Source organism: Pipistrellus hanaki (assembly GCF_964339955.1).
Source record: "Pipistrellus hanaki genome assembly, chromosome: 15".
Lineage (NCBI taxonomy): Eukaryota > Metazoa > Chordata > Mammalia > Chiroptera > Vespertilionidae > Pipistrellus > Pipistrellus hanaki.
The window spans coordinates 41,993,822-42,059,028 of NC_140517.1; the positions used below are offsets into that span (position 1 = coordinate 41,993,822).

The following is a 65,207-nucleotide window of genomic DNA, read 5'->3' on the forward strand; positions in this document are numbered from 1 at the left end:
AACAACTGGGGAACTACCATTCGCATGATGTGCACTGACCACAGCTGCCCCCTGGTGGTCAGTGCCTCCCATAGCTACAATCGGGGCAACTGCGGGGGTTCCCCCTAAGCTGTCAGTTGGACATCCCTCCAGGGCTCCCCGGCTGCCAGACAGATGTCTAACTGCCAGCTTAGGCCTGATCCCCTGGGGAGTAGGCCAGGTTGAGGGACGTGCCCCCGCCACCCCCCTCCAAAATCAGGGCATATAAATCAGGCAAATTCTGTTGTGCCTCCAAAATTCTGTTGTGCCTCCAAAATCTAGTGAATTTTATATTTTGCTTAAATACCTAAAGTGTCTGTCTTCCCCAGGTTAACTTCCACAAAGGTAATGCTTTTTGTTCATCATGTTCTCCATTCTATTCCCAACTCCCAAAATAGTGCCTGCTCATAGGTACTAAATAAATCGTTGTTGAATGAATGAGTAAATACATAACAGTCCTGCCCTGGCCGGTTTAGCTCAGTGGATAGAGCACCAGCCTGTGGACTGAAGGGTCCCAGGTTCAATTCTGGTCAAGGTTTTGGGCTCAAACCACATGCCCAGGTTTTGGGCTCAATCCATAGTTGGGAGTGTGCAGGAGGCAGCAAATCAATGATTCTCTCATCATTGTTGTTTCTATCTCTCTCTTCTTCTCTCTGAAATCAATAAAAATATAGATTAAATAAGTAAATAAATAATGGTCCCTACCTTTGCGCTTAGCCCAGGGCCTGGTCCGCTGTGAGCGATGACTTGATGGTCATTGTGGAAATTCCGGTTCTATTCTCGAAGGTTCTTAGTTGCCAAGCTTCTGAGTTAACACAAGTAAAGCGCCTTAGAACAGGATTGGCACACAATAAATGCTCAGTAAATCATGCCTATCATAATAATAATTAGGCTTCTATGGTTCCAAGCTTCTGTGCATTAGTACTTCCCATCTCAGAGCAAGAGCCAAAGCGTGGACAAAGTTGTAAGGACTGGCCCCCTGCTCCCCTCCAGCTCTGCCCTCCTTCCTTCTCCAGGGCCTCTGGTCTTCCCGATTCTGGCAGACCCCTGCCTCTTTCTACCCGGAATGATCTTCCTACCGCTGTGCACAGCTCCTCCTCTCCCGCCCTCCTTTAGGTCTGTCACCTCCTCAGGGAAGATTACACTTTTTTTTTTTTTAATTGATTTTTTACAGAGAGGGAGAAAGATAGTTAGAAACATCGATGAGAAACATCAATCAGCTGCCTCCTGCACACCTCCTACTGGGGATGTGCCCACAGCCCAGGTACATGGCCTTGACCTTTCAGTCCGCAGGTCGACACTCTATCCACTGAGCCAAACCGGTTAGGGAGATTACACTCTTTACAAGACCAGTGCTCTAACCCCTGAGCTATAGGGCCCAGTGAGATTACACTCTTTAAAATTGCAACCCCCACGGACAGGTGTGGCTCAGTAGTTGAGTGTCTACTTGAGAACCAGGTCATGGTTCAATTCCTGGTCAGAGGACCTGGGTTGCAGGCTCAGTCCTCAGTAGGGGGAGTGCAGGAGGCAGACAATGGATGATTCTCTCATCACTGATGTTTCTATCTCTCCCTCTCTATATAATAAAGCCTAATATGCAAATCTACTAAAGGGTGGAATGACCAGTCGCTATGACACACACTGACCACCAGGGAGCAGATGCTCAACACAGGAGCTGCCCCCAGCCAGCTAAGGCTGGTGACAGTGCCCCACCCCCCCTTGCAAAATCGTAGCGCAGAGGAAGGCAACCAGAGGTGGCCAGGTATGGGGCTGGTGAGCGGGCAGCACCAGGCCAGCCAAGGCAGGTGCCAACAGAGACCCTCTAATGGCCCACTGTCACCCCACAGATCAGCCCTAATCACCAGCCAGGCCTAGGGACCTTACCCACACAAATTTTGTGCACCAGACCTCTAGTAAAGGTATTTGTAAAAATTGCAACCCCCTTCCATAACTCCCTTCCCTGTCTCTTCTGCCCAGCAGCCATCACGCAGCATATGCTACATCTTATTCACGTCTGTCCCCACCATCAGCCCCTTTCTGCCCCCCCCCCGCCCCCCCATAAGCCCAGAGGACAAGGATTTCATTGGCTTATTCCCAATGCTTACCACACAGGTCCTCAAACAATGTTTGTGAAACGAACTAATGAATCACAGTCCCTCCCTCCGAGCTATTCTAAGGACTGGATGATCTCATGGCTGTAAGTGCTGGGAAAATGGCAATTGATTGTAATTTTCTATTTTTTGTAAGTTCCTAGACGCACAGCATCTAGAAAGCTCTTGGGCTCGCACTTGGCACAGGAAACTGTGATTATAATGAAAGTCCTCTTTGTGCAGGTTGTTAGGGGAAGTGACAGGGAACAGGAGCTGTCCCCCACAAACCGTTTTCCTGCTTTCTGGGCCCTTGGCTGGGCCGCCTTCCCAGACTCCCCTGCAGTGAGCAGTGGCCACGTGGCATAAACGCAAGCAGCACGGGCCACTTCTGGGCGAGGCTGGGGCTTGTATCGATAAAAGAATACCTTCCCAAGCTCCCAAGCCATAACCAAATGGATGACAGTGACTTTAAGAGATGGTCTGGGTTCCCAAATCATTAGATGGATGCTCGCAAACCTGAAATACCCACTGGGCTATTATGTGAACAAGAAACAAAATTCTGTTGTGCTGGAGCCTGCACATCATGGGTTCTGTAAGTAAATACATGGAAACCACACTGAACACAGTGCTTAGTAAATGTAACCATCTAGGCAACAACAAACCTAAAGTTCCCTCAAGAACAGTGGTTCTGCCGAAACCGGTTTGGCTCAATGGATAGAGCGTGGGCTTGGGGACTGAAAGGTCCTGGGTTCGATTCCGGTCAAGGGCATGTACCTTGGTTGCGGGCATATCCCCAGTAGGGGGTGTGCAAGAGGCAGCTGATCGATTACTCTCTCTCATTGATGTTTCTATCTCTCTCCCTTCTTCTCTGTACAAAATCAATAAAATATTTTAAAAAAACAACAACAAAAAACACACTTCTAAAAAAGAACCGTGGTTCTCAACCTTCCTAATGCCACGACCCTTTAATACAGCTCCTCAGGTTGTGGTGACCCCCAGCCATTAAACTATTTTGGTTGCCACTTCCAAACTGTAATGTTGCCACTGTTAATGAATCGCAATGTAAATATCTGTGTTTTCCACTGGTCATGACCCACAGGTTGACAACTGCTAGCAGGGTCGCCTAAGACCATCGGAAAACACAGGTATTTACGTTACGATTCATTAACAGTAGCAAAATTAGTTATGAAGTAGCAAAGAAAATAACTTTATGGTTGGGGGCCACCACATGAGGAACTGTATGAAAGGGCCTCGGCATTAAAAAGGCTGAGAACCGCTGCTCTAGAAGGAGCCCGGGGGGGTGAGGGGCAGACAGATGCCCAGGCGTATGCCTCAGACGCTGGAGTGTAAACACACACACGCGCACGCACGTACACACACGAACACCAAACACACGCTGGACCGACACACAGAATTTGGCTTTTATTCCGGCCTCACACATACCGCTGAGACGACACAGATGGGCAGTTCTCCGTCCCCCAGGACCATCTCTCCAGCCCCCTCCTCCCAGCTCACCCCTCCCGCCAAGCTTCTGGGCAGGGGCCGTGCTACACCTCACCCCGGGCATGCAGCATGAAGTGCCCATGCAGCTCCCCGAGGCTGTCGAAGGAATCCTCGCACTCCGTGCAGTGGTACGTGCCCTCCTCGTCCTCGTCCGGCTCCTCCTCCTGCCCCGCGGGGCGGCGCCGGCCCCCCCCAGCCCGGGGCGGCTCTCCCTCTCCCTCCCCGAGCACCCTGACTTCGGGAGCCGGCGCTTCCTGGGCGGCCGCGGCGGGACGGCAGAGCCGGCAAGGCGGAACGCCGGGCGGGGCCTCCCCGAGGGACGAGCGGCCGCAGAGCTGGCAGGGCTGGGCTGGCGGGTCCGGGGGCTGGGCTGCGCGGGGAGCCCGGCGGGAGGGGCCCCCGCGGCCCCCTCCCAGGCGCTGCTTCACTTTGTAGCCTGGGTCATATTCGGGGTCGTCGGTGGTCTCCTCTTCCTCCTCCTCCTCCTCTTCTTCCTCTTCGGAGTCCGGCTCTGAGTGTGTGTATTCGGAATTAGAGGAGTGCTCGGGGCCTGTCGGGGGACGGGTGAGGAGAGACGGCGGCATCAGAGGACAGAGGCCCGTGCCTGGTGGCTGTCCCCTCCCTGAGCCCCATTCAGCCAGGCTCAGCCTCAGATGGAGAGGGGGGGTGGGCACAATCCTGCCCTTCCCCGCAGACGGCCGCCCACGGCAAAGAACAGGGCCCGCACACAGTAGGTGCTCAGTGTCTGTGTGTCCAGCAAATCAATCTTATAAGAACGGTATCTTGCCGAAACCGGTTTGGCTCAGTGGTAGAGGGTCAGCCTGCAGTCTGAAAGGTCCCAGGTTCGATTCCGGTCAAGGGCATGTACCTTGGTTGTGGGCACATCCCCAATGGGGGGTGTGCAGGAGGCAGCTGATCAATGTGTCTCTCTCATCAATGTTTCTAACTCTCTGTCCCTCTCTCCCTTCCTCTCTGTAAAAAAAAAAATCAATAAAAAATATACTTAAAAAAAAAAAAAAAAAAAAAATAGGGGAGAATCCAAGATGGCTGCTCGGGTAGGCAACTAGCCGCAGCCGCACACAACAATTTTAATAAAATACAACTAAAATATAAAATGGACATTACCCAGAACTACAGGAAAGTCGACTGACTGGAAATCCTACAACAAGAAGCAAGGAGAAAACCAGAAGGAAGCGCGGAGGAGCTGTAAAAGCCTAAGGTACGGAGACACGCGGCGCACGCGAAGAGGTCGGAGCCGGAGAGGAGGGAGGCCGAGTGCCTGGCGGGCGTTCCCTAGCGGAAAGGAGATAAAACTCCGACTGTGCTGGGCCTCCGACTGCTCTGAACCCCAGTTCCCCAGACCCCGGGGAACCAGGCTCAGCCATAGGGAGCCGGGCTGTAAGTCGGAACCCTGGGGTAGCGGAGAAAGGAGGTCCCGGAGGCGCGCACACTGCCCCCAGAGAAGGGACGGTCGGCTGTGCCGCGGGATTGCCCTGACGGGAAGGAGACTGGGGCTCCAGACTGCTCTGAACGCCACCTCCAACTCCACTTCCAACTGAACTGAACCCCAATACCGGGCTCATTGTGGGAGAGCATAGACTGTTTGGCAGCAGGCGAAAATCGAGGGCACCTTTCTCTCAGAGGCGCCGGCAGCGAGCACTGAAGGACCCGCATAGGGCGGGGCTGACGGAAGCCAAAGCTGCAGGCTCCACCCTGAAACCCCGTCCCATCTGTAACTGTGAAATGCGACAACAAAATAGATCACAAACGAAAGAAATGGAGGACAAAAAGCGTCTGGATATAGAGTTCAAATCTACGCTTATAAGGTTTTTCAAGAATTTCCTAGAAAAGATGGATAAGGCCTATGAGGATATGAAAAGAGATCAACAAGAAATGATCAGGGATCAACAAGAAATAAAGAATACATTGTCTGAAATAAAAAATATTCTACAGAGTCCTAAAAACAGAAGGGAAGATCGCAAGAATCAAGTCAAAGATTTGGAACATAAAGAGCCAGAAGACACTCCTCCACAGAAGCTAGAAGGCAAGAGAATCCAGAAAATTGAAGATAATGTAAGAAACCTCTGGGACAACTTCAAGCGAACCAACATCAGAATCATGGGGGTCCCAGAAGATGAGAGAGAGCAAGATATCGAAAACATACTGAAAGAAATAGTGACAGAAAACTTCCCCCACCTGGTGAAAGAATTTGACTTACAAGTCCAGGAAGCGCACAGAACTCCAAACAAAAGGAATCCAAAGAGGACCACACCGAGACACATCATTATTAAAATTCCAAGAGCAAAAGATAAAGAGAGAATATTAAAAGAAGCAAGAGCAAAGAAGGTAGTAACTTATAAAGGAGCACCTATACGATTGTCAGCTGACTTCTCAACAGAAACCATGCAGGCCAGAAGGGAATGGCAAGAAATATTCAAGGTGATGAATAGCAAGAACCTACAGCCAAAAATAAGCTACCCAGCAAAGCTATCACTCAGAATCGAAGGCCAGATAAAGAGCTTCACTAATAAAAAAAAGCTAAAGGAGTTCATCACCACCAAACTAGAATTATATGAATTGCTGAAGGGGGTTCTTTCAGAAGAGAAAGTAAACAAAGATAAAAATTATGAACAACAAATACGTAATTATCAACAAGTGAATCTAAAAACCAAGGAAATTAAAAAAATCTGATGAACAATATTAACTGTTGAATATAATAGAATCAGAGGTATGGAAGGGGAGTGAACTGACGATTCTTGGGGGAAAAGGGGAGAGGGGGGAGTGGGAAGAGACTGAACATAAACTGTGCACCTATGGATGAGTACAATGGGGAGAGGGGAAAGGGCAGAGGGTGGGGTGGGAACCTGGTGGAGGAGAGCAATGGTGGTGGTGGGGGAAGGAACATTTGTAATAATATGAAAAATAAAAACTTATTAAATAAAAAAAAAAAAAAATAACAGCATCTTAGGGTAACGGTTAATAAGGACAAAATAGGAGTAAAAGTGGGAGCGGCGGCAGCAGCTGTGTCCGTTGCTTTTGGAAGAGCCCGTCTCATGTAGTAACTCACCTAATCCTTACAGCATCCTGTGAGGGAGGCACTGTTATTATTCCTAAGTGACAAATGGGGAAACTGAGGAACAGAGCAGTCAGGCCTCTAGTCGTACAGTTCTAACGGGGAAAGCTAAATATGGGTGACGGCCTCTGTGGGTCACTTTAGGGAGAAGGACAAACATTTGAACAGATATTTAAACGAATTAAAATACACGATCTATAAGTACTTTGATGTATGTGGTTTTATATACAGTCACGTGCTGCTTCATGAAAGGGCTGTGTTCTAAGAGATGATTCATTTGGCAATTCTGTTGTTGTGTGAGCATTACCAGGTGCTCTTACGCAAATCTAGACAGTCTAGCCTACTACACACCCGGGGTATTACTCTGTGGGGAGCAAAAATAAGCTCCCTCTGCCCTTCTGGGTGGTTGGCCGAGACATCCCTGTAATAAAGACAGACTCACAGGAGAAAAAAAAAAGTCTAGCAACCCATATACACGGAAGACTCAGGAAAACGGAGTAGCTCACCAAAATGGTTAAAGCCACCATCACCTTAAATATAAGGTGACCAGACATCCCGCTTTTAGCGGGACAGTCCCGATTTTTAACAATTTGTCCAGCGGCGGCGTCTTAAAAAAGATTTAATCGGGACTTTTTTAAGACGCCCCGGGACACATTGTTAAAAATGTGTCTGTCGGGACTGTCCCGCCAAAAGAGGGATGTCTGGTCACCTTACTTAAATACCTTCCTGTTGAAGATAAGATGTTGGGGGGGTGGGGCGGGGCCAGCTATGGCAGATTACCGGAAATAGTGGTAGACAAGGGTAAGGTTGTTATGCAGATTTAAGTCCTGGTCTTCCCACAAGGGTGAAAATTTCTAGAGATAAGGTCATCCCCCTTCCTGGTTCTTGCAGGAGACACCCTTACAGATGTAAATACCTTTTATAAAGGGTAACTTCTACTGGGTTTTCAGAGCTTCTCACGTGCTACTATTTCATGGGGGGTGGGAGGTGTAGGGGGAAGGAAGTTGAAAATAAACCCTTATGCTAAATAGACCTACAGTTGACCCCTTGAATGCCCTGGGTTTGGGCTAAGGGGGTCAAGTGAACAATCAATCCTCTTTAGGAATGAGCCTGAGAAGTTCAAACCTGTGTTGTTTAAGGGTTAACTGTATTTGGGGGTGCCAAATTATGTTCCCCTACAGTTCCTGGGCTACACACCCATACAGCATGTTACTGTACTGAATACTGTAGGCAACTGGGACAGTGTATTCAGGGAAGATGTTGCACTATATGGCGTGGTCGGCAAATGGCGGCTCTTGAGCCACATGCGGCTCTTTGGCCCCTTGAGTGTGGCCCTTCCACAAAATACCACGGCCTGGGAAAATCTGTTTTGAAGAAGTGGCGTTAGGAAAAGTTTTAAAAATGTGGCTCTCAAAAGAAATTTCAATCGTTGTACTGTTGGTATTTGGCTCTGTTGACGAATGAGTTTGCCAACCACTGTCCTAGGACTACAACAGCCCTGCCCTGTGTTCATGCTGGCCCCTTCCTCAGCTTTCTCTGGCAGCCCAGAGGGATCCTGTTAACAGAGCAGCCTCACCCCAGGCATGCACGACCCCAGGGCCTTGCCAGCCTTTCTGGAGACAGACTAAGGTTTGCCCCTGCCCTTCTGCCCCATTTCTGCTCAAGCGCCACCTTCTCAGTGGCACCCTGACCATTCTGTCTAACCAGCACTCCCTATGCCCCAGCTCTGCTTTATTTTTCTCAGCTTATTTCATCAGCATCTGGGTGTGTGTTTATTGCTTGTCCCCCAAAGGCGGAGACTTTGGTTCATTGCTTGGGTGGCCTCAGGAACCTGGTCTCCCTCCCTCCTCCAGGCTTTTGCCTCTGTTCTCCCAACTGGGGCCGCCTTTTCCACTTCTAACAGCAAACTCCTGCTCCTCTTTAAGGTCCCAGCTCACGCCTCACCTCCTCTGTGAGGTCCTCCCTGACCCCCCAGGCAGCCAGTGTCGAGCTCTGGACCCTCTAACATAGTGGTGGGCAAGCTCATTAGTCAACAGAGCCAAATATCAACAGCACAACGACTGACATTTCTGTTGAGAGCCGAAAACCGACTCTTGCTCTTGGGCCACAAAGTTTCAGTCGCGCCCGCACGTGGTATTTTGTGGAAGAGCCACACTCAAGGGGCCAAAGAGCCGCATGTGTCTCGCGAGCCGCAGTTTGCCGACCACTGCTCTAACACAATCTGACCACTGCTCTAACACAATCCAGCAAGGAGAAATGTCGCAGAAGATCTAGGATCTGGAGACGTCTGGAAGGCAGGACGAGCTGGCTGCCTGTCTTTGTCCCCAGCAATGCTGAGCCTCAGTCAGCCTTAGGAGACGTTTGCTGACTGCCTTGGGGTAGGGCCCCGCCCCTCTTTATCCTCCCCTCTGACTTCACACACCTACCCTCCAAGATCTCCCATGCCCATTATGACTTCATGCAGCTGTGAAGTTTCTTTCTGTGAAAGAAAACCAGGTGGTCGTCCAGGGCTTTGCTGTCCTCTATGACTTCCAGGAGAAGAAGCCCTTTTGCGCCCATCATGCCTTCTCCGCCTACAACGCCCAGCATGTCTGTGGCATCCACCGGACCCTCGATGCCCAAGGCGTCTCCCAAGTCTCCTCCCTCCTTGAAGACCGCTCCATCGGCAATGCCTGCCGGCTCAGTCACGAGCCCCTGCAGCTCCAAGTCCGCCAGGTGGGAAAGCACGAAGACAGACCCTTCCAACCAGCCCGGCAGCAAGTCCAGAGTCCGCAGCAGGGGGAGGCCATCCGGCAAGGCCAGCACCGACACCAGGCCCGGCAAAAACAACAAGGCCGGCAGAGTCCGGCACCACCGCCGGAAGGGCACTCACAGCCGGGGCCGGACCCCTGGCAGAAAGGGGAGACCCTCCGTGAGGTCACCCAGCAGGGCCAGCACTCCCAGCAGGATGAAGACTCAGGGTGCCAAGCGAGGCACGCCCAGCAAGGTGAGAACTCCTTCCCAGCAAAAGCAGAGTGGGAGGAAGAGTTACAGCCAGCCTAGAACCAACAGCCGGAGGAGGAGCTACAGCCCACCGGGGACCAAGGACACGGGGAAGAGTCCTAGGCTGGCCAGTAGGGCAAAGAGTTACAGCCCCATCAGGATTCTCTTCACGGAGATAGAGTACAGCCCGTCCTCATCACTCAAGAGGGTGAGGAGCTACAGTCAGATGTTCACCCCTAGCAGGGAACGGGGATACAACCCAAGTGAAACGTTCGGCGTGGTCAAGAGTTTCAACCAGGACAGCGTATCCAGCGGCACCCGAAGTCGCGGCCAGTCTAGCACCTCAAGCAGGAGCCAAAGTCACAGCCGATCTAGAACACCCCGACGGGCAAGAAGTCGCAGTCGGAAGAGGACCCGCAGCAGGGTGAGGAGTCAGAGTTGGAAGAGAAACCATAGTAGGGCAAGAAGTCGTAACCGGAAGGAAACTCCCAGCCAGACGGGAAGACATGGCCAGTCTAGAACCCACAGCAAGGGGAAAAGTCAACACCAACCTAGAACCCTCAGAAGGGACAGAAGCCACAGCCAGTCCAGAAGCCCCAGCAAGGAGAGGAATAACAGAAGATCTAGGAGCTCCAGCAAGGAGAAAGGTCGCAGAAGGTCTAGAAGCCTCAGCAAGGAGAAAGGTCGCAGAAGATCTAGAAGCCTCAGCAAGGACAGAGGTCACAGACGATCCAGAAGCCTCAGCAAAGAAAGAGATCACAGCCCAACTAGAACCCCTAGCAAAGAGAGACATCACAGCCGATCCAGAGGCTCCAGCAAAGAACGAGGTCACAGCAGATCTAAAACCTCCAGCAAGGAAAGCGGTCACAGCAGATCTAAAACCTCCAGCAAGGAAAGAGGTCACAGCCCATCTAAAACCTCCAGCAAAGAACGAGATCACAGCAGATCTAAAACCTCCAACAAGAAAAGCGGTCACAGCAGATCTAAAACCTCCAGCAAGAAAAGCGGTCACAGCAGATCTAAAACCTCCAGCAAGAAAAGCGGTCACAGCCGATCTAAAACCTCCAGCAAGGAAAGCGGTCACAGCCGATCTAAAACCTCCAGCAGAAAAAGCGGTCACAGCCGATCTAGAAGCTCCAGCAGGGAAAGCAGTCACAGCCAATCTAGAAGCTCCAGCAAAGTACAAGATCACAGCAAAACCAGAACCCCTAGAAAAGAGAGACATCACACCCAATCTAGAACCCACAGAAAGGAGAGGGGCCGAAGCCGATCTAGAACCCCCAGAAAGAGGAGCGGTCACAGAGCTGGGACCTCCAGCAGGAGAGCGCACAGCCGGCCTAGCACCCCCAGCAGGGAGAGCCATCACAGCCGGCCTAGAACCCCCAGCAGTCCCAGCTGGAAGGGCTCCCCGCGCAGGGTGTAAAGTCCCAGTAAGAAGAGAACACCTGGCACGGCAAGGAGCCAATCCCCGTCAGTACTTCCCAACACAGCCCCAATCCCAAGCCAGGATGACATTCAAGCCGACACCAGCTCTGTAACCACCTCACCTGGAGAGAGGTCCTCATCATCGTCTTCCAAGCTGGCATAGCCTCCGGTCTCAGCTGGCTCACGAGTCTCTGTCATGGCCGGAGGAGGAGACGGGCGCAGAGCAGAAGCGAGGCAGCGTCTCTCCCCGGCCAGCTCTCCGCAGCTACACCTTGGCCACAAGTTCTCGAACGCAGGATGTCAGCCGGAAGAGGGATGCTGGAGGGGGAAGGGAAAGGCCAGTGGTAACTCAATAAATTTTTACATAGCACCTGCCTCCCCAGGCCTAGCTGTGTGCTCAGTGATGGGGGTAAGGCAAAGAGGCCCCAGCTCTGTCCCTGGCTGCCTCCTGGGCCTTGGCTGCCGGCCCTGGGCCGATGGAGACTTTAATTCCCCCACCTGGGCAACAAAGATACCCGTGGTTCTTATTCAGTGGGGTGGGGAAAGATAACATTCCAAATATCGAACAGTGGATATCAGAATGGGCATGACTCAGAACTGAGACTGGGACACGGCTCTATGCCGGGCATTAGTCAGTCAGTTGCTGGATTGTGGGCAAGTCGTGTTGGGGGAGGATTCAATATGGCAGTTAGGGGTACAGACTCCTGGTGTAGTGGCGATATACCAACCAGTCTAGAAGTATTTAAGTATTTAAACAACCGACCGGTAAGTCTGTGCTAGTCTGTGAATATCAGCCCTAGTTCTGTATCAATTTACACCTAGGCAAGATAGTATCTAGGTTTGGATCCTAAATCTGTCCTATTTTAACTGTGTAGCTTCATGCAAAGGCCTTAACTTCTCTAGCCTGTTTCCTTCTGGATACAAAGAGGGCTTCCAGCCCTAGGTGGTTTGGCTCAGTAGACAGAGCGTTGGCCTGGGGACTACAGGAGGGTCCTGGGTTTGACTCCGATCAAGGGCACATACCTTAGTTGCAGGCTCAATCCCGGGTCCTAGTTAGGGCACGTGTGGGAGGCAACCAATCAATGTGTCTCTTTCACATTGATGTTTCTCCCATCTCTAAAAAAAGCCAATGGAAAAATATCTGCAAGTGATGAATAAAAAAAAACGGGGGAGGGGGCTTTCAGGATTTAACTCAGGTACTCCTCTTAACCACCTTGAAACAGGTTATCTCCTTTTACAGATGAAGGCTGGGAGAGGACGAACAGGTAGTCCAAGGGCACACCAATTGGTAGGTACATGAACTAGGATTTGAAGCCATGCCATCCTACCTCTCGTTAAATGATCCTTTGGCTGAAGATATTTTTCAAAGATTCAGTGGGTTCATTCATACAAATTTCTCGTAGGTGTCAAGTACTCCATCAACAGTAGCTGTTACTACTCCTACTCCCGACTCTGTAAACCTCAGCCATTCCAGATTTCTCCCTCTCCCTGTGCATGCCAGGTCTTTCCACATCCGTGGGTCTTAGTAAATCCCGCTGTTCTTCTCTAAAATGTCCTCCTTCCCCCTTGTCAGCCTGGAGAACTATTCTCCCTCCAACGCTCACCTCAAACACAAGGACCTGTGTACGCCTTTCCTGCTCAAACTCTACCTCTGCCTCTACCACGAAGCCTTCTCTGAACTCCTGTGCCTTCTCTCCCTCATCACCAATTACCCTTCCCACCCCCACCCCCACCCCCACCCCCACCCCCACCCCCACCCCACCCCCGCTTCTTTGTCTCCCACTGCACTTCCTAACAGGGAGAGCAAGTTAGTGAGGGCGCTGGCAACATCAGTGCACTTCTTATGTGCCAAGGCCCGTGCTGGGCATAGGTGTACAATGGAAGCCACATTTAATACTGGCGACTAAAGAGAAAATGATTAGAATTAATCTAAAGGAGGCTGGGGCAGGAGCGCTTTCGAAAGACACCAAGATATGGGCTTGAAGGACGGAGAAGCTTCATAATGGCAGAGAACAGCTCTCATAATACCCTATTGCCTGTGGGGCTTAATTTGATTTATGTCAGGACAAGGTTACCAGACTAAAAACAGATGAACCCTGGCCGGTTTCTCAGGGGTTAGTGTCTGCCCGTGCAAAGGTCTGTTCCCGGTACCTCGGTTGCAGTTTTTTTTTTTTTTTTTTTTTTTTTTTTTTTTTTTTTTTAAATAAGTTTTTATTTTTCATATTATTACAAATGTTCCTTCCCCCCCCCCCACCATTGCTCTCCTCCACCAGGTTCCCACCCCACCCTCTGCCCTTTCCCCTCTCCCCATTGTCCTCATCCATAGGTGCACAGTTTATGTTCAGTCTCTTTCCACGCCCCCCTCTCCCCTTTTCCCCAAGAATCGTCAGTTCACTCCCCTTCCATACCTCTGATTCTATTATATTCAACAGTTAATATTGTTCATCAGATTTTTTTAATTTCCTTGGTTTTTAGATTCACTTGTTGATAATTACGTATTTGTTGTTCATAATTTTTATCTTTGTTTACTTTCTCTTCTGAAAGAACCCCCTTCAGCAATTCATATAATTCTGGTTTGGTGGTGATGAACTCCTTTAGCTTTTTTTTATTAGTGAAGCTCTTTATCTGGCCTTCGATTCTGAGTGATAGCTTTGCTGGGTAGCTTATTTTTGGCTGTAGGTTCTTGCTATTCATCACCTTGAATATTTCTTGCCATTCCCTTCTGGCCTGCATGGTTTCTGTTGAGAAGTCAGCTGACAATCGTATAGGTGCTCCTTTATAAGTTACTACCTTCTTTGCTCTTGCTTCTTTTAATATTCTCTCTTTATCTTTTGCTCTTGGAATTTTAATAATGATGTGTCTCGGTGTGGTCCTCTTTGGATTCCTTTTGTTTGGAGTTCTGTGCGCTTCCTGGACTTGTAAGTCAAATTCTTTCACCAGGTGGGGGAAGTTTTCTGTCACTATTTCTTTCAGTATGTTTTCGATATCTTGCTCTCTCTCATCTTCTGGGACCCCCATGATTCTGATGTTGGTTCGCTTGAAGTTGTCCCAGAGGTTTCTTACATTATCTTCAATTTTCTGGATTCTCTTGCCTTCTAGCTTCTGTGGAGGAGTGTCTTCTGGCTCTTTATGTTCCAAATCTTTGACTTGATTCTTGCGATCTTCCCTTCTGTTTTTAGGACTCTGTAGAATATTTTTTATTTCAGACAATGTATTCTTTATTTCTTGTTGATCCCTTATCATTTCTTGTTGACTCCTTATTAATTCTAGTTGATCTCTTTTCATATCCTCATAGGCCTTATCCATCTTTTCTAGGAAATTCTTGAAAAACCTTATAAGCGTAGATTTGAACTCTATATCCAGACGCTTTTTGTCCTCCATTTCTTTCGTTTGTGATCTATTTTGTTGTCGCATTTCGCAGTTACAGATGGGACGGGGTTTCAGGGTGGAGCCTGCAGCTTTGGCTTCCGTCAGCCCCGCCCTATGCGGGTCCTTCAGTGCTCGCTGCCGGCGCCTCTGAGAGAAAGGTGCCCTCGATTTTCGCCTGCTGCCAAACAGTCTATGCTCTCCCCCAATGAGCCCGGTATTGGGGTTCAGTTCAGTTGGAAGTGGAGTTGGAGGTGGCGTTCACAGCAGTCTGGAGCCCCAGTCTCCTTCCCGTCAGGGCAATCCCGCGGCACAGCCGACCGTCCCTTCTCTGGGGGCAGTGTGCGCGCCTCCGGGACCTCCTTTCTCCGCTACCCCGGGGTTCCGACTTACAGCCCAGCTCCCTATGGCTGAGCCTGAGTCCCCGGGGTCTGGGGAACTGGGATTCAGAGCAGTCAGGGGCCCAGCACAGTCGGAGTTTTATCTCCTTTCCGCTAGGGAACGCCCGCCAGGCACTCGGCCTCCCTCCTCTCCGGCTCCATCCTCTCCGCGCACGCCGCGTGTCTCCGTACCTTGGGCTTTTACAGCTCCTCCGTGCTTCCTTCTGGTTTTCTCCTTGCTTCTTGTTGTAGGATTTCCAGTCAGTCGACTTTCCTGTAGTTCTGGGTAATGTCCATTTTATATTTTAGTTGTATTTTATTAAAATTGTTGTGTGCGGCTGCGGCTAGTTGCCTACCCGAGCAGCCATCTTGGATTCTCCTCGGTTGCAGTTTTGATCCCCAGTCCTAGTCAGGGCGCAGGCGGGAAACAACTAATCACTGTGTGTCTCTCCCGTGGATTTTTATCTAGTATCTTCCTTTCCTCCATCCCTCCCATCCTCTCTAAAAATCAATGGAATAACCTCGGTGAGAATTAACAATAAAAAAACCAGACGACACCCATTGAGTTTGAATTTCAGGTAAACAACTAATTAATATACATAGTAGGGTCCATGTAATATTTGGGACGTACGTTTGTTTATCTGAAATCAAGTATTTCAACTGGCAATCGTACCCCAGGAACTCTTCGGGACTTCCTATGAGATTACCAGGAGACACTGCTCACCTAACCCTTCCCCTTCCCCATCGCACAGAGCCCCTTGCAGAGCACTCCGGAGGACGGGCAGAGGCAGTCCTTGGTGCACAGGTCCCAGTCCTCAGTGACTATGACGGCTAGACTGGCTCCCGGGACTTTAGAGGGGCATAAATGAGGCTACCACACGCCAAGTGGAGGAGACCCCACAATGTCCCGAGCCTATAGCCATCAACTCCCAGGATTCCCTGCCGGAACCCAACGCGCCCCTTCCCGCAACGCTGGGGGTAAGGAGCCACAGCAAAACGTCTCACCGCACAACAAGGACCAGTCCCCATCATGCCCTGCGGCGACTCCCCCCAGGATGCCTCAGGCCTGCAGTGACCACCTTTCTAGTTTCCAAGATGCTCATCGCGGCGGGGTGTGTAACAAAGGTCCCCCGCAGGAACTAGAGTAATTCTCCCCAGAATGCACCAGGCCTATCACGACTAGCGGACCGACTCCCACACGTTTAGGGCAGGGAGTCCCTTTTTTTTTTTTTTTTTCCTCCCCGTTGCGCCAGGGCGGCATGGAGCCGCTCAGAGGGAGCCCAGGTCTCATCCTCAGGCCATCACCGCCCGAGACCGCTCCCGGCGCCTCCGTGCCTGGAGCCGTCACTCCCATCATGCAGCAGGGCCGCAGCGCCCGCTTCCCAGCATGCCCTGCGCAGCCCGATCCCGGACACTCACCGGCTGGGCGGCCCCGCTCCGGCGCGGCGGCGGCGGCGGCGGCGGCGGCGGCTGCACGCCCGGGCTCGGCGCCTGCGCTGCGAGTAGACGGGAAGGAGCGCGGGGGGCGTGAGGAGCCTAGGGCGCTTGCGCGCCGAGACGGACCATTCCTGGCGCCCAGTGTGAAGAGGGGCTACCCGAGTCGGGCCATCGCGGGGCCGGCGCAGGGGGTTTTGGGCTTTTGCCCCTCGCGGTCCGGGTTCACTTGGTACAGTCCGCAGCCGGCCCGACGGAGAAACTGCAGGGCCCGCGCGTGCGTGTGCGGGGCGGGCAGGGACGCGCTCCAGGGAAGATGGGATGAGCCGGGGAGGGGGTAGGGGAAACGCCAGCTCGGCCGGGATTCGGGCCCTGAGGCCTGTCCATTTGCATAATCTTAGCGCGGGACAATGGAGGCCTGGAGCGCCCAATGGAGCGATTTGCATATTCCCCGGAAAAGCAGTCCTCTGCAGCGCAGTGATTAGCATACGTGGGGCTGGGGGCGCCCGCGCGCCTGAGCAAAGCGCATGCGCAGAGGGACTGCGGACTAGCGCGAAGCTGGGAGCCTTGGTTTAGGAGGAATCGGTTGGCATCAACTAGAGGCGGCTCAAGGGTCAGGAACCCTCCAGCTCCTGCCCGGATAAATAATGGCTGCTCTTTTGTGTCATTACCCTGGGCTAGCTGGCACTATGGTTTCCGCAGGGAACAAGACATACCCGGCCCCTATGGCCATGATGCCCCAATCAAAGGAAGGAAAGCCACCCACAATCAGAACCACAATCGAGTGGTCAGACTTGGAATGAATGGAGCACAGGAAGCTGTGGGGAGGTTAGAGGAGGTATCTGCCCCAGCCTGAAAAAGTGATGATCTTTAAACCAAGGATTAATGGAATGGGAGTCCTGCTGGCAGAGGGAAGAATTTACGGTAAAGGCCTAGAGAAAGAAGAAAAGCAATACATGATTTGACTGAGGAAGTGAAAGCAGATAGTATGCCTGGATCCCAGAACCAGGGAGGGGAAAGACCCCTATGTAGTATATAGGTGGTGCTGAGCTCAGGCTTTATGCTGAAGATATTGTAGGAGTCCAGGCTTCCTGGAAGTGACTCAAATTCCAGCTTAAAACTCTCCAGTGGGCTCCCATTGTGCTTAGAAAAAATCCAAACTTCATCATGGCCTGGTCCTGTTTACCTCTGACCTCTCCTACCTCTCTCTCTATCCTAACTCCAGCTCCCATCAAACACCAAAGTCTGCCCTTGCTGTTCCCTTTCCCTAAAAAATGCTTTCCCTCTGATCTTCAAATGGCTGCTCTCGTTAACCATTCATATCTTGGCACAGATGTCAATCTGAGAGGCGTTCCCTGTTCTGTTTTTTTCTAAAGTAGCACCTCCAGATGTGCTACAAAGTGAGTGGGGCTGCAGATAAAGCAGGATTGGCTGTGAACAGATGGCTTTTGAAGCTGGGGTGAAGGGTGCATGGACTTTACCGTCCTGTTCTGCCTGTTTGTGTGTTCGAAGTCTCCCATAATAAGTTAAAATAAAATAGCACTCCTCATCCCCTTCCTCTGCATTGTATCTTAATGGCAACCTGAAATTAAGTTCTTTTTTCCTTGTGAAAGCTTCTTGAAGGTAAAACACCGAGTCCCCTTTCCCACTTTGGGGCCTTATGTTCCAGACTTATGCTGTCTGGAACACCACACAGTTGCCTCTAGACCTTTGAGCAGCACCTGGCACAAAGTAAGAGGTCAATATATGTTTTAATCTAAAATCAGAATCACTCATTTAAATTTTAGAGAATGAAGGGCCTGGAATACAAGGTTAAGGAACTCTGACTTGCTGTACTAAGGTGGTAGGGAGACAGGGTAAGGTTTTGAGGAAGGCAGGACTAGGGTGAGATGTGACTAACTGAAAGCTGCCCTGGAGGCTGATGTCTGGGGTGGGGGTGAAACACAGCAAGCGTCCAGGTCATGGGGCGGGGATCCGGTAGCTCAGTAGTTACCGAGGACATAAGACTGACTGTTTGGCTGTGTCTAGGAAACACCGAGTTTCCCCCTCCAGGAGGGTCAAGGTGCCTTTGCTGAGACCTCGTTTTGGCCTGTGTGGTTCACTGGCGACTTCCCCCCCTCCCCCTCCCAACAGGGTGCAGCTTCGGGCAGAAGGACAGACACACAACTACCACAGACATGTGTTCTCTCCTCAGTTTAATGGTGGTTAGTGGGATTGCCAAACCCCCTTCCCATTCCCCTCCCTGCCCCATACAAAAATGTTGTGTGGTGGTGTTTTGTTTTGTTTTGTCTTTTTTTAAACAAGAAAAAGGGGGCAAAAGCCAGGAATGGGGGAGGAGGGCGTAATCTGATATTTTCATACAGATTTTTTATTTTTTTAATATATTATATATAAAACCATAGAGACCAACACCCTCCCTAAACTCCTTTCCCCCTCCCTGGGGGGGCGCCTGGAGGAGAGCTGGGGGAGGCCCCCCAGGAGTGGGTGGACAGAGAGACAAGTATAGATAGGACAGATGTGGGGGGAGAAGGTAGAGGGAAGGGAAGCTGGGACCTGGGGAAGGGGGATTGGCGAAAAGGGCCGGGGCTGTCTCCCTCACCTCCTCCATCAACGTTATGACACAAAGACACAGAATCCGTTTCCACACCCTCCCCCCCCACCCTTACCCCCACCGTGCAAACATGGCTTTGCAAAGAGGTGCCCAGAGCTCTATGGAGCCCCTACAATGGCTGGCATGGGGTCTCGGACCCCCAAAGAATTCTGTGTTTCCCTTCCCTGCCCACCCCGCCCTTCCCAGAATCTGATCCCCTCCCCCACGTGACCTGGTTCTGCAGCTTAGGGGCCCTGGCCTTCCCCCAGTTATCTTTCCCCAACCCGATCCCTACCGCCCTCCCTGGACTTGGGGGATCTGGACCTTTGGCCCCTCCCCCCGGGGGACCCCAGGCCTCTGGGACTTTGCTTCTGGCCCTCGCAGAGACCCAGGCATTTGACACCCCCATCCCTGCCCAAACGTCTGAGGTGTTAGTGGTGGGGAGAGATGCCCACCATCTCAGACTCTGGTCAATGTCTTTGCAGCTGGCAGTGGGGTGGCCCCTCGCCCAGGCCAGGCCTGGGGTAGAGACGGGGTCAGATGAAGAATTCTTCTTTCCTCTTGTGTCCGTCGCTGCCGTTGAGGAAGGCTTCTCTCGCTTCTCCCTGCTCGTCCAAGCCACTGGCCTCGTGGGTCAGGTAGGAGCCTGTGGGGTGGGCCAGGAGTTAAGCAGAAATAAACGGGCAGAAGGAGACAGAGGAGACAGACATCCGACCAGAAAGAGGGAGGAAAGGAACGCAGGGAACAGAGGGAATCAAGACCAGGGAATGGCAACATGGGCAGAGAAAGGGGCGAAGCAGAATTAGGAAGATACCAAAAGCTCATGGAGAGATCAACCTTTATCTGTTCTCTTGGTGCTATCCCCTTGCTCTGTTCCCGAGGAATCCAGCAATTAGGAAGGCAAAGTCATTTAATTTAAACCCACGTTTTTAATTCAGCTTCAGCGTTTTACCCCTGTTATTTATGGGCAAAACACCCGCCCCTTTGGGAATACTGGCTTCAGATCCCACAGGGTTTGAATCCTGGTTCTAGGCTCTGCCCTCTCTTGAATTCCATCTCTAGACCCCACCCCCTTACCAATCCTGTAACCAACTACAACCTCACCACCAACTACAACCCCACCACCAACTACAACCCACCACCTACAACCCCACCACCAACTACAACCCCACCACCAACTACAACCCACCAACTACAACCCCACCACTACTACTCACCTTTCTGCCGGACCGAGCACCAGACCATGCCCACCAGCACGCATATGATCAGAAACACCAGTAGCGCCAGGATGCCGCCCACAATGGCGTAGGGCACGGACGTCTGAGCCTCTACCACCGCACCGGGGTCTGCCAGAGGAACAGGGCGCAGGACCCGGTGATGGGAGGGTGGTCCCAGCCCCGTCCATCGCTGCCAACCTTTTAAATCATTCCACCCACCCTCTAACCCCGCCCCTTCATGTGCCATGCCCCTCAAGTTACTGCCACCTGCTGGGCCTTTCTCACGGCTTGGCTTCCCTCTTTCCTGATGTTGCCCCTACCTGGAGGAACATGTGTTGGGTTACACACGGCCCCACTGGCTCCTGAGTCATTTTGCGAGGGCCTGCTCAGCCTCCTGTCCTTACCGCACCCCCAAGGAACAGAAACAGCACTCTTCTTTTCTTTGGACCATGTTTCTACCCCCGTAGAACCTCGGGCCCAAGTCCCTCACCACACCTTGTCCCAAACGCTTCTGGTGTCTAAAATGCTGTCTAGGGCCCAAACATGTCCAAAATTCCAGCTGCACCGTCGTAAGAGTTAAACATTTTTTTGCTAGAGGCTTTCCAACCACTTTATTTTTTTGGTTAATCCTCCCCTGATAATATTTTCCCACTGACCTTTTAGAGAGAGTGGAAGAGAAAGGGAAAGACAGAGAAGCATTATCTATTGGTTGCCTCCTACACCTGCCTTGACTGCAACCAAAGTACGTGCCCTTGGCCGGAATTGAACCCAGAACCCTTTGGTGCGCAGCCTGACGCTCTACCCACTGAACTAACTGGCGAGGGTCGTTCCAAACACTTTATATATTTAGCTCCTACAATCTCCATAAACCCTGAAATATGTGCTATTGTTCATTTCCACTTTACCAGGAGAAAACTAAGGAGCAGACCATGTCACCGGCAATAGGATGTTGCAAGAGCCAAAACTGAACCCAGACGGTCAGTCTGGCCTCCGAACTATAAGAACTTTGTGGACTGTTGGATCTCCGGAATCAATGGCTTTGCACAGGCCCCGCCTACCCATGGACCCCGAGAGGCCCCGCCCCTGCCCTGAGCCCCGCCCCCAGCAGCCTGCACTCACCGTAGACCACGAGCACATAGAGCGCCCTCGCGTGGCCGTGCTTGTTCGACGCCTCGCAAGTGTAGGTGCCATTATCTGCGGATACCAGGCCGTGCAGCGTCAGCGTCTCCCCGAACGCCTCGGCCCGCTCCGGCAAAGACTCGTTCCCGCGGCTCCAGCGGATCTGATTTGGCCTGGACCAGGGTAAAATACAGAAAGAGTAAGGGACGCAGGCGCCAGCACCCAATTCCGACTTCTCCGGAATCTAGGTAGGGAGCACCTAGGCACCAGAGGGTCCCTCCTCAGGAGTCTCAGGCCCCTGAGCTCACCTGGGGTTTCCCGTGACAGCACACGTCAGCATCAGAGTGTCCCCCTCCCTCACCACAGCTTGCGAGGCATGGATGCGGGCCGTGGGGGAGTCTGCAGGCAGAAGTGAGATGGGAGGGTGGCTGTCAGGGCCATCACGCGGGGTTGGAACCCTCCCGGGGTCCAGCGGCTGGCGTTGGGACTGCCCCCCATTCCCCCACCCCCGCACCCCGCCGGTCCCTGCGGGCTGGGCACTTACACTGCACGTCCAGCACGTACTGCGTCTGCTTGATGTGCCCCGAGGGCAGCGCCTGGTTCTGCGCCTCGCAGATGACGATGTCGCCGTCGTCCTTGCGGTCCACGCGGAACCTCACGGTGCTCGCCACGCTCCACACCTTGCCATTCTCCCTACTGCTGCTCACACCTGCCGGCCGACCGGAGGTCTTTCAGCCCCGATTCTGGCTCCGCCCCCGAGGGGGTCTCCCTCTCCCCTCCCTGCAGCCAATCCCAAAGCAGGCTATCTGCTAAGCCACGCCCCTAATCCACTGGCCCCGCCTCTAGCCTTCCAAATCAGGTCCTCCATCCCACATTCCTCTTCCCAAAGCTCTTCCTGTCCTCCCACCTGTCATTGTATTCAATAGCTTGCACATTGCCCGCCGGCCCATGCCCACCTGCCCTGTGCCCTCTCCTCCAAGCCCCGCCCCTTGGAGCCCCGCCTCCTCCCAAGCCCCGCCCCTAGGATCCCCCTTTCCGGGGGTGATCATACCTTTCAGCTCTTTGCGGTCGCGGTACCAGCGCAGAACGGCAACCGGGCGGGACCGCGGGACGAGGCAGCTGAGCTCCACCTCGCCGCCCTCCACAGCCTGCTCCCGGACTTCCACCACGGGGTTCTCCGGGGCCACTGCGGCAGGGAGGAGCGGGGAAGCGGGGAGGTCAGGGCAGACAGCCAGGTGGGTTCAAAGGGACCGGGCAGCGGGGGTTTGAGGCAACAAGGGTCAAACATAGAGCCCAGAGGTCTGGGCCCTGATGTCCGGGAGGTTGAAAGCAGCCAGGGCAGGGTCCCGGGATGAGGGAAGGCAAAGGAGGGAGGCGGAGGGGTGGGCAGCGGGAGGGAGAGGTGTGGTTTACCCAGCACGGTGAGCGTGGCGATCTGGTGGTGGGTGTCCTCGGTGTAGAGCTGGCAGAAGTAGCCTCCCTCGTCTTCCAGGCGGGCGTCTGAGAGCCGGATCCGCACCCTGCGAGGGGAGAACTCCTCAAGCTGGAAACGCTCATCCTTCAGGGCTAGAGTGAGTGAACCAGGAGTGAACAGGGGGGAATCCTGGCCTCCGGGGTTCGACCCTTCCTCCTGGAGCTCGGAGTCCAGCCCTCTGCCTCTTTGCTCCAGCCATACCTATGTATCTAGATGCCCACATGGATGTATTTCTCACATCGATGTTTCTCTGTCCCTCTCTCTACTCCCTTGGGGACCGGAATGATACAGGACCTCCCACCCACAGGAGCAGGGTTCAACACCCCCCCCCCCCCCCAGGCTCCATGCTATGTGAGAACCCAGGAGCCCGAGCCCCAGCCCCTTCCGCCCTCAGACCCTGGAGTCCAGAGTCTCAGCTCTGCCCTCACAGGAATCAGCTCCCAGCCCTCCTCCTCCAGGACGGGATTCCGGACCCCAGCACTCACCGCGGGTGCCGTTGAAGAAGAGGGTCTGGCGGGCCGGATTCTGAATGACAACGATGGACCCATCATACTGGTGCAGACGGCAGGTGATCTCCGCCACCCCGCCCTCGGCCACCGTCACGTTCTCCGTCTGTACCTCTTGTCCCGCCCCTGGACAGGACAGGAGACTCGTTGGTGGCTGTAATTCTCTCTCGCATCTTTTGCTCTCCCATCCAAACCTCCAATCCCTCTCCTTCCCCTCACATTCAGTGTATCGCACCCAGCGTTTCCTGCAGGCTGGAGTCCAAGAGAGGAACTCTAGAGGGGGCTGCCCCGGGCACCCTGGGAGCCCAGAGAAAAGGGAGGCCAAGACGGCAGGCCTGGGGACTCTTCCCAAAAGCAGCCGGAGATGCCCTCTGAAAATGGTTTGCTAAGTCACCTGACCCAGAAAAACCACAGAATCCTGCCCATGAAGAGGTGCAAATCTTTGTGATCACTTTAAGAACACTCGTGAAACTGCCCAGGTCATCGGGGGTATGCACATTCAAAGAGCCACCAAGCAGCCCTGGCTGGTGTGGGTCAGTGGTTAGAGCGGCAGCCCTGGGAACGGAAGGGTCACAGGTTTGATTCCCGATCCAGGGCATGTACCTGGGTTGCAGGCTCGATCCCAGTCCGGGTTGGGGTGCGTTCAGGAGGCAACCAATCTGTGTATTTCTCGCATCGATGTTTCTCTGTCTCTCTCTCTACTCCTCGCTTCCTTCCACTCTCTATCTTGAGAAAAAAAAAACAATGGAAAAAAACATCCTCAGGTGAGGATTTAAAAAAAGAAAAGCCACCAATATCTGCAGGATGTCACTTTACAGAAGCAGTGTGCGCCATTCCGTCATTACGATGGTGGGGTTGGTAGGTGTGCCAGGCTAAAGAGTGGGGCTGGATGCAGGGTCAGTGGCACAAAAAGAGTGCTGAATTTTTAAAGATATATTTTTATTGATTTCAGAGAAGGGAGAGGGAGAGGACAGACAGAAACATCATCGATGAGAGAGAATCATTGAATGGCTGCCTCCTGCTCGCCCCTCTGGAGACTGAGCCCACAACTCAGGCATATGCCCTGGGAATCGAACCTCGACCTCCGGGTTCATAAGTTGACGCTCAACCACTGGGCCACACGGGCCGGGCAAGAAGTGCTGCATTTTTGCTTAAAAAAAGCAGAGAAACCCGGGACCGGTTTGGCTCAATGGATAGAGCATCGGCTTGGGGACTGAAAGGTCCCAGGTTCGATTCCGGTCAAGGGCATGTACCTTTGTTGCGGGCATATCCCCAGTAGGGGGTGTGCAAGAGGCAGCTGATCGATGACTCTCTCTCATCGATGTTTCTGACTCTCTATCTCTCTCCCTTCCTCTCTGTACAAAATCAATAAAATATATTTTTTAAAAAATGCAGAGAATGCTGAGCGTAAGGGTTTAGATGTAGATCCTCTGGTCACTGAGTACATCCAGGTGAAAAGCTCCCAAGATGCAATGCAAACGTACAGAGCTCATGGGCGGGTTAACCTGTGCAGCTCTCCCTGCCGCCTGGAGATGGTCCCTCTGAAGAGCAGATAGACCTAAACCAGAGAGGAAGTTGCACAAAGAAAGAGATATTCCAGAAGAAACAAAAGCGTATGGCCTGGGAGTAAATTCAGCATAAAATAACACTAAAAGTAAAAAAAAAAAAAACAACAACCCTGGCCAGTGTGGCTCAGTTGGTTGGGCATTTTCCCATGTACCAACAGGTTGTAGCTTGATGCCCAATCAGGGCACATGCCCGGGTTCAGGGCTCCATCCCTGGTAAGGGATGTGCAGGAGGCAGCCAATCAATGTTTCTCTCTCACATCCATGTTTCTCTCCCTCCCCCTTTCTTCCACTCTCTTAAAAAAATCAATAAAAACAATTTTTTAAGTTGTTTTTAAAAGACTGCCTAGAGAGAGATGGGGGATTAGAGAAGGTTCTGGAAGAAAGCTCGATTGGATCCAGATCTCAAGTAAACAGGAGCTGACCAGGGGTGGGACACCGTGAGGTGCTCCCTGGACCCCGCCTTCCACACCTGGGCTCATGCTGTGGCTTGTCGGCCAGATGGCCACAATACGCTTCCCTTCTCCGTGCGTGCGAGCCCTTTGTAAGGTGACTTGGCGGCTCCACCCACCGAGGCACTCAGACCCTGGGAATCTGGGCACGCCTTGGGACTTGCTCTGACCCACAGAATTTGCTAGAACCTACGCTTCAAAAGACCTTGCAGCTCCCGCTCACGCCTCTTGCTGCCCTGAGACAGTTGAGTGAAGATGCCCAGACTAGCTTCCTTGAAGGTGAGAGAAGCCCAGCCAATAGCCGGTCCCCCCCACCCCCCCACCGCCAGCCGTGTGCCTGAGGCCATCCTGCACCAGCCAGCCCCGGGAAACAGCAGGTGACGGCAGCCATAGGAGTGACCCCAACTGTGACCAAGAGAACTGCCCCATTGATCCAGTCCAAACTGCTGCTCCCAGCGTTGTGAGCGAATAACGTGATGGTTTAAAGCCACTAGGCTTTATTTTTATTTATTTATTATTATTATTTTAAAATATATTTTTATTGATTTGTTACAGAGAGGAAGGGAGAGAGATAGAGAGCTAGAAACGCCGATGAGAGAGAAACGCTGACCATCTGCCTCTTGCACATCCCATACCGGGGATGTGCCCGCAACCAACATACATGCCCCTGACCAGAATCGAACCTGGGACCTTTCAGTCCACAGACCGACGCTCTACCACTGAGCCAAACCGGTTTCGGCTTATTTTTATTTTTAAAAATATATTTGTATTGATTTCAGAGAGGAAAGGAGAGGGAGAGAGAGAGAGAGAGATAGAAACACCAATGATGAGGGAGAATGATCACCAATGATCACTGCTCAGCTGCCTCTGAAGAAGGCACGCCCCCTACTGGGGTTCAAGCCCACAACTCAGGCATGTGCCCTGATGGGGAATTGAACCATGGCTTCCTGTTTCATTGATCAACGCTCAACTACTGAGCCATACAGGCCAGGCTAAAGCCACTACATTTTAGATGTGCTGTTACACCCCCAAAGTTAACTGGTACAACACATAATTAAGCTACATTTCCCAGGGTCCCTTGTACTTAGGTGGGGCCATATGACCGACTTCTGGTCAATAGGATGCAGATGGAAGGGAGAAACACCTCTTGCAAACTGGCTCATCTCACTCACATCCTTCTTTTTCTTTCCCTTTTTTTATTAATCCTCACCAGAAGATATTTTTCCTTTTTTTTTTTTTTTTTTTTAAGAGAGAGAGAATGGGAAGGAAGGAGGGGTGGGGGGAGGAGGGGAGATACAAAGAGAGAGAAAGAGAGAGAGAGAGAGAGAGAGAGAGAGAGAGAGAGAGAGAGAGAAACATCAATGTGAGATACATTGATTGGTTGCCTCCTGCATGCTCTCCAACCTGGCTGGGGATCGAACCTGCAATCCAGATGTGTGCCCTTGACCAGGAATCAAACCTGAGACCCTTTGGTTCAAGGGCCAATGCTCTAACCACTGAGCCCACCAGCCAGGGTATCACTCCTTCTTAAGGCTGAATGGAGAGGACCCCAGGGAGCTTAGAAAAGATAGGATCACGAGCTGGAAGCCTGGGGCCTGACTCACTGCCCCCTGTGGCTTGTCTGAGCGAGGAATGCACTTTTTTTTGTAACGCCACCGAGGTTCCAGGACTGTTTGTTATGGACGTTAACTGGCTCTGATTAACACGGCAGAGGAACAAGGTAGGTGATTAGGAAGGGGGTGTTTCCAGCAGAGAAAACAGCCTGGCAGAAGGCTGGAAGCTGAGATTAATCACCATCAGCATCACCATCATCACTGTCACTGTCATCGGCAGAATCACAATCACAATAGCTATTGTTTATTAGGCGCTCGCTGTGCTGAGGACATTACCTGTATAATTTCCATGCAAATGATCACAATATCTGAACTAACGTAGGCCCCCGTTTCCCATCACGTTTTCTCCCAGTTCCCATTTTATAGACGAGACCATTAGTCCGGAGGGAGAGAATGACTTGCTTAAGGTCCTAGCCCAAGAGGTGGCAGACCCAGGACCTGCATCCGGATCTCTCTGATTCTGTTTCTTACTTAGACCCACCCGCACCGCTGGTGTCTGGGTGTGTGTCCAGCTTCGGTGAGGGGTTTTGGGGTGTGCCGGCGGAAGGAGATTATAGCTTTTCTCCGGAAGGCCGGTGTAGGTTTTTGGAGCTGGAAAGAACCACGACCACACCTGGTGATGTACCTTTAAGTCAGAGGTCCTCAAACTTTTTAAAGTGGGGGCCAGATCACGGTCCCTCAGAGAGCTGGAGGGCCGGACTATATGAACTACTAATCTAGGGGTGTCGAACTCAATCAGAGAAGGGGCCAAAATCTAAAATCCAGCCTAAATCGCAGGCCGAATGGTTTACTGAACAGTCATAAACTGACAATGTCATAAACTGACAGCGGAGTGCAGTGATGACAGCACGGTGCGGGCCACATTGCAAGGCCTGGCAGGCTGGATTTGGCCCGCGGGCCTTGTGTTTGACACATGTGCACTAATCCCTACTGTAACACCTCGGCTGCGCTCACTGCCCAAAAAACCTAGCGGGCCGGATCAGACTCCTCTGCGGGCTGCATGTGGCCTGCGGGCCGTAGTTTGAAGACCCCTGCAGTGCTGGGTAACTCTCGCTCCGTGTCTCTTACAGGCTGCCTTATCCATTCACGTGAGTGTTTCCTCGGCAGGGGTAGGTTTCCCAGGCTGGGTGCCCAGAGATGAGTCAGAAAAGGTCCCTGTCCCGGAGGGCCTTTCCAGATTGATGTGGAGTTAGACACCAATCACCGGAACAGCCCATCCAGCGTGCTCTCCTCCCCGCAGGCAGGATGGGCAGCCTTGTTTGGGGGCCGAGGGGCCGAAAAGATGAATTCCGAGGGGTGGAGGCCGAGAGAGAGCATGGATTGCCACCCGGCCACCCATGCCTTCCTCTCTCCTCCGCAGAGGAGCCTGAGGGGAGCTTCCGGCTGCCCTCTGCCTCGCACAGAGATCTATCTCCCGGGCTTTATTGCAGCGGAGTGAGTCCGAGGGAAAGTGCCATGGGGTAATGTGGGGAGGATTTCCGAAAAGGGGGGCCAGGGCCCTTGTCCACCAGGTCGCCTTTGTGCTGCTTGGAGCCGGGATGCGGAGGCCTGGCGGGCTGGCAGCCGTGTTGGGCCATGAGGAAGAGGGCGGCAGGGATGGCACAGGCAGGAGCTGCAGGGTGCCTGGGCCTCCGGTGATGCTGTGGAGCGGCCCTAAAAGCCCCAGCTGCCTATTTCCGGACTTATTTCACGTTTAGTGTAACTTTTTGTGTTGTGAAGCCACTGATAGTGATTTATCTAGTGCCTCCTGGAATACCAAGCTTCACACGTCCGATCCAAATGTTTTCCTCTCCGTGTTTTCTCAATCTCAGGAAAGGTCACAACCATCACCTGCCTGGCTGCGCAGGCCCCACACCTAGAAATCAAGCTCGTTCTTACCCTTCCCCTCACCTCTGACATCCTTTCCATCAGCAGTATCTATTCATTCTACTTCCAAAACATCCCACACCCATTCATCTTTGTCTCTTTGGCCATATCCCTAGTTCAGGGTTTTTTTTTTTTTTTTTTTTTTTTTTGCCAAGCCATTTGCATATTTATAACGTCATTCATGGGCCATACAAAATTATCAACTTAAAAAAAATTAGCCTATTTGGTCAAACACTTAATTAACTCACCCCTAATGTGTTGGCTGGGCCAGACCAAATGATTTCACCAGCCTTCTATGGCAGTGGGCTGGACGGTCCCCACCCCTGCCCCCGCTCTGGCCCAGTGACACTATCTTTTACTGGAACCATTTCCCCCCCCCAAAGATTTTTTTTAAATATATATTTTATTGATTTTTTACAGAGAGGAAGGGAGAGAGATAGTTAGAAACATCGATGAGAGAGAAACATCGATCGGCTGCCTTCTGCACACCCCCTACTGGGGATGTGCCCGCAACCAAGGTACACGCCCCTGACCGGAATCGAACCTGGGACCTTTCGGTCCCACGCTCTATCCACTGAGCCAAACCAGCTTCGCCCCCCCACCCCCCAAAAGATTTTTTATGGATTTTTGGAGAGAGAGGAAGGGAGAGGGAAAAAGAGAAACATTGATGTGAGAATGAAAACACTGATCAGCGGATGGCTGCCTTCGGCACGGCCCCCATAGGGGATCGAGCCTGCAACCTGGGCATATGCCCTGACCAGGAATCAAACCAGCGACTTTCTGGTGCTTGGGACGCCGCCCAAACGAGCCTTTCTGGCCAGGGCTCTTACTCGAACCTCTAAGAACTACGCATGGGCCTCCTTGGATCCATCCATGCCTGCCTCCCCCCAGGCCCTTCTCCACACGTCTGCTAGATGGACTTTCCAAAAAAGTAAATCAGATCAAGTCACCTTTCCGCTTAAAACCCTTCATTCGCTGCCCATCACACTTAGAATAACATCTAGACTCCTGCCCTGGGCCTTCAAGGTGCGCCGTGGCCTGGCCCCTCTCTGGCTAATTCTGATCACCCTCGCTTCACCCCAGCTCACTGGCCTTGGCGTCCTACACGCACGCTGAGCTTGCTACCACCCAGTGCCTTTTCACGTGCTCCTCCCTTTGCCTGGAATGTTCTTTCTTCTTCTTTTTTTAAAAAAATATATTTTATTGATTTTTTACAGAGAGGAAGAGAGTGGGATAGAGACTTAGAAACATCAATGAGAGAGAAACATCGATCAGCTGCCTCCTGCACACCCCCCTACTGGGGATGTGCCCACAACCAAGGTACATGCCCTGACCAGAATCGAACCCGGGACCCTTGAGTCCGCAGGCCGACGCTCTATCCACTGAGCCAAGCCGGGCCCGGCACCTGGGATGTTCTTTCCCCTTGCCCACCCCCCATGCGGTGACTCTGCTCACACGGACACCTCTTCAGAGTGACTCTCTCTCATCCCCCAGCCCTTCGCCTCCAGAACACGTTCTATTTCACCACCACTGCTGTATTTCCTGTGTGGAGAGTTCGCTGAGATTACTTTACTAGTGTGCTTATTTTATTTATTGTCCCCCACCGCTAGATGTATCTCCAGGGAGCAGGGACAGAAACCCTGGGGCTTACTGCCATGCCCTCAGTGCCCCGCCGTGTGCCTGGCACCTGGCAAATGTTTGGAGATGGATGAATGCATGGCACGTGTCAGGCAGGATCTTATTTCAGCCTCACAACATCCTGGTGGCATCGCTATTCTCATCTTACACACCTGGGCCGGTCCCAGCTGGACCGCGGGCCGTCTGTGTGACCCGGGGCCGTGGCTTCACCTTTCTGAGCCTCAGCTGCCTGCCTGCAAAATGGGGATACAGCCAATGCCTGCCTCCTAGGGATTAGCCCAGGGCCTCGAGCTCAGGGAGCCCGCTGCAAAACTGCTATGACGGCAGCCTCCAGGACCTAGCCCATCCATGCACGCGAAAACTGGCCTGCCTGCTCCATCTGGCACTTTAAAAAAACATTTTGGCCCAAACCGGTTTGGCTCAGTGGATAGAGCGTGGGCCTGTGGACTGAGGGGTCCTGGGTTCCGGGCACATCCCCAGTAGGGGGGTGTGCAAGAGGCAGCTGATCGATGATTCTCTCTCATCGATGTTTCTAACTCTCTATCCCTCTCTCTTCCTCTCTGTTAAAAAAATCAATAAAATATATTAAAACAAACAAACAAACATTCTGAAGCCTCGCCATAGATCCTGCATGAGGATCCCAGCCAATACTAGCCCCCCATTTTACAGACGTGGAGAAATGAGGCTCAGGGGCCCCAGGTAATTTGGTGGCAGAAACTTAATGCCTCCGGAGAGCCATCGGGATGCCCCCCAAGTTTATGTCCTGCCCTGTGCTTGAGGGTGCACATGGGGTGAGGGTGGGGCTTTTTGTCTTACTCCCTCCCCCTCCCGAAGACTCAGTAACCAACAGCGTTTGTGCTTGGAATATCAATGTCCCGGGAGCTTTTGTTTTGGGGTTGGGGGGTGGTGAGGCGGGACTCTCTGGTCAGAGAGGGGTTGAGCTTTGGGGACTGGGGCGCTGGCCCTTTAAACGGTGTTGACAGCCCGGAGTTGTCATGGGGATGGTGCCTGGAAAAGAGACGGGAGGGTTTGGGAAAGAGCGGCTGGCTGAGCAGGTGACATGTAGAGAGGCCCAGAATCCAGCACCCTGCTCCCTCGGACCCAGGAAAACAGCCCCAACCGCCTCCTCTCCCCGGCTCCTCCCGGCTCCCAGCACCCTCCTCCATCAGGACCAGGAAAAAGCCTGAGTCTCAGCATCCTTCTCCCTCAATCCCAGGAGTCCCCAGCCCCCAGCCTCTCCTCTCTCAAACCCAGAACTCCGGGCCTCCAGCCCCCTCCTCCGCCGGGCCCGGGAGCCAGGGGTCCCGAGGACACAGCTGGTGGATGTTTCCACGGAAACTCCGTGGGGTGGGGGAGCACTTCCTGGGTCCTGAGTCAGCGAATACCCAAGGGAGTCTCAAGGTCACGGCTCCAGGAAGGTCACAGCCACCCCTCCGTATCCGCTCCCCGGGAGGCTGGTGGCATCGTGCCTTCTTCTCCTGCTTCCTCCCCTGGGGAGGTGGTACGTCCCTGCGTCCTGCCTGAACACCCCCTCCACCCCCCACCAATGGCGGAGTCCGAGCATCCTTGCACAAAGCATCAATTCTTCCTCAGCTCAGCCTTGTGAAGGCGCCTGTATTCGCAGGACCCAGGCGTCAGGGTCCCAGCCCCTCCTCCTCCTCCAAGACCTAGGAGTATGGACCCTCAGCCCTTCTCTCTCGGAACCCTCCTCCCTCAGACCCCAGTCCAGCCCAGGCCCCCACCTCCCTCAGAGTCAGGAGTCCAGGCCCCCAGTCCCTCCTCCCTCAGACCCAGGAGTCTCAGCCCCTAGCCCTTTCTCCCTCAGGCCCAGGAGTCCAGGCCCCCACCCCTCCTCCCTCAGACCCAGGAGTCCAGGCCCCCAGACCCTCCTCCCTCAGAGTCAGGGGTCCAGGCCCCCAGCCCCTCCTCCCTCAGACCCTGGAATCCAGGCCCCCAGCCCTCCTCCCTCAGACCCTGGAATCCAGGCCCCCAGCCCTCCTCCCTCAGACCCTGGAATCCAGGCCCCCAGCCCCTCCTCCCTCACCCCCAGGGGTCCGGCCCCCACCCTGCTCCTCTCTTGGAAACTTCTGACTCCAGGTGCACAGTCCTCAGTCCCGAGAGCCACAGTCCTGCCTCCCCAGCCCTCTATCCCCCTCTTCTCTGGAAACCAAGCATCAGATGGGGGGCCTCAGGGTGAGTCAGGAGCCTCACACACAGTCTGCCCTGTGGCCCCCACATTTCTGGGATATTCAGAACTCCCTGGATTCCAGGCTCAGGCCCAGGGGGAGGGAGCATCCTCTGGAGATCCCCCTGAGTGTGTGGGGGGGAGGTCAGCGGAGGAATTCCTGCTCCGCCCGGAAGGGTGCGAGCCTGCACTGAGGGCTCCCTGTCCTCGCCGCCCCCCCAGGGGCCACCATTCACCCCCTCCCAGGGGCGCCCCGGCTCTGCCGCTGCCCTCGTGCCCTCCCGGGTGCCTGCAGAGGAGCCGTGGTGCCCGGTTCCCAGAAGCCCCAGCGGCCTGGGGTCTGCAGGGGCAGAAACCAGTGGGTGCTTGGGTCCTGGTGCCACACGCCATTGGGTGCTGGCGAGTCCGGCTGTCTCCACGCCTCCCCACCCCACCCCAAGAGAGAAAGCTGTCTTTGTGCTCCCCACGATGGGGACAGGCCTGGCTCGCACGCCATTAACCCACCCAGGCCCCGGCCGGCCCCGTTGCTGCGTCTAAGGTCTTGGAATCCTTTGCAGAATCTGACCTCAGCGACGGGGACTCGGGCACCCAGCTCGTGGGTGGGTGGGGGTCAGTGACAGGAACTTCCTGGGACCTGGACCAGGGGCTGACTCACACTGGGGACAAGCCCCCCTGTGCTCAGAGCAGCGGGGCAGAACTCCAGAAGGGAAAAGTGAGTCACTTAGGAGGGAAACACTATTTGGAATCAACAATCTCCCCCCCACCCCCCGACCCCACCCTCCGGCCCCCCAGCTCTGACAGCCTCTCTGTCTTTTCTCTGTATCTGGGTGTCTGTTTGCTCCAAGCTCTGGCCTGTGCCTCTCTAGGCAGACTCCCCATCCATCCGCTTTCTCACCTCCCACCCTGGACCCTTCTTTCTTTTGGCATCAATGTCAGCATCTGCCTGCTCTTCGCGGCAGACGGGCGAGCCAGGAGAAGAGAGAATGTGTCTTTGAAAGGACACGAATGAATGCCCGGCTGGGCAAGGTGAGAGAGGAAGGAGGTGCCTGAGAGGGCACCAGGCACACACCCGGAAGCCTAGTGGCCAGAGCCGCTCAGAAGCCTCCAGTGGAAAGGAGGGCGGGCAGGGCCCTCTGAGATCACGCACGCCAGCAGCTCCCTCACCCAGAGCTTCACAGAAGGGGAAGGCAAGGCTGGGGAGGGATGGGGAGGATACAAAACCACCCCAGAGGGGCCCGGTTCCTGGCTCCATCCAGAGTGCTTCTTCCCACGACACCATTCTCTCCCGACTTGCTAAGCCCCAGGATTTAGCGAAAGTTTACAGAAGGGATTAGAGTACCAGGATGCGGCAGTTTTAAACGAGGGGAAAACCAGTAAGGCTGCCCGCCTCCCCGAAGTGCTGGGTGAGAGATTCTCGCACCGAGTAGGTGGCCTCTTGGGCCATCTTCTGGTTCTAAGGTCTACGCTGTCAGGATTCTAGATGGCAGAGGTGCCAAGACCCGGGCTCTCCGAGAGGCCAAGATTGCAGACTGTGACAGATGCCAAGGGGCCAGCAGGCCGATGCCATCGAGGTTCCAGAATGTTAAAGGTGTCAAGACTTTTAGAGATTCTGGGACTCTAGAATCCCAGCGGGGTGTCCATCTTACAGATTACCCCCAGGGTTTTTGTTTGCTGGATTCATTGGTGCTAGGATTCTAGGAGGCTGGATTTTAGGGCCTAAAAAAAAAAAAAAGAAGAAAAATAACACTGGAAGGAGAGGTCGCTGAGGGAAATGGCAGCGTGTCTGTGGCAAAGAAAGGAGGTGAGGCTGCGCGTCCGGGAGCCATGGCGGAGACCAGAGGAGAACGCGAAGTGGGCGGCGGGAGGCCAGCCTGGCCCCTCACCTTGTCTGGGGTTCGAGCTGGGATTCCTCCCCTGTCAGATCCCCGGGCCCCACATCCTCTGCTTTGCAGAGAGAGAAACCAAGCCCTGGAGAGAGGAAGGTCCTCGTTCCCGGTGACTGTGGCAAACGGCGCGCGCCAGGATCCACACCCGGGCCCCCAGCCCCGGGCCACCTGGTCCCACTCCTCTCCCAACCCTCACGGAGCCTCTACCCCTCCCGCTTCCGCCAGCCACCTCCCGACCCTCCCTCCCTCCCGAGACCCGCTCTGCCCCCCGGGGAGGAGGTGGCCTGTGACAAGTTCGAGGCACACAGTGCGAAGGGTGTGTGGGTGACATTTCCTGACCTTGTCCCCAGTCTCAGGGTCACGCTAAGTTGGAGGTCCCCGGCCTCTCTCCCCGGGTGTGAGAGCTGTGTGGGGCGGCTCTCTGGCTGCTCTGGAGGGGAGCAGCCGGGGTGTGTGACCGGGCGGGGAGGGCCAGCCATTGGGAGGAATTTGCTGAATCCACGTGTGTGCCCACATGCCGAGTTCACCACACAATCCTCCCCCCACATCTCTCCGGGGCCTTTCGGGATGCCCTGCCTGACTCAGTTCCTCCCCAGGGGCACATAGTGCTGGAGAGAGAGAGAGAGAGAGAGAGAGAGAGAGAGGTGGAGGGAGGGGTGGAGGATGGGAACGGGGATCCCAGGATGGAGGTTGTAAGGGTGGAGAGGGGAGGCGGCAGAGAGGCAGGGGACAGAGAGACCGTGGGACAGACAGAGGGGACGGGGGAGGACTGAGAGGGAGAGGTGACAGAGGGGGCTGGAGAAACAGAAATGACAGAAAGACAGGGGACAGAGGAACAAGGGGATGGGACAGATGGGGGACAGAGAGAGAAACAAGGGTGACAACAAGACAGGGTCAGAGAGGGAGAGCAGGAATACAGAGGGGCAGAGAAGGGGGACTAGGGAGGATGATGGGGGACAGGGTGACCCACTAAAAAGGAGCAGAGACCCAGGGACAGAGGCGGGGGACAAAGAGGGTAGAGGGTGGGGGAGAGGGAGGCGAGGAGAAAGGAGAGGGGCAGGACTTCGGGGCTGAGGGCCGGGGGCAGAGGACAAGGGTAGAGGGACCAGGAGGGAGCCTGAGGACTCAGACACAGGCGGACGGAGGGGCGCAGAGCGCGGACAGAAGGACAGCGGGACCGGCCGGGGTAGGCGGGCTGGGGCGGGGGTGGGGGCGGGGGTGGGGGTGGTGGGGGTCTCGGTCCCTTTGTCCCCGCCGGGATCGGGGCCTGTGCGGGGCGGGGGGGCTGCGGCACGGCGGCCGGGCCCGCGCCCCCTCCCCCGCCCGCGGCTCCCGCGCCGACCCCGCGCCGCTGCGCTTTGTCCGGGGAGGGGGCCCGGCCGGCCCCGCGCGCATTGTTCGGCCTCTGCGGCCCCGCGGCGGCCCGGCTGCCCGCGCGCCGCGCTCCCCGCCGCGCCGGCCCGGCCCGCCGCCCCGGCCCCCACCTACCTGGCGCCGCCGCGGCCGCCCACAGCAGCAGCAGCGGCCACTGGAAGCGCCGGGCCCGGCCCATGGTGCCGCCGCCGCCGCCGCCGCCGCTCGCTCCCGGCCCGGCACCTGCGCCGCCCGCGCCGCGGCCCCGCCCCCGCCCCGCCCCCTGTCCGCCCGGGGGCGGGGCTTAGGGGCAGGGGCGGGGCTCCGGGGCGGGGGCGGGGCCGGGGTCCCGGAGGAACTGGGAGACCCGGGCAGACACTGTGCGCGGGAGGGCCCCGCGGGGAGGCGGGCGGGGGCGCGGCGCCCGGAGGCGGGAGGCCGGCGCGCGGGACAGAGCGGGTGCGTGCCCAGCCGGGGAGCGCGGGTGTGTAGGTGTGCAAGGGTGAGCCGTTGCAGGGAGGAGCTGGCGTGTGCCGGTGCGTGTGCGTGTGCAAGGTGCTGGTGCGGAGTGCTGGAGGCTGAGCGCAGGGGGGGCCGGGCGCTGAGTGGGGGGAGGGGGGAGGGAGGTGGGGGCGGTCACGTGCGTGAAGATGAGGGGGTGCGCGGGCGTGCAAAGGGGAGAGGGTGTGGGGCTGGGGAGGGGGCGTGTTCCGTGGGAAAGGGAGCGTGAGAAGGGACCTGTGGACAGGTGAGGGAAGGGGACATTGTCACATGACAGCTGTCATGTGACACCGTCCCCTTCCTTTACCTGGAGAGGGAAGGCTGCAGCCTCCACTTTGGGCAGGTGCACGACCTCCCCAGGCTGGGCTGGGCTGGGCTGGAGTCAAACCCCCACGTTCCCTCCTGTCCTGACCGGGAAACCCCATGTTTCCACACCATTCCCTATCCGCAGGGGCCCCCTGAGAGTGAAGCAGCTGGAAGGAAGCCCGGGCGCTGAGTCTCCCAGGGAGAGGCTCCTGCGATGCCTCCCAGGCACCGCGTGCAGCTGCCCCGCCCCATGTCCCTGCTCTTCCTGCCCTGGCACCGGGTGTCCCTGCCCAGGTGCCCTGCCCACTTCTCGTCCATCGCTGACGCTGACTCAGCCCTGCAGACGTGGTCCCTCCTCCCTGCTGGGGAGGGGGTCTCCCTGAGCCCACTTCTGTCGGCCCCTGTGCACCTGGAGCAGGACTGTCTCCCCGAGGACCCCCGGAGAGTGAGAACCTCCCCCGGGCCCTTTGACAGTGAGGTGATGGAGTTATGCCAACTGCGAAAAAATCCGTGCGTGTTATCGCTGCCATCACGACCAAGATGCTCCATATCCGGGCACACCGCGGGGCTTCAACCACAGACATCCTTCCTGTCCGTAGGCCCAGCTCCCAGCATCCTCTCTGTCCTCTGGACCAAACCTCCCGCCAGCCTCTGTGTGACAGTCCGCGCTGATTCCCTTCCTTCCCCACCCTCCGTCTGTCCTTCTGGAACTGGGGAGAGAGGTCCCCTCGAACCCTTCCAGGGCTGCGTGTTAGGACAGGCGGAGAGAGGCGTCTCACCTGGCGATGGGTGGAGGGCAGCGAAGAGTCGTCTCTGCCCCCAAGAATCTACGGGTCTCCTTGCCCACGGCGCTCACCAACGGCTCTCACTCCCGCTGCAGGGCGTTCTCATCCCTCTTCTTTGGAGCCCACCATTTCTTCCGCTCGAGGACACCGTGGGCGTGGGGGTCCTGTCCCCATCCCACTCGGGTACCTTATCTAGCAGGTGTTCATGCAGGTGCAGTACACCCACCCCAGCTGGCTTAAGGAAAAGAGAATCATCGTTTCACACATAAAAGAGGTATCGGGCGTGGCTGGCTGCAGCACGGTCTGTCCATCTCTGTCCTAAGGATAAGCGTCTTCCCTCAGGTTGCATGATGGCTGGCAAACACCCCTGGGGCCACACTTTTTCTTCACATTCAGAAGGGGCAGAGAGAGGGACAGACAGACAAACAGATGGGAAGAGCCTGAGATGGGAAGGGAGAAAGGGACAGAGGGCAGATATTTCCCTCCAGGAGCCTCTAGAAAAACCTTTCAGCTGAAACCGGTTTGGCTCGGTGGATAGAGCGTCGGTCTGTGGACTGAAAGGTCCCAGGTTCGATTCCCGCCAAGGGCATGTACCTTGGTTGTGGGCACATTCCCTGTGAGGGGTGTGCAGGAGACAGCTGGTCGATGTTTCTCTCTCATCGATGTTTCTAGCTCTCTATCCCTCTCCCTTCCTCTCTGTAAATAAGCAATGAAATATATTAAAAGAAGAAAGAAAGAAAGACCTCTCAATATGCCTCATTGGTCCAGACTATGGCCCCTGCCTATCACTGAGCCAGTATCAATGGCCAGGGGCTGAGATGCTGCTGATTAAGTGAGACACGACCCAAAGGCTCCCCCTACCGCCCGGCCAGAGATGACATCAGCCTTCTCACAGAAATGCTATTGGGGAGGCAGCTGCTGTGCCTGCTATTGAAGCTGGGGGGGGGGGGGGGGGGGGAATGGGCTGCACACCATGAGTTACTATTCCTGAGGGTCTTTTACATCCTCACCCAAAGACATGTTTGTTTATTTTATTTATTTTTTTAAATATATTTTACTGATTTTTTTTACAGAGAGGAAGGGAGAGGGATAGAGAGCTAGAAACATCGATGAGAGAGAAACATCAATCAGCAGCCTCCTGCACACCCCGCACTGGGGATGTGCCTGCAACCAAGGTACATGCCCTTGACCGGAATCGAACCTGGGACCTTTGAGTCCACAGGCCGATGCTCTATCCACTGAGTCACACCAGTTAGGGCGATTTTATTTATTTTTAAAATATATTTTATTGATTTTTTACAGAGAAGAAGGGAGAGGGATAGAGATATAGAAACTTCGATGAGAGAGAATCATTGATCAGCTGCCTCCTGTACCTCCCGCCCCCACTGGGGATGTGCCCGCAACAAAGGTACATGCCCTTGACGGGAATAGAACCTGGGACCTTTCAGTCCCCAGGCCAAGGCTCTATCCACTGAGCCAAACTGGTTTCGGCTTGTTTGTTGATTTTAAAGAGAGAAGAAGGAGGAGAGAGAGAGAGAGAAAAAGGGAAAGAGAAACATTAGTGTGAGAGAACAACACCGATCGGTTGCCTCCCACATGCACCCCAACCCAGGATCTAGCTCACAACCCAGGTATGTGAATGGGACGATCAGTGGAGTCACCCGCCAGGACAAGTGCTCCTGAGTTTTTTAAGTCTCGGGATCTTGCAGACCTTGCTGGTTGTTTACTCCTTGTCATTCCATGGGGTAATAGGCACATATATTTGGTCTTTGCCCCCCGTTCCCCGCACAGTGTGCTTGAAAACCTTATCTTTCCTTGGGTGATGGGGGTGTCCCAATGAAGTGACTTTGAGCTCCTGGATGGCTCCCCGGTGAGAGCTGGTCACCTAAAAGACCAAGCCTTGGTTAGAAGGAAGCTTGGAATTTTCAGCTCTGTTCCCCCCGCCCCCGTCCCCTCCCCCGTACTAATGAGAAGGAAGAAGGGAACAGGGAAGTTAATGACCTGTCATGCCTGCGTGGTGAAGCCGCCGTAAAAATCCCTCAGGTGTGACGTTCGGAGAGCCTCTGGGTTGGTGAACAGGTACAGGTGCCGGAGAGTGGTGTGCCCGGGGAGGCATGGCGGCTCTGCCCACACACCCTGCCCTGTGCGTGGCGGCTGCCATCTGGATGTGCATCTGCACCCTGCCTGTCCCCAGCAGGTCCTCCACCCTGAAGCGGGAGTGTGAGAGCCTTTCAGGCCTTCTCCTTAGTGTCCGAACTGAGTTAAATTGTGGATCTGCTTGGGCTGGAGACCCCGCCCCCACAATTGGTGACTAGAAGTGTTGTGAGAATGGTAAAGCCGTGTGAAAAGGAAGGAGAACTGTTTTTTTTTTTTTCTCTCTACAGGAGGGAGCCTGGGTGGTGTCCCCCTCCAATACACATCCCCCTTTTGTTCCTCCCGAAAAACACCCTAATTTGGTCAGCAGTCACCTTTCTCTGATAGCCCGTGATGAGGGGGAAGCCCTAGGAGTGGGGCCTGAGTAGAGTCTGCCAAGTATCGTGGTTCCCCGCCCCCGCCAGTGGTTGCTGTAGACGTGGGTGTGTGCCACAGGTCAGGCAAGAACAACGTGAGGGCGAGTCAGGATCGCTTTTCTTTGTTTTAAAAAGGAGACTCTGCCCTAACCGGTTTGGCTCAGTGGATAGAGCGTCGGCCTGTGGACTCAAGGGTCCCAGGTTCGATTCCGGTCAAGGGCATGTACTTTGGTTGCGGGCACATCCCCAGTGGGGGGTGTGTGTGCAGGAGGCAGCTGATCGATGTTTCTCTCTCATCCATGTTTCTAGCTCTCTATCCCTCTCCCTTCCTCTTTGTAAAAAATCAATAAAATATATTTTAAAAAAAGGATACTCAGCCCGCTGGCGTGGCTCAGTGATGGAGTGTCCACCTATGACCCAGGAGGTCACGGTTCGATTCCCGTCAGAGCATGTGCCTCCCCAGTGGAGGAGGCAGTCCATCCAGGCTTCTCTCTCATCATGGATGTTTCTCTCTCTCTCTCTCTCTCCCCTCCCTTCCCCTCTGAAATCAATACACAGGCCCTTTAACACAGGAAGAAGAGACGCTGGGCAGAAGCGGCCCTTGGTTATTGCCTCTGCGTGTGGATGTGATGTCTGGAGCGGCCGTGGTTATCGTGGGGCCAGGAGACGGACCAGCCTGGGGCGCTCCTTCAGACGCAGCGGGAACATCGAACCAGGCAGCCCAGGATCCACCCTCACGCACGGCCTCTCATGGTACCCGAGGGGACTCAACGCCCCGTGGTCTCCATCCTTTTCGTGGTGTGTCCTGTCACGTGAGTCCCTGGCTGCCATATTACCTGCGACTCACACAGAATGCATGGAGGCAGCCTTAAGGGAGTTTTCTTTTCTTTTCTTTTTAAAATATATTTTATTGATTTTGTACAGAGAGGAAGCGAGAGAGATAGAGAGTTAGAAACATCAATGAGAGAGAGTCATCGATCAGCTGCCTCCTGCACACCCCCTACTGGGGATATGCTCGCAACCAAGGTACATGGCCTTGACTGGAATCGAACCCGGGACCTTTCAGTCCCCAAGCCGACGCTCTATCCATTGAGCCAAACTGGTTTCGGCTCTAAGGGAGTTTCCTTTCCCAGTGCCCGCCCTCCCCATCCTGGTGATAGGATCTCTCTCCCAGGGTTTGTTTTCCCAGCTCTCGCTGGTGGGCTGCACCCCTGATCGCTGCGGGAGAGTGGAGGCCTGTGTACAACCCGGACAGCTGTATGCAGTAGCTTTTTCTTTTCTTTTCTTTTTTTCCCCAAATATGTTTTTATTGATTTTTTACAGAGAGGAAGAGAGAAGGATAGAGAGTTAGAAACATCGATGAGAGAGAATCATCGATCAGCTGCCTCCTGCACACCCCCTAATGGGATGTGCTCGCAACCAAGGCACATGCCTTTGCCCGGAATCGAACCCGGGACCCTTCAATCTGCAGGCCGACGCTCTATCTACTGAGCCAAACCGGAACCCGGCTAAATATATATTTCTTTATTGATTTCAGAGAGGAAGGGGGTGGGGTAAAGAGATAGAAACATCAATGATGAGAATCATTGATTAGCTGCCTCCTGCACACCCCCTACTGGGAATGGAGCCCACATCCCGGGCATGTGTCGTTGGCTGGATTCAAACCTGGGACCCCTCATTCCGCAGGCCGACGCTCTATCCACTGAGCCAAACTGGCTAGGGCAGTACTTGACATTTCAAGCGCATCCTGGCTACTACGTATGAAGAAAAAGAAGGTGGTCTGTGGAGAGACAGAAAAAGCCCACGAGGGAAGCCACACGTTTAGAGAAACAGAGGGGAGAGAAGCAGAGAGATTTTGCAAAAGGGAGACAGCTGTAATTTCACACACTGTTTTTCCATCCTGCTTCCTGTCCCTGGTGAGGCTCAGGGACCAAGCGCCTGCCTGGATTCTAAACTCCTAATAACGTTGTCATTTTTGCTTAAGTCAGCTTAACTGGATTTTACTTCTTGCAAACAAGGTGCCTGAAAAAACCCCAAAAAGCAACTTGGGAGCCAGCGACAATGAGGTCCCGGTCACAAGCTCTGGTGCAGAACATTGGGAGAAACGGATCCCTGGCCTCGAAATCTGCCGCGGGCACCACAGGCCATGCCATCCTAGACTCCAGGCTCTGCCATTGGGTCTCACGGGAGATGCAGTGCTAGCCTCAGTTCCCGGGGAAAGGCATCCTGGGAAATGTGGTACAGGTCTGCAATTTCTGTTGGAGGGAATCATGGCAAAGGGGAAGTTATCCTCAGTTTTAATGATGGAGCATCTCAGAAAATGTTATCTTGGGAGATGGAGTCCATGCCCGGTTTTTGTTGTTGTTTTGTTTTTATTGATTTCTGAAATGAAGGGAGAGGGAGAGAGAGATAGAAACATCAAAGATAAGAGAATCATTGATTGGCTGCCTCCTTCACACCCCTCACCGGGGATCAAGCCCACAACCTGGGCATGTGCCCTTGACCAGAATTGAACCCGGGATCCTTCAGTCTGATGCTCAATCCACTGAGCCAAACCGGCTAGGACCCATGCCCAGTTTTTTTTTTGTTTTGTTTTTTTAAAAAAATATATTTATTGATTTTTTACAGAGAGGAGGAGAGAGGGATAGAGAGCTAGAAACGTCGATGAGAGAGAAACATCGACCAGCTCCCTCTTGCACACCCCCTACCGGGGATGTGCCCGCAACCAATGTATAATACATGCCCTTGACCGGAATCGAACCTGGGACCTTTCAGTCCGCAGACCGACTCTCTACCGCTGAGCCAAACCGGTTTCGGCCCATGCCCAATTTTTGATAGCATAGACAATGTTGTCTTTCCTCCATTTGTCTCCTCCCTTTTTTCAGCATCTGCCATGTCCCAGGCACTAGTCTAGGTACTAGTCCCAGGGGTCCTCAAACTTTTTAAAGTGGGGGCCAGATCACGGTCCCTCAGAGAGCTGGAGGGCCGGACTATATGAACTACTAATTCCTACTGTAACACCTCGGCTGCGCTCACTGCCCAAAAAACCTGGCGGGCAGGATCAGACTCCTCTGCAGGCCACATGTGGCCTGCAGGCCGTAGTTTGAAGACCCCTGGTAGACAGTAGAGAGCAAATAAAAGGCCTTGCCCTTTATAGATGTTATAGCAAAACAAGCAAACAAGTGACTGACCCCGTTCACCACCGCAGTGTAACGAAGCAACCCAAACCCCGTGGTGTCAAACCACAGCCTTTTCGTCCTGTGACTCTGCGGGTCAGGAATGTCAGCAGGGCTCAGCAGGAGCAGCGCGTGCGTGCCCCACAGGGACTGGGGCCCACGCGGGCTGGCTGCACAGCTGGAGACGGAGGTAATGAATCCTTGGTTCTGGCTACTAACTGACGTTGCAGGTTGAATGTGTCCCCTCAAAATATTTGTTGAAGCTGAAACCGGTTTGGCTCAGTGGATCAAGCATCGGCCTGCGGACTGAAAGGTCCCAGGTTCGATTCCGGTCAAGGGCATGTACCTTGGTTGCAGGCACATCCCCAGTAGAGGTGTGCAAGAGGCTGCTGGTCGATGTTTCTCTCTCTTTGATGTTTCTAACTCTCTATCCCTCTCCCTTCCTCTCTGTAAAAAATCAGTAAAATATATTTAAAAAAATTATTTGTTGAAGCCCTAACTCTCAGGATCTATGAATGTGACCTTATTTGGAAATAGGGTCTTTGATATGTGATTAAGATGAGACCACACCAGGGTAGAGTGGGCCCCTGAATCCGTGGCTGGCGTCCCTATAAGGAGAGGGGGAGATCTGGAGATGCGCAGCCATACTCACAGAGAGGAAGATCGTGTGGCGACAGGCAGAGGGTGGGGTGAGGAAGCTGTAAACCCAGGAGCGTCTCGGATTGTACTTTAGAAGGAACGTGGCTCTGCCAGCCCCTGGAGTTTGGCTCATAGCAGCCAGAACCCTGGGAGAACAGATTCCCGTGGTTGGAGCCGCCCCTTGCCAGTTTGTAGGAGCGGATAGCAGCCCGCGGCGGTGGGAGCAGCTGGGCTTCCTGCTGGCCCTGCACATGGCACCTGCTGGGGGGCGATGTCCAAGCAGCTCCTGTGTGTGTGTGTGAGTGTGTGTGTGAGTGTGTGTGTGAGTGTGTGAGTGTGTGTGTGAGTGTGTGTGTGTGTGAGTGTGTGTGTGAGTGTGTGTGTGTGTGTGAGTGTGTGTGTGAGTGTGTGTGTGTGTGTGTGAGAGTGTGTGTGAGTGTGTGTGTGTGTGAGAGTGTGTGTGAGTGTGTGTGTGAGTGTGTGTGTGTGTGTGAGAGTGTGTGTGTGAGTGTGTGTGTGTGTGTGCGCGTGTGTGAGTGCGTGTGTGAGTGTGTGTGTGCGTGCGTGTGTGCGTGAGTGTGTGTGAGTGTGTGTGAGTGTGTGTGTGTGAGTGTGTGTGAGTGTGTGTGAGTGTGTGTGTGTGTGTGAGTGTGTGTGAGTGTGTGTGAGTGTGTGTGTGTGAGTGTGTGTGAGTGTGCGTGTGAGTGTGCGTGTGCGTGTGTGAGTGCGTGTGTGAGTGCGTGTGTGTGTGCGTGAGTGTGTGCGTGAGTGTGTGTGAGTGTGTGTGAGTGTGTGAGTGTGTGTGAGTGTGGCCCGGGCTGAGAGGACGGAGCATCTGTGGCTCCCTCTCCATGTGGCACCGTGCACGGGCAGCTCGGGCGCCCGCAGGCTCGGTGCAGGAGGGTTTCACAGGCAGCTGGCGCCCGGAAGCGGAGGCTCCCGAAAGTCTGGGCCCAGGGCATGGGGCGGGGCCCCTCCCACCACATTCTCTGGGTCAAAGCAGTCACAGAGCCACTCGTGCTCAAGAGGTAAAGTTACAGCCCGAACCGGTTTGGCTCAGTGGATAGAGCCTCGGCCTGCGGACTGAAGGGTCCCAGGTTAGATCCCGGTCAAGGGCATGTACCTTGGTTGCGGGCACATCCCCAGTGTAAGGTGATCAGACATCCTGATTTTTAACAATTTGTCCCGCGTCCCCCGGCGTTTTAAAAAAAAGTCCAAAAGATTTAAAAGATTCTTTCCAAAAATCGGGACTTTTTTTACCCCCCCCCCCCTCTTACATGGGACAAATTGTTAAAAATCCGGACTGTCCCGCCAAAAGCAGGATGTCTGGTTACCTTACCAGTAGGGGGTGTGCAGGAGGCAGCTGATCAATGTTTCTAGCTCTCTATCCCTCTCCCTTAGTCTCTGTTAAAAATCAATTATATATATATATATATACACACACACACACACATATATACACATATATACACATATACATATATATATATATATATATATATATATATATAGAGAGAGAGAGAGAGAGAGAGAGAGAGAGAGAGAGAGAGAGTTACAAACCCCATCTCCTAAGCCAATGGCAGTTGGGAACGTGTTTTGGGGGGGGGTCCTAAAAGGAAACTGAGTCCCAAGCACCAGGGAAGATGACTGATCTTTTCCTTCCTTTGCCACAGGGCCCCATGTAATGTGTCCCAATGGGGTTGCCTCGCGGACCATGGGAAATGTGATCTCTTCCGCCGTGTGCCCCCAGAACGCCATCGAAATGTTTTTGCGAGCGAGTCTGAGGGTATCTCAGGAAACGGAGCCAGCCTTAGGCCCCGGCCCCAGAGCATCAGGGGAAATGTAGTCCTAGCCTTGTTCTTCACCGCAGTGCATGGAGGGAGTCTGGCGGGCAGGCTGTCCCCCATACATCTCCCGTCTCAGAGCCCAGGGGAAACGGGACATGCCTACGCAGAACAACAAAATAGTGTTGATCTTTGGCGTTTGGGAGCAGAGACGGGCAGGTTCGTGCTGAGGGGGGTGAGTTAGAAGTCTGCATTTGGAGCCCACAAATAGATGTGGAGGTGACTCAGGGCGGAAGCCCCTCGAGACTGCTCCCAGAGCGGAGGCCTTGCCGACCGGGGTCCTGCCACGTGACCCCTACTTCCAGGAGCCTGAGGAAGGGTGCCCCCATGCATCTTTTAAAAATATATATATTTTATTGATTTTTTACAGAGAGGAAGAGAGAGGAATAGAGAGAAACATCGAAGAGAGAGAATCATGAATCAGCTGCCTCTTGCACACCCCCTACTGTGGATGTGCCCGCAACCAAGGTACATGCCCTTGACCGGAATCGAACCTGGGACCTTTCAGTCCGCAGACAGATGCTCTACCACTGAGCCAAACCAGTCTGGGCCCCCATGCATCTTTGAGAGATAGATGCTCTCAGCCAATGTGGCTCAGTGGTTGACCATCGACCTATGAACCAGGAAGTCACAGGTTCGATTCCAGGTCGGGGCACAAGCCTGGGTTGCAAGCTCTATTCCCAGTAGGGGGTGTGTAGGAGGCAGCCGATCAATGATTCTCTCTCATCATTGATGTTTCCATCTCTTTCTCCCTCTCCCTTCCTCTCTGAAATCAATAAAAACATATAGAAAGATGGAAAGAAAGAAAGGAAGAAAGAAAGGAACGAGGGAGGGAAGGAAGAAAGGGAGATAGATGCTATGGAGAAGGACAGGTCTGGCCCCGTTCATTGGTATAAAAATCTTTAATATAAAGTATAAAATATTAAATAAAAATATTAATTAATAATAATAACAACAGGGGCAACACTATTAGTAGTAACAGGAACTCCTGCTGGCCCGCAGCCTTTCTCCAGCTTTCTCCTCTGTTTCCCATAATCCTGTGAGCGGTGTTTTCGCAGCTGGGGACACTGAGGCCCAGAGGAAGCAGCACGCGGGCCTGAAATCACACAGCAAGTCCGCAGGCCTGGGAGCTGAGGGAGGGGCGAGGGGTCCCCCGGATCCAGCCAGGGCGGGGCGAGCGTGGGGCGGGGGTCAGGTCCGGAGGAGCATGCCCCCCCATAGTCTCGCTGTCACCAGCAGGGCGATGGCGAGGCCGAGGGGGGCAGGGCCGGGCCGGGGGGCGCCCCCCCTGCGGGGCTGCCCGTCTCGGTTGGGGTGGTTGCAGCCGTGTCCGGCGCAGCAGGAGACGTTGGGGTCCGTCAGTCTGAAGGCTTCGGCCACGTGGAGGCCCTGGCACCAGGAGGCGGTGGCACAGCCTCTGACCGTGTAGCCGGGGCGGCCGGGCCCTGAGGAGAGAGAAGACGGGGTGACTTCCCGCTCCCGGGCCCGGGCTGCCAGGGGGACGAGATCCCTTGTGGTGGGCACCGCCAGAAAGGGCAGAGGTTCTGAGCGTGGGGCTGGGGATCTGGGCCGTTACAAACATTCTCCTAATCATGCCAAAGCCTCATCTGGCTTCTTCCGCTCTCCTCCCCCGAGCGTGCAGTGGTGTTTTCCAGAACCACCAGGACACGTGATCTTGCAACGAGCTGAATGCAGAAGCAGCTACAAGGACCCAGCTGTCTGCCATTAAGCCAGACAGGGACGAGGTTTGCAAAAGTGTAGAATAATGCCAGTCTTCTTGCTACATTTTTTTTTTCTTTTCATTTTGGAAAATGTAGTCTTCTCCTTTCCATAAAAATATGTTCATGGCCGAAACCGGTTTGGCTCAGTGGATAGAGCATCGGCCTGCGGACTGAGAGGTCCCAGGTTCGATTCCGGTCAAGAGCGTGGGCCTTGGTTGCGGGCACATCCCCAGTTGGGGGTTTGCAGGAGGCAGCTGGTCGATGTTTCTCTCTCATCGATGTTTCTAACTCTCTATCCCTCTCCCTTCCTCTCTGTGAAAAATCAATAAAATATATTAAAATATATATATATATATATATATATATATATATATGTTCATGTGGAATGGGTTTTTAATCGTTATCTTAAAATACATTAATAAGTACATCTGGTAAAAATGCCTCTCTTCATTTATAACGCAGTCAATATCTGATAGATATAACGGAGCGCAAAGGGATCTTGAGACCAGAAAGTCTGGGGACTCCTGGGACAGAGGCCTTTCCAGGACCTCACCGGATGGAAGCCCGGGAAGCCGGCAGGAAGTCCCACCCCCAAAACGGTCCACGTTCCCTACTGGGCAAGTCCCAATCCCTTACTACCATCTGCACCCTGCTGTAGGAAACCCCATAGCAGACCCACCTCCAACCACCAAGTCCAGTCAAACTGTTCCCCTTACAGACCCCCCTCCCCACCCCCAGAGGCCTCACCATCGGTGCCTGTGGCTTCCAGACACTGGTCCATGGGGCCTCGGCAGGCGGTGAGGGAGGTCTCCTCGGGGGAACATCCGTGGGTGCCGTTGCCCTGACAGCTGTAACACTGCAGGCCGTTCAGCGGCAGGTTTTCAAGCTCCACGACTTGGGAGAAGACAAGAGACCAGGGTCATTAAAACAGGGTTAGGGTGCAGGGAGCCGTGTCCTCCTGCCTGCCTGCCTGGACTCCCAGCGCTCAGCCTGAGATGGCACGGCGCCCTCTTGTGGCAGACATTGGAACCGCACTCTCTTTTGGGGGTTCTCTGGGGCCTGTGGGAGAAATCCCTCTCAGGACCCCATGAGCCCCTGTCAGACCAGGCTCTGGGTGAGCATCTGGGTAAGCCCAGGCAGTCCCTACTCTCACAGAACGTACAGTTTGGAGTGACACTGTCCACGCGGTAGTCACTAGCCACATGCGGTTGCATCTAGATCGGAATGAATTAATGATCTAAAAGCTTGTGTGGTCGTCACGCCCTCACGCCGTCACAATCCATCACCAGGAAGCTGTGTGCGCAGTGGGACTTGATGGCTCCACAGGGCAATGCCAGGGGCAGTACCCCTAGCTCCGACCTCCCTCTTTGGGGCAATCCATTGAGGAGCCCCAGATGGGTGGGAGATCGATGTTGGGGCTCCCACACTGTGAGAGGGCACAGGCCAGGCTGGGGAACCGCCACCCTCCAATCCCCAGTGCACACATGTTGTGCACCGGGCCTCTAGTAATGACATAAAATTCAAAATTCAGTTCACGTGGCAAGCGCTCCAAAGCCACCGGTGGCAGTGGCGACGCTGTGCCCGGCAGAGGACTGTCCGACAGTCCTGTTCCACAGACAGAGGAACACGATGGGCTCAGATCGTGCTGAAGGGGAGGGGCCTGGCATCTCACTGAGGATCATCCTTAAGCGGAGACCCCAGTGAGAAACGGCCAGCCAGGCGAGCTCCTGAGGGAGGCGCGTTCCTGGCGGAGGGCACTGCGTGTGCAAAGGCCCCGAGGCCGGGCGGCGCTGGGCAGTGGCAGAACTAAATCCAGACCAGGAGGCAGGGGTGAGGCATTACCTAGGGCATAGCATGGCCTCTGGCTTTATCCTAAGAGCAAGGGAAGTTAAAGAGCTTGAGGACGGAGAGCGACCAGATCGCATTTACATTAAAAAAAAAACTTGCTGCTGTGTTGAACCTTGGGGACCAGAGAGGAGGTCATTGCAACAACCTAAGCGAGAGGCCGTGGTGGCTCACACCGGGGCGGGGGGCAGTGGAAGGACTCAAGAGGATGTAGGAAGCGTGGCCCGTGGGTCTCCGTGAAGGTGGGAGAGACTCATTGCATTCCCCCAGAATCCTCCTTTGAGGAGGGACTTGCTACGTCTGCCTTTCAGAGGGAGAAACAGGGACCTGAAGTGGAGGTGTGAGCCCGCAGGAGAGCGGCCGTGTCCTGGAGGGCCCTCCCGCCCAGACCCCGGGGCCCCACCGGGCCCCGCCCCTTACCCGGCCCCCTTATTTAGCCCCGCCCCTTACCTACCCCGCCCTCACCCGGGCCCCGCCCATTACCTGGGCCCCGCCCCTCACCCGGCCCCGCCCCTTACCCGGCCCCCACCTGGCCCCGCCCCTTACCTGGGCCCCGCCCCTCACCCGGGCCCCGCCCCTCACCCGGGCCCCGCCCCTTACCTGGGCCCCCGTTGCATTTGGTGGTGTTGCAGCAGCGCAGGAAGTGGAAGGTGAGGTTGTTGTGGAAGCCGGTGGGGCCGGGGCAGCCCGGGAGGTGGCCGCAGCCTCGGGAGTGGCGCTCGTCCCCTGGGCTCCCTGTGGGGCGGAGAACAGGTCAGAGTGTGCAGGAAGGCTGAGCTGGAGTGCTCCCCCCCTCCCCTCCAGCAGCCATCTATCCATTCTCTGCTCCACCTTCCCTAGAGGAGCCTCATTTCCTCTGGGGCAGCATAGATCTAGCCAGAGACACATTTCCCAGCCTCAGGGTCTGCAGTCACGGTGGCTAAGTTCTGGCTAGTGCGGTGTAAGTAGGAAGGTTTATACCAGTGGTCGGCAAACTCATGAGTCAACAGAGCCAAATGTCAACAGGACAATGATTGAAATTTCTTTTGAGAGCCAAATTTTTTAAACTTAAACTATAGAGGTAGGTACATTGGCACTAACTTAATTAGGGCACTCCTAAGCTGGCCTTTGCTAAAAACTCAAGGGGTCAAAGAGCTGCATGTGGCTCGCGAGCCGCAGTTTGCCGACCACTGGCTTGTGGGATGTCCAGAAAAAAGAACCCTTACGAAATGAGAGGTGCCCCTTCTTTTCACCTTCCTTGTTTTTTTTGTGTATTTTTTTAAACCCTCACCCGAAGACATGCTTAGAGAGAGGAAGGGAGAGAGAGAGAGAAACATCGATGTGAGAGAGAAATCTTGACCAGATATGTTCCTCGGCTGGGTATCAAACTCGCAACCCCTGTGTGTGCCCTGACCGGGAATCGAACTGGCCACCTTTCGGTGCATGGGACAGTGCTCAACCAACGGGGCCCTCCCGCAGGGCTCCCCTTCCCTCTCCCTGGAACGAGGACCCGAGGCCCGGGACTCCGCAGCTGTTTTGGGCTGGGAGGCGATGCGGAGAGTGGAAACCGTAAGAGAGAGAGGAGAGAGCATCTGGGTTCCTGCTGACGCGAGCTGCCGCTGTGCCCGGACGCCCGGCCAGGGACTGGTGTTGGGAGCGCTGACTCTCCGCCTGGCTTAGGCCCGGGTGATGCGGGGTTAGGGACAGCGTGGGAAGGAGCGAGGCGGGGGGGGGGGGGGGGGGGGGAGATCGCCTGCAGAGGGGGCTCACCTGCCGGGTCCCGGTGGGTCACCACCTCCAGGCACTGCTCGCTGGGGCTGCGGCACTGCAGGCTCTTGTCCCGGCCCCGCTCGCAGCTCAGGTCTGAAGAGGCGCAGGAGACGCATTCGAGGTAGCGGCTCCGGCTTCGGGGGAAGGCGGCGGCAGCCCGGCCTGGGGGGGAGGGGAGGGACCCGGAGGGTGAGTCCGCGGGGCGAGGCCTGTGGTCCAGCTCCCTTGAACGCTCACCTCAGCGTCAACCCCTCCTTATCCCACGCCAGCCAGGCGTCAAACCCTGTCCACTCTGAGTCTTTCCGGAACCCATTCCCCCTTCCCAGCCCCACGACCAGGCCAGCTCAGGCCTCCTTCACACCAGCTCCTCCCTGGCCTCCCGGGGTCCATCGTCGCCATCCCAACCCCAGCCCCTGTTCATCCCCCATGGCCCTAGGATCTATCTTCCTTCCTTCCTTCCTTCCTTCCTTCCTTCCTTCCTTCCTTCCTTCCTTCCTTCCTTCCTTCCTTTCTTTCTTTAAAAAAATATATATTTTATTGATTTCTTAAAGAGAGGAAGGGAGAGGGATAGGGAGTTAGAAACCTTGATGAGAGAGAAACACCGATCAGCTGACTTCTGCACGCCCCCTTCTGGGGATCGAGTCCGCAACCAAGGTACATGCCCTTGACCAGAATCGAACCCAGGACCCTTTAGTATGCAGGCCGACACTCTACTCCCTGAGCCAAACCTGTGAGGGCTGCTCTGCTACTTCTGATCTCTATTAAGCACATCTACTGAGTTCTTAATTTCAGTCACTGTTCTATAGTTACTGTTGGACCCTTTTACATTTTTTAAAAATATATCTTATTGATTTCAGAGAGGAAGGAGGAGAGGGAGAGAGAGAGAGAGAGAGAGAGAGAGAGAGAGAGAGAGAGAGAGAGAGAGAAACATCAATGGTGAGAAAGACTCATTGATCAGCTGCCTCCTGCACACTCCCTATTGGGGATTGAGCCCGCAACTTGGACATGTGCCCTTCACCAGAATTGAACCCGGGACTCTTCAGTCCAGAGGCCAACACTCTACCCACTGAGCCAAATCAGCTAGGGCTCTTTTACATTTTGTTGGTTTGTTGGTTTGTTAATCCTCACCTGAGGATATTTTCCCATTGATTTTTTACTGAGAGTGGAAGGGAGGGAGGGAGACAGAGAGAGGGAGCAAAACATTGATGTGACAGACACATTGGTTGGTTGCCTCCCACATGGGCCCTGACCTGGGCTGGGGACCCAGCCTGCAACGGAGGTATGTGCCCTTGACTGAATCAAACCTGTGACCCTTTATTTAGCCTGAGGGCCGATGCTCTATCTACTGAGCCAAACCGGCTCAGATTGCTGCTAAGACGTATCCTTTCCTCTATTTTCGTCACTATATTCATCATAGCTATTGCAAAGTCCCACATGTGTAATAACTCCAGTATCAGCATAATGACGATTCTGTTTCTCTTGGGTTCTGGTCCATTGGCCCTTTTTAGTTTCTTCAAGCTACCTTGTAAGTTTTGATCAGATGCCAGACATTGTAGAAGGACATTTGTAAAGGCTCAGAGTGATGTATCTTCTTTCGAAGAGAGCCAGGCCTTCTTCCTGGTGACGGTGGAACAGAGGTGTTTTGGGGGCCGGTCTATTTCCGTGTTGTCCCTGATCCCAGCGGGTGGCCTCAGAGAAAAGCCCGAGGCCCCCCTCCCCCCTTTTTAAAAAAAAAATATTTTATTGATTTTTCACAGAGAGGAAGAGAGAGGGATAGAGTGTCAGAAACATCGATGAGAGAGAATCATCCATCAGCTGCCTCTTGCACACCCCCCACCGGGGATGTGCCCGCAACCAAGGTACATGCCCTTGACCGGAATCGAACCCGGGACCTTTCAGTCCACAGGCTGACGCTCTATCCACTGACCCAAACCGGTCTCGGCACCAAGGCCCTTCTTGCCAACGTGGCACCTTGGGTGCGCCAGCATCCTATGCCCGCTGGAGTCCTTGCTCGGTTCTGAGCTCCCCGGATGCTATTTCCCGAGAGTTCCTCAGCGTCTCCCCTCGTGCACGCACAGCTTGCCAGGGGCCGAAGGAAGTCGCCTGCAGGTTTCGGGATTCCCTCCTCCAGCTTTTCCCTCTCATTTCCTAGACACGGACAGCCCCAGACGCCACGTCTGTCTTCTTGGCGACAACCTCTCTGCGCTCTGCTTCTCCCCACAGGAGCCAGGAAAGCGCTCTCAGGAAAAGCCCAGCTTGTCTGCGGAACCAACGGCTGTGCTTCCCCCTTTCAAAGATAGCACCTCCGCTTCTTCTCTTCATCCGCGGCCCGTCAGTGCCTTCCAGTGACTGTTTATAGTCCGTCCAGCTTTCACAGCGGTCATTGGCAGGGGGTTAGTCTTATGCAATCGACTCCATCGTGACCAGAAGTACCACACCACTGCCATGTCTAACCTGCCGCTAAAGCTTGCTCACCTGCTGGTAAATAGCTCCAAACTCCACCCACGTCTCTCCGTCTGCAGGGCTGACACTCTAATCAGCCACCTTCATCTTCACCTGGACAACCTCATCCACCCATGTTGGTCTCCCCTTTCCTATCTCCCCTCCATCTCTGCGTGCTTCCATCACTGCATGCTTCCATCATCACATCCCTCCATCCCTGCACCCTTCTATCACCAATCCCTCCATCATCTCATCCCTCCATCACTTCATCACCTCATCACCAAACCCCTCCATCACCTCATCCCTCCATCACTGCATCCCTCCATCATGACCTCCCCCCATTCCCAGGGTGAAGTCTGTATTCCTCACGGCAGCCTGGAGATCCTGTGTAATAAGATGCAGCCAATTCCACCAGCTCCTCTCGCCCCATGTTACCCTTTCCTCCAGCCACACTATTTCCACCCCCCTCTGGCCCTTTGTATCTATGGCTCCCTTTGCCTGGAAAACCCTCTCCACTGTCTTTGTATTTTATTTTTTAGGGTTTTATTTATTTATTATTTTTATTGATTTCAGAGAGGAAGAGAGAGGGGAGAGAGAGAGAGAAGCATCAATGATGAGAGAGAATCATTGATCGGCTGCCTCCTGCACACCCCCTACTGGGGACCGAGCCCGAAACCAGGGCATGTGACCTTGACCCAGGTCGTAGCTCTGTTCATTGAGCCACACCAGCTAGGGCTCCACTGTGTTTTTAACAGTCTCACTCCTCTCATCCCTCAAGATCCAGCTTAGCTGCTGCTCCTGTAGGAAACCTTCCCTGCCCTGGTCTCGTATCTCCTCCAGGGTCCCACAGCCCCTACTCTCCATTTATCCCGGCCCTGACCTCTCTGCTCCCCCCGCTCAGCCTGACCTCTCTGCTCCCCCATCTCAGCCCTGACCTCTCTGCCCCCCCCCCCCCTCAGCCCTGGCAGTTCTGGGCTGTGCTTCCCCACGGTTCTCATCCTCTGCTTGTGCTCCCCCTCCCAGCTCCGATACTCTGGGCGGTCACTGTCTGGCGATGGGTCTCCCCGGTCCCCTGGATGGTGAGCTCCGTGGGTCACAGCTGCGTCCAGTGTCACTACGGACAGGATGTGGCGTAACCAGCTATCTAGTCCCCCCAGCAGGGTAAGATGGCATTAGAAATGGGGCTGATAGGGCATGTCAGTGTTTAAATTACCGAATTGGCAGCTGTTGCTCCAAGCTCCCTGATCACCTCCACCCTTTCTTTAGAATCCTCCTGTCCCCAGATCCACCAGCTCAAGGAGCAACTCCAGACCCAGCAGGGGGCCTCCAGGGGCCTCTTCCAATGGATCAATGCCTTCAGCACTGATCGATACTATTAAATATTTGGAATATCATCTCTCATTGGAAGCATTACTTGGGCCCAATTATTAGCGTTTTTCTCTAACCGCAGAGGAAGCTGGCGTCATCTCTCTCGTCACTTCCTTGAAAATGAACATCTGATTCAGTTCCCACCAACAGATACAAGTTTGAGGTCAGGATGGATGAAGAATAAGGAAAACCCGGTACAGCCTGGACAGTGCGGCTCAGTGGTAGGTACAGCCTGGACAGTGTGGCTCAGTGGTAGGTACAGCCTGGACAGTGTGGCTCAGTGGTAGGTACAGCCTGGACAGTGCGGCTCAGTGGTACAGCCTGGACAGTGCGGCTCAGTGGTAGGTACAGCCTGGACAGTGCGGCTCAGTGGTAGGTACAGCCTGGACAGTGCGGCTCAGTGGTATAGCCTGGACAGTGTGGCTCAGTTGTAGGTACAGCCTGGACAGTGTGGCTCAGTGGTACAGCCTGGACAGTGTGGCTCAGGAGGTCATGAGTTAATTCCCCGTCAAGGGCACATGCCCGGATTGTGGGCTGGATCCCCAGTGTGGGTGTGCAGGAGACAGCTAATCACTGATTCTCTCTCACCATTGATGTTTCTATCCCCTTCTCCCTCTCCCTTCCTCTCTCTGAAATCAACAAAAACCCATTTTTAAAGAGGGAAAAAAAAATACAAACACAGGCTCTCTGCTTATGGACGGCATTGCGACTGGACTGGTCTTAATCAATTTCCTTCCTCGTGAGGGCCAGAAAAAACGAATCTCTGCCTGCCCTTATTCCTCCCCCTCCTTTCTCTCCTGTGGAAATGCGGGCAGTTGGAATCTTTCCAAGTCTTTTTCGTAAACTGACCGGAGCCGGAAGCCACGGGACTCAACACAAGTTTCTTCACATCCTTTTCCGCTGCCACAGCCAAGGAGCATCTATGCTGGGGAACTTTCCGAGCCCACTGCGGCCTGGGACCCCTCCTCCTGGACTTCCCTTAAGAAGGCTGAGCCTCTGGTATCTCTGGCCTTTGTATCCCTGACCGTGTGACCTATTGCCGGAGCCATCTCCTGTCCCGCGGGAAAGGTTAGGTGACAATCTCCAGTGAGATCCCTCAGCCACCTCTTGAGTGTATGTGTGTGTAACTTTGTAAGAGTAGGTGTTGCATCTTATACTTTAAAAAAAAAAAAAAAAAAAAAAAATATATATATATATATATATATATATATATATATATATATATATATATATAATTGATTTTTTTACAGAGAGGAAGGGAGAGGGATAGAGAGTTAGAAACATCGATGAGAGAGAAACATCGATCAGCTGCCTCTTGCACAACCCCCACTGGGGCTGTGCCTGCAACCAAGGTACACGCCCCTGACCGGAATCGAACCTGGGACCTTGAGTCCGCAGGCCGACGCTCTATCCACTGGGCCAAACCGGTTTCGGCATGCATCTTATACTTTAACAACCATAAACAAACATGTGCGGGGCGGGAGGGAGTCACGTGGGGAAAAGAAGACATATGTAATCCTTTAAACTAGGGGTGTCGAACTCAATCAGAGAAGGGGCCAAAATCTAAAATCCAGCCTAAATCGAGGGCCGAATGGTTTACTGAACAGTCATAAACTGACAATGTCATCAACTGACAGCGGAGTGCAGTGATGACAGCGCGGTGCGGGCCACATTGCAAGGCCTGGCGGGCTGGATTTGGCCCGCGGGCCTTGTGTTTGACACATGTGCTTTAAACGATAAAAAATGAACAAACCCACAAACATGTAGGGGATGGGACAGAGTCAGGGAAGGGGATGAGTTTGTGGGTGGGAACGGTGGCAGTGTGAGACGCGATGGGCTGATTTCGGGGTGGGGTGAGAGACGTGTGTGGAACAGGATGAATCTGAGTCGGAGGGTGTCAGAGGTGAAGTGAGTGTGGAGATGAGACTGGAGGTGAGGTTGAGCTGGGGTTGGGCTTGGGTGAGGCACCGAGTTGGGGTCGGGGTGGCACAGGATGGAGCGTAGGATCGGGATGACTATGGGGTGGCGTTGGAGACAGTTTGGGGTTGGGCATGGCCAGGGCTGGCCTACTCACCGGGGCTGGGCCGGTTGCACAGATCGAACCCGCACACGGTCTCCATCAGGGTGATGACCTGCATGCCGACCCGATAGCTCATGGTCCTGTTGGTCTTCTCCGGATGGGCACAGTCCGTCTCCACCACCTCCAGCTCTGCACCTTCTGCGGGGAACGGATCCCGTTACCCCGGAGGCCCCTCTGGCTCAGCCAGCCTCGAACACACCTGATCTTAAGGTAGCCACGCCCGTGGCTGATCCTCAGGCCTCTGTTCTTATCTGGGTCCAACTCTGTCTCTTCTAGAGTCGTCCCCCGTCCCCACCCCTCACAGGGACCCTACTGTCTCAGTGACAGCACTATCACTGGGACCTTCTCGCTCCAACTCCCTCTCTCTCCCAACTTAGCAATCAGCAGGGAGATGCCTCTAATAGGAAATTTTAAGTGAGCCGAAACCAGTTTGGCTCAGTGGATAGAGTGGCAGCCTGCCGACTGAAAGGTCCCAGGTTCAATTCAGGTCAAGGGCATGCACCTTGGCGGCGGGCACATCCCCAGTATGGGGCATGCAAGAGGCAGCTGATCCATGTTTCTAACTCTCTATCTCTCTCTCTTCCTCTCTGTAAAACATCAATAAAATATATATTTTTAAAAATTTTTAAGGGAAAATGCTTTAAGCTTAGCCCAAAAGGATAAGATGATGTTATCATATATATTGTGTATTCATCATCCAATTTTATGAACTATGAAGCACTTTGTTACATTTATTTCAGATATTAAAAAAATAATAATAAACTGCCCTAACCGGTTTGGCTCAGTGGGACAGAGTGTCAGCCTGCAGACTCAAGGGTCCCAGGTTCAATTCCGGTCAAGGGCATGCACCTTGGCGGCGGACACATCCCCAGTAGGGGGTGTGCAGGAGGCAGCTGATGGATGTTTCTCTCTCATCGATGTTTCTAGCTCTCTATCCCTCTCCCTTCCTCTCTGTAAAAAAATCAATAAAATATATTAAAAACAAACAAACAAAAAACAAACAAACAGAAAACAAACACTGTGACTTATGGATACCAGTATTTTGGGGAAAGAAAATAAACTAACCTTAAAAGATACAGTGAAAACTTTTGGTACCCCACTCCCTCTCACCCCACCCCCTGTATCACATTCCCCTGTGCCCTGCCCAGAGCCAGCCACCGGTGTAGGTGATTCTTACACTGCTGCTTCACACACTATTTTACACTTTATATTTCAAGGTATCCCTTCTGCAGCATGCTTTCCCACCCCCCTGTCCACCTTATATGTTTTAGGTGTATCCGTGTGAATACCCGCAGTGCTGGTTTCTGCTTTGAACAGCCGTGATTAAGTCATAGTTTTGTTCTCCACTGCCAAGTGACTTCAGGGTGTTTCCAGTTTTTCCATATCGCCAACGTCACTGCTCAGGACATTCTTACACACATGTCCCTGGGCTCTGTGTGTTCCTATGTGCTCGGCAGCTGGAATGCTGGCTGCTGTGCCCGCTGCTCTCTGTCTACACCAGGTACTGATTGCCACATCGCTGTGTGAGGGAGACCTCCCAGAAGCGGGGTCTGCGGCTCCACGCCCTCACCACGCAGGCACTGTCTGCCAATCTGCTGGGCTGAAACGGTCACTGGTCTTTTCGTGTGCATTTCCCCATAGTTGGTGAGACAGGCTTCCTGGTCACGCGGTGGAGTGTGTGTGTGTGTGTGTGTGTGTGTGTGTGTGTGTGTAGGGGGTGGGGCTTACCTTCCCAGATGCTCAGGATCGTGGTTCTGCAGAGGTCCTGGCCCGGCGCGCACTCCTGCACCTGGCAGCTCCCGGTCCGCTCACACCGCATGCACCGCAGGCCCCAGGCGGCTGGGGGGAGAGGCGGGGACCACAGGGGAGGTTACCACAGCTCTGCGCCGCCCCCTCCGGCCCCTGAGGTCCCAGCACCAAGACTGAGTCTCCGAGCCCTGTGTGCGCAGGTTTGAGCCCCGTCCTCCCATCCTCTGGGCTCCGGAGCTGGATCCTGGCCAGGGCACTCCTAGTCTGTCTCTCGCAATATTCTATCTACGCACCCCTTTCCTAGGATTCTACCCCCCACCACTCCCAACACACACACACATACACACACACGCACGCACACACCCCACCCCCAACACACACCACACACACACACACACACACACACACACCACCCCCAACACACACACACACACACACACACACACACACACACACACACACGTCCTTCCCTGACGCCTGGCCCTCACTAACTTCCTCTTGGAATCTGTCTGCGTGCGGCCCATCCTGAAAGTCCTGTCGCCTCGCTCTGAGTCCATCCCGCCGACCCTCGGTCCACTCCGCCAGCTCCCCCGGGGCCATCCATCCTCACCGACCCCGAGGATCTTTACGTTCTAACTCCGTCCCCCTCCGAACTTCCTCAGGTTCTACCCACCCCGAAGTCTGCCCCGACATTCCCTCCCGCCCATCAGTCGGCTCTGAAGTTCAGCCCCCCCGACCTCCCGAGATTCAACCCCCACTCCGCCTTGGCGAGCCCCGTATCCCCGCGGTTCTCACTCCGCCACTAGCCCCGCCCCCAGGCTCTCTCCCCGCCCACTAGCCCCGCCCCTAGACTCCCTCCCCGCCCTCTAGCTCGGCCCCCAGACTCTCTCCCCGCCCTCCCGCCCCGCCCCCAGGCTCTCTCCCCGCCCTCTAGCTCCGCCCCCAGGATCCTCCCCGCCTGCTAGCCCCTCCCCCAGGCTCTCTCCCCGCCCACTAGCTCCGCCCCCAGGCTCCCTCTCCTCCCTCAAGCCCCGCCCCTAGACTCCCTCCCCGCCCTCTAGCCCCGCCCCCAGGCTCTCTCCCCGCCCTCCAGCTCCGCCCCCAGGCTCTCTCCCCGCCCACTATCCCCGCCCCCAGACTCCCTCCCCGCCCACTAGCCCCGCCCCCAGGCTATAGCTCCTCGGACCAGCCCGGCTATTCTCCGCCCTCCAGGCCTGACATATGGTCCGTGCCCGCCACCCCAAATTCGGAGTCCTCCAGAGTCATTACTCATTCACCGGCCGGGAGAGCTTTCCGGGTTATTCATTCACAAAATACTCCTCAACCCCAAGAGCCCCCCTCCCACCTCGCTCTGACTCAGTTCCTTCTCTATTTCCTACCCTTTCCCCTATTTCCTGCCCTTTCGCCTACATTTCCCGAGGAAAGCAGGTGAGAGGGTCCTCCGGAGGCAAGCCCTAGTCCCCCGCCTCTGCCTCTCTGACGCCCGGCCTTGACCCTTGGTGGACCGAGTGCCAAATGCTCGGTCCTCCGTGTGTGTGTGTGTGTGAGTGTGAGACAGTGGAGAGAGCAGTGGGACGGCCCTGCGGGGATCAGACCTGGCTGTGTGACCTCAGACCCGTTACTTAACCCCTCTCTGCCTCGGTTTCCTTCTGTGTAGTAAAAAGTTAAAATATAACTCCGCCCTCCCGGTTTGAAATGGCAAGGAAAGAGCTTAGAAGAGGACTCGCTGAAAGGCGGCTGTTGCTAAATGCCTCCGCTCAATGCCTCGCTTAGGGTTTCCTAAGACATACTGTGAGCTAGGAGGTCCTGTGCCCTGTGGGGCTGCAGATAGGAGAACCATTGTTTCAATGCAGGGGCTGTGGACTGAGGTCCCCTCCTCCTCCCCCTCCTCCTCCTCCTCCTCCCCCCCCTCCTCCTCCTCCCCCTCCTCCTCCTCCTTCTTCTCCTCTTCCTCCTCCTTCTCTTCCTCCCCCTCCTCCTCCTCCAACTCTCCAGACTTGGAGTCCCCCTCCTCTCGCTCCCTCCCTCACCCCTCAGAGCGGGCTCCGGGCCGGCCCTACCTGGAATGCAGGCTGGAACCCACAGCAGCAGCAGCGGCAGCATTCCCCGGACGCCCATGTCAGGCAGCGGCTCCGTGCGCGGCCTCCCTGCACCTCTGGGTCTGGCCCGGGGAAGGAGGCAGTTTTGTTCACCCTGGGGCTCCTCCCAGAGGTTTGACGAAAGAGCAAGTCAGCTCGGGATGAGTGGGCGCCCCCTCCTTCCCTCTTCCCCCTTCCCCCCTCCCCCCGCCAAGCTTTCCTCCCCCAGGGCGGGGCCTGCGGAGCGGGGGGCCGGCTAGGCTCTGACTCACGGCCTTGGTCACAGCTGTGTCCGGACCCTGCAAATCCCAGGCCCCCCACGTCCTTCTCTGGGATCGCGGGCGAGGAACCCCACCCCCTGAGATTAAAACTTGACCAGATAGGGGAATTCGTGGCTGGTTACTAGATAATACTGGATTTTGGTTAGTGTTGTTAGGAGGGACAATGGTGGCGTAATGATGTGGGGAAGTGTGTTATCAGTTAGAGACGAATGTTGAAATATTCGAGCTTGAAATAATATGTCTCTAATCTACTTTAAAACACTTCAGCCAAAAAGCACATAGCGCTGTTATGACAAGGTTTTTGTGGTTATGTGGGGAAATTGTTCTTAAATTTTGTAGCTCACTGAAATATTTAAAGGTTAATGTCATTGATGTCTGCACCTACTTTAAAATACTGTAGGAAAAAAGAAAGCCGAAATATTTGTATTGGATTCAAGTAACTTACATGCCATCCTGTCTCTTTTTCTGTGTATTTGTAAAGATTCATAATAAATCTTTTTAATTTATTGATTTTAGAGAGAGAAGAAGGGAGGAGAGAAACATTGTTGTTCCACTTATTTATGCATTCATTGATTAATTGATTATTTTTAAAATATAATTTTACTTTTTATTATTTTAAAAAATATATTTTATTGATTTTTTACAGAGAGAAAGGGGAAGAGATAGTTAGAAACATAGATCAGCTGCCTCTTGCACACCCCCTACTGGGGATGTGCCCACAACCAAGGTACATGCCCTTGACCGGAATTGAACCTGGGACCTTTCAGTCTGCAGGCCAACGCTCTATCCACTGAGCCAAACCGGTTTTGGTGATCAATTGATTCTTGTATGTGTCCTGACCCAGGATCGGACCTACAACCCTGGCATATCAGGACGATGCTCTAGTCCACTGAGCTACCTGGGCAGGGCAATACATTTTTTTTTTTTAAAAAGTAAAATAAAATGCAAAAGATAAAATCGTCTCTCTGTGTTAGGATGCGCCTGACCAGCCAGAGCAATAGAATGCAGGTGAGATCTTTGAACAGTTGCTCACCCCCTTGGAGGACTCTGACAAATCCCTTCAATGCTGACTAAGTTCTAGGCGCTGGTCCAGGACTGGGTCGTGGCAGCAAACAAAGCAAAGTCCGGGCCTCAGAGACGCTGGGGCGCGGGTCTGTTATCTAATCGGTGGCTGTCAGGCCGTGGTGAGTACAGCGGGGGGAACCAGCCAGCGGAAGCAGGTGCCAGGGACAGGGGAGGTTGGTGGGTGTAAGTGGCGTGATCCAGGAGGGCTCCCCGGAGCAGGTGGCGTTTGAGCAGAGGCTGGCCGGGTGTGGGAGGAAGTGGGGCAATTGGTCTGGGAAGAGTTCAGGGGGAGGAACCAGCGGACGGAAGTCTGAGGCAGGAGCTGCCTGAGGATCTGGCAGTGCAGCCGGAACAGGCGTGGGAAGGGAGAAAGTACTAGGCACTGCGTACGTACCTCTACCTCTACCACTACGCAGTGATGACACTGTTATTGTTGTATTTTTTTTTTTTTTTTGGTAAGGGATTATACATCCATTAGGTCATCTGGATACAGGATGGGCTGAGCCCCAAAATGGCACCAGCCCATTGTTGTTCTTATTCGTTGAAGCCTTAAGCTGGTGATTTAAAGATAAATCACCAAAGAAACCTTCTCTTCTAAGGAGGCAGTCTGCCCTCGTGATGAAGAGTGTGGGGACTCTGCCTGGCCAGTGTTGCTCAGTGGTTGGGCATCGACCCAGGAACCAAAAGGTCACGGTTCAGTTTTCAGTCTGGGCACATGCTGGGGTTGCAGGCTCAATCCCCAGTAGGGGGCGTGCAGGAGGCAGCCAATCAACGATTCTCTCCATTGATATTTTAATTTCTCTCTTCTTCTCCCTTCCTCTCTCTGAAATCAATAAAAACATATTGAAAAATCAAAAAGGGGGGGAGTATGTGGGGGCTGGCACCAGACTGCGAGGGTTCAAATTCCAGCGAGATACTCAGGAGCTGTGTGGCCCCGGGCAGGTTACTTAACCTCTCTGTGCCTCACGCTCCTCCTGGAAAGGCAAGATAACAAGGGCCTCCCTCTCAGGGCTGGGGTGCTAGGGGCGAAAAGCAACGCAACCGAGGTGCTGGCCACAGCGCCTGATGCATAGTAGGTGCTCGATGAGAAACTGTAACTGTCATTAGTATTCTCGCACCCAACTCCAGCCTCTGGCCCCCGTTTCCTGTCTGTGAGGTGGGGAGGGAGCTGGTGACAGGAATCTGACCTCAGGGTCCTCATGCTGACCACTCCCTGCAGGAACCAACAGAGCCTCCTTTCTTTTCTTTTTTCTTTTCTTTTCTTTTCTTTTCTTTTCTTTTCTTTTCTTTTCTTTTCTTTTCTTTTCTTTTCTTTTCTTTTCTTTTCTTTTTCTTTTCTTTTCTTTTTTTATAGCAGTCCTAAGCTGTATTTTAAAAAATATATTTTATTGATTTTTTTACAGTGAGGAAGGTAGAGGGATAGAGAGTTAGAAACATCGATGAGAGAGAGAGACATCGATCAGCTGCTTCCTCCATTTGGGATGTGCCCACAACCAAGGTACATGCCCTTGACTGGAATCGAACCTGGGATCTTTCAGCCTGAAGGCCGATGCTCTATCCACTGAGCCACACCGGTTTCAGCAGAGCCTCCTTTCTGAGCCTCCGTTTCCTCGGGTGGAATCGGGGCCCCTCTGGGGTGAATGAGATGTGAAGGTGCATGAGCTGGGGACGTAGACATTGGGGTGCCGGCCCAGGAGGGCTGGGGACCCAGCTCCGCCATTCGCTCCTGGGTGACCATGGGCAGGCGGCTCCACTCCCTCCGAGCCTTGCTTTTTGGGCTGAGACGTGGGTCTGGGGAGGGTGGGGGGCCTCAGGGGTGGGTGTCACACGAAACTGTGCGGTCTGGGGTTACGCTTCCTGGCCGGGTGACCTCAGCACTCCCTGACACAATTTCCTCTTCTGTGTGAAGAGTGGGGGAGTTATCTCGAACCCCACCCATCGCCTCCTCAGACTCCTCTGGCCTCCCCAACACTCTGTCTGTCTCTCCTCTTCCGTGTCTCTCTCCGTCTCTGTCTTTTTGCCGTCTCTCTGTTTCATTCTTTTTCTTCGTCTCTGTCTCTAGAACTGACTCTCTTTCTGTGTCACTGTATCTGTTTTCTCTCTTTCTGTTTGTCTGTCTCTGACTCGTTCTGTCTCTGCCTTGAGTGACACACACCGGTGATGTGAGGTCCGGGGGTGAATTAGGGGAGGGGCAGGCAGGGGGCCTGGCCGTGCACAATCCCCGAAAATCGGCAGGAATGCCTGTGACTCACCTGCCTGCCATCCCGGGAGAGGCCACAGGTTTCGGGGACTTCCCGGGCGGGTGGAGGAGAGGAGAGTCCCCTGGGGAGATAGAGGGGGAGAGAGACAGCCACGCAGAGCGGGAGAGACAGCCACGCAGAGCGGGAGAGACAGTGAGAGAGAGAGAGCTAGAGATGGGGTGGGGAGAGCAGAGAGAGAGAGGCCACAGACAGACTAACTCAGGAGAACTCAGAGAGGAAGGGGGACAGATGACAAAACAGCAAATGAGAGACAAGACAGAGACAGACAGGGACAGACAGAGACTGACAGAGGGAGTCAGAGAGAATAACACGCATTGTCTGCAGAGAGAGAAAAGGGGAGACACTGAGAGACAGACCCTGTGCACGCCGGGACCCCCTCACCTCCTGCCTCTGGCCGGGGCTGGTGCTGGGGGTCTGCTGTGGCCCTTTCCTCCCCAGCACCTCGCTTTTTCGCTGCTAAAACTGGGGTGTCAGAGAGGAGTCACCCCATGGAGTGAAGGAGCTGGGATCCCCCTGGAGTCCGCACTCCTCTGCCCCCATTTTCCAGGGAGAGAAACGGAGGCTCTCCCCACCCCTCTGACTGAGTGCCTGTGCCGGGCGGGCACGGCTCTGAGTGCTTTATCTAAAGAACCTGGTGAGTCCCGTCCTGCTTCCCGCTGACGACACCGACACCGGGGGCTCAGAGGTGAGGTGAGCTGACTGGTGCACTCGATGACATCCAGGTCCCAAGTGCTGGCAGCTGTGAGGTTACCAGTGTGAAACAAGGGTCTTTTGTGCAAGTGATTAAGTCAAGAGTGTGTGTGTGTGTGTGTGTGTTAACCCTCACCCCAGGACATTTTCCCATTGATTTTTAGAGAGAGTGGAAGGGTGGGGAGACACACACACACACAGAATCATTGATGTGTGAGAGGCACATCGGTTGGCTGCCTCCTGGACATGCCCGAACTAGGGCCAGGGATTGAGCAACCAAAGGTATTTGCCCTTGACTGGAATCAAACGCAAGACCCTTCATTCTTTTCTCTCTTTCTTTTCTTTTTTTCAAATATATTTTATTGATTTTTAAAAAAAATAT

The 65,207-nt window shown here is 54.2% G+C and overlaps 4 protein-coding genes and 2 long non-coding RNA genes across 9 annotated transcripts; 2 read left to right on the forward strand and 4 right to left on the reverse strand.

Annotated features, from left to right (window-relative positions):
• Positions 1-3,509: 3,509 nt before the first annotated feature.
• Positions 3,510-16,585, reverse strand: ZNF428 (zinc finger protein 428). 3 transcript variants are annotated; one of them, XM_084860785.1, is made up of 3 exons: positions 16,257-16,585; positions 11,214-11,409; positions 3,510-4,161 (listed from the first exon to the last, which is right to left on the reverse strand). In XM_084860785.1, the coding sequence occupies exons 2-3, from the start codon at positions 11,287-11,289 to the stop codon at positions 3,656-3,658; spliced, it is 582 nt and encodes a 193-aa protein (XP_084716911.1). In that variant the 5' UTR covers positions 11,290-11,409; positions 16,257-16,585; the 3' UTR covers positions 3,510-3,655. The 3 variants fall into 3 exon arrangements, with proteins under 3 accessions (XP_084716911.1, XP_084716912.1, XP_084716913.1); XM_084860786.1 differs by lacking the exon at positions 16,257-16,585 and adding an exon at positions 12,420-12,774; XM_084860787.1 differs by lacking the exon at positions 16,257-16,585 and adding an exon at positions 12,115-12,203.
• On the forward strand, positions 8,914-11,254 carry SRRM5 (serine/arginine repetitive matrix 5; the record flags this gene model as incomplete). The annotated part of the gene is given in 2 exon segments (XM_084860735.1): positions 8,914-11,086; positions 11,090-11,254. Coding segments are annotated over 2 exon segments (2,043 nt in total). The 5' UTR covers positions 8,914-9,208.
• Positions 16,586-18,618: 2,033 nt separating the features above from the next.
• CADM4 (cell adhesion molecule 4) lies at positions 18,619-36,002 on the reverse strand. Its single transcript, XM_084860767.1, has 9 exons — positions 35,871-36,002; positions 23,157-23,303; positions 22,611-22,763; positions 22,249-22,383; positions 21,742-21,906; positions 21,506-21,596; positions 21,198-21,370; positions 20,079-20,207; positions 18,619-19,507 (listed from the first exon to the last, which is right to left on the reverse strand). The coding sequence occupies exons 1-9, from the start codon at positions 35,932-35,934 to the stop codon at positions 19,398-19,400; spliced, it is 1,167 nt and encodes a 388-aa protein (XP_084716893.1). The 5' UTR covers positions 35,935-36,002; the 3' UTR covers positions 18,619-19,397.
• A 10,377-nt stretch (positions 36,003-46,379) lies between these two features.
• On the reverse strand, positions 46,380-60,666 carry PLAUR (plasminogen activator, urokinase receptor). The gene is made up of 7 exons (XM_084905425.1): positions 60,511-60,666; positions 58,430-58,540; positions 56,696-56,839; positions 50,812-50,973; positions 49,663-49,797; positions 47,965-48,111; positions 46,380-46,941 (listed from the first exon to the last, which is right to left on the reverse strand). Exons 1-7 carry the CDS (start codon positions 60,566-60,568, stop codon positions 46,688-46,690), a joined length of 1,011 nt encoding a protein of 336 aa, XP_084761551.1. The 5' UTR covers positions 60,569-60,666; the 3' UTR covers positions 46,380-46,687.
• On the reverse strand, positions 51,909-54,252 carry LOC311633157. Its single transcript, XR_014796904.1, has 2 exons — positions 54,214-54,252; positions 51,909-54,155 (listed from the first exon to the last, which is right to left on the reverse strand). It is a non-coding gene; the product is annotated as an uncharacterized lncRNA (long non-coding RNA).
• On the forward strand, positions 54,247-55,278 carry LOC311633156. 2 transcript variants are annotated; one of them, XR_014796902.1, is made up of 2 exons: positions 54,247-54,873; positions 54,909-55,278. It is a non-coding gene; the product is annotated as an uncharacterized lncRNA (long non-coding RNA). The 2 variants fall into 2 exon arrangements; XR_014796903.1 differs by having other exon boundaries at positions 54,247-54,842.
• Positions 60,667-65,207: the final 4,541 nt, after the last annotated feature.

Bases quoted from the DNA above. Each gene is read 5' to 3' on its own strand.
- ZNF428 (XM_084860785.1), bottom strand. From the start codon at position 11,289: ATGACAGAGACTCGTGAGCCAGCTGAGACCGGAGGCTATGCCAGCTTG. The intron at 4,162-11,213 runs GTGAGGTGGTTA...GTCCCCCGACAG, and splicing joins TGATGAGGACCTCTCTCCAG to GCCCCGAGCACTCCTCTAAT.
- CADM4 (XM_084860767.1), bottom strand. From the start codon at position 35,934: ATGGGCCGGGCCCGGCGCTTCCAGTGGCCGCTGCTGCTGCTGTGGGCG. The intron at 22,764-23,156 runs GTGAGTGCTGGG...CACTCACTCTAG, and splicing joins CTTCTTCAACGGCACCCGCG to CCCTGAAGGATGAGCGTTTC. The intron at 20,208-21,197 runs GTGAGTGCAGGC...TTCCTCTGGCAG, and splicing joins CTATGTGCTCGTGGTCTACG to ACCCCGGTGCGGTGGTAGAG.
- PLAUR (XM_084905425.1), bottom strand. From the start codon at position 60,568: ATGGGCGTCCGGGGAATGCTGCCGCTGCTGCTGCTGTGGGTTCCAGCC. The intron at 49,798-50,811 runs GTGAGCCCCCTC...TCCGCCCCACAG, and splicing joins GACCCACCGGGACCCGGCAG to GGAGCCCAGGGGACGAGCGC. The intron at 46,942-47,964 runs GTGAGGCCTCTG...CTCTCTCCTCAG, and splicing joins GGAAGCCACAGGCACCGATG to GGCCCGGCCGCCCCGGCTAC.